This window comes from Cavia porcellus, unplaced genomic scaffold, assembly GCF_034190915.1.
Source record: "Cavia porcellus strain 051 isolate PalLab524CR breed Dunkin Hartley unplaced genomic scaffold, mCavPor4.1 scaffold_30, whole genome shotgun sequence".
NCBI lineage: Eukaryota > Metazoa > Chordata > Mammalia > Rodentia > Caviidae > Cavia > Cavia porcellus.
Window position 1 is genome coordinate 7,474,936 of NW_026947513.1, and position 71,248 is coordinate 7,546,183.

Here is a 71,248-nt window from a genome sequence, read left to right on the forward strand (position 1 = left end):
CTCTTTCCCCACAGCTGCGAATTTCCCGGGGAACTGCAAACACCTGCAAGCGTGTGCACGCCGAGGCAAGCGTGGACACCTGCCCGAAGCCAAGCCTGAGGCCTGTAGACCATCTCCGAGCCGGCACTCGCCCCGCCCACCCAGCGCTGGCCCCTCCTCTTCCCGCATCCACTCCGCCCACTCGTTCACCCGCCAAGACCCAGGTTCGCCCGCCCGCCCACTGCCCCGCCCCGTGCAGGCCCAGGCCCCGCCCCGTGCGCGCGCCTTCCTGCCACCTTCTTCCTCTCGCGAGAACACCGGTGCCGGAAGTTTCCGGCTGAGGGCCCTGGAGGGGACTGGAGAGGCGTAGGGGCTATTTGGTCGCGGGGGCTCTCGCTGCCGTCGCCCCGGTCGGTGCTCTTCACAAGCGCCCGGTGGCCGGGGACGCCGCCGGCCTCTCACGGGGGGTCGTCGCACGGCCGTCCCCATGTTGCGCTTTCCGACCTGTTTCCCGTCCTTCCGGGTGGTGGGAGAGAAGCAGTTGCCCCAGGAGATCATTTTCCTGGTCTGGTCGCCTAAGCGGGATCTCATTGCTTTGGCCAACACCGCGGGCGAGGTGAGTGACCTGTGTCCCCTCTGCAGGCTTGGTGGACCCCACCTGCCTCGCTCCTGCTCGCAGATCGGCTGCAGACTCTCAGTGAAAATGTAAAGCTGTCAGTCAAATATGATTTCTACACCCATTTCACCTATTACATGCTTAAATAGTTTTCACAGTTTGACAGAATCCCGCAGTCCTGCACCTGTGAGTCGCTTTCATTCATTGATTTGTGTCTCTCGCCTTTTTTCGTTGATTTGTATCTTAAAAGCTCATAGCTGCCACCGCGCATGAGCTGACTAATATAGATAATATAGATCCACGAGTCCCAAATCTGCTTTCACTTTAATAGCAGAATAAAGATGAATAGTCAAGTCTGTCTGCAAGTGTACATGCATGGAGTTGCCAAAGAGGAGGTTGAAGGTTTTACGTCCTGTTGTCCAAGATTTTATACCTGGGTCTGATAGCCACTTTCTTTTAAAATGACTACAAACATCCCAGCTCACATTGTGTTACGAGACGTCATCACGTGTCACCAAATTGTGCCCAACTTTCTGCTGCCAAGTGTGATCACCAGACAGCAATACTGGAAGGAAACTTCACCGGGGCCTCTTTCCTCTGCCGGCCTTTTGGCCGTTTTCTGCATAGTGAGCAGGTGAAAGTTGTGTACAGTCAAGTTTGGAAACTACAGTAGGTGGTAAGTAAATGTTAGCAGTCAGGGAAACATAGCAGCCTACAAAACTGCACTGCCCTGTGGCCTGCTGTGACTCAGCCGCTAGGGTGACAGTGTCTAGCTTTTCAGGACCCTTCATGGATCTTCTGGTGTCCTCTGCCAGGATGCTCTGGAACTCTGGTCGCTCTGCAGCCAGCACAGATCGTGAGGCCAGGGCAGAGGGAGGGGAAGTAGGGAAGAGGGGCATCTGCAGACAGGGGTGTGGCAGCACTGTTGCTTCCACTTTCTCTAAGCAGCAGGGAGGGCCAGTCTAAAAGTGGATATGGAGAAGAGAAAGAAGAGGTAGAAAAGCTGGCACATGTCCCTGGTGGACCAGGAAAGCCTAAGCGTACTGCCAGTCAGCATTGAAGGTTAGTGGTCTGATAATCTGAAACTTCACCTCCTTGTTTTCAGTGGTTGTGTAGAAGCCTGCGGGAAGGCTCAGCTTCAGTGTGTGAGGAGCTCTAGAGCATCATCTTGATATTCCAAGGTGGCATTTACTGATGTGGAAATAGAAATGTAGAATGGATAAGTGACTCTAAGGTCCAGGACTAGAAAGTAACACAACTGAAATTACATCCCAAGTTGTCTGATCCTAAGTTTAATTCTTTGTGTTTATATCACAGCTACTTTTTAATGGCTGTGTGTGTTATTTCTTTTTTATTGTCTGTTTCTAGGACAGCCTTTTTATTCCTTTCTGAAAGGTAAGTCTCCTGTTGATGTAAAAGACAGGAAATGTGTAGGATACAAGGTTAAATGGTGTTTTTTGATTTTTCTCATTTCTTTTAAAATACCTTACAATCATGTAGACCCTTGAATTCTTCAGTGTGAGAGCTGTTTTACTTAAAAGAGGCATATAACTTTATTTTATTTTTGGAAATGAAATTTTTAATTTTCTTCTGTTGTGTTTTAGGTTTTACTTCATCGACTTGCAAGTTTTCATCGAGTTTGGAGTTTTCCACCAAATGAAAATACGGGAAAGGAAGTGACCTGTCTGGCTTGGAGACCAGATGGCAAACGTAATGATAATATTGTGAAATTTGTTTTTTATTTTCATAAAGAATATTCAGAAAAGCTGGATATGGGAAGCTGAGGCAAGAGGATAACAAGATCAAGCCCAGCATGGGCAATTTAGCAATATCTTGGAATCTTGTCTTAAAATCAAAAGTTTAAAAAAAGAATTGGATATATAGCTCTGTGAGAAAGCCAAGTTCTGTTCCTAGTACTGCCAAATAAATGGGTAGATAGATAGCTTCCCAGTACTGCCAAATAGATAACATAGAGACAGACAGTATTCTGTAAAGAAGGTTATTTACAAAAATAATTAATCTTTCTCAGTGTACATTAGAATTGTGAGTTCCAGTTTTGGAATTCTTTTTATATGCTTTAAGTTTTTCATAAGAACTCTGATGAATTCTATCACCTTATTCTTGGTAAAGAACACTTAATCTGAGATCTGTTTTCTTAGGAAAGATAACGCTGAAATTAAATCTACTGGAATGGACAAGGTGCTTTGGCATTGTTCTTTTCCGCTTGCTTTTTTGTCCTGAAGCCTTTGGCCCTGGCACCACCTGTCACTCACCAGTCAGTTCAATACCATCATGGCCTTTCTTTCTCTAAACATACATTACAGAGGGGCATGCTGTCACACGCTGGTAATCCTAGTGCTTGGGAAGCTGAGGCAGGAGGATTTCTGTGAGTTCAGGCCAGCCTGGGCGATGATGTATGAACTTTCTGAAAGCCAGAAAGAACTTTGTGTGATTAGGTCCTTACATTGATTCTCAGAAGCAGAATTTCCAGAAATGCCTGCAAAATATTACATTCATTTTGCTCTTGCTCAGACTATGTGTAGAGGATGTGGGAAATTAGAGAACTTTATTTCTTCTTTTATGGTGCTAGGGATCCACCTCTTGCATGTGAGTCATATGCTTTACTACTGAGCTACACTCCCAGCCATGGCGCTTCTGTAAATAACATCTTGAGGTCTTGAATCATTTGGCCAATAACACAGGCTCTCAAATAAGCCATGAAAGTCAGTGTGTGTTAAGATATATTTATTTATTTATTTATTTATTTATTTATTTATTTTTGTTGTGCTGGGGATCAATCCCAGGACCTTATGCATGCAAGGAAAGAGCTCTATCACTGAGCCACAATCCCAGCCCCAAGATGTGTTTATCATTAAAAATATGTGTAAGGGTTTCTTATGCTTGTGGATGATACAGTTTTGTCAAATAATTATTTCAAGATTGTTGTATGTTGTTTTTGTTTTGTTTTATTTTTTGGCTTTGTGTATGGGAGGTATGGAACCAGAAATCAAACTCAGAACCTTGCACTTGCCAGGCAGGCACTTATGCCTCTGAGCTATGTACTTGGCCCTGTAAGTTGTTTGTGTAGAGGAGGCTGCACTGGGCATGGTGTCACACCTGTAATCCCAGCTGCTTGGGAGGAAGAGGATCCCAAATTTGAGGCCAGCTTGAACAACTCAGTAAGACCCTGCTTCAAGATAAAAGTTTAAACAGGTCTTAGGAATAGCTCAGTGTGGAGCACTGGCTTAACATGCACGAGATCTTGTGTTCAGATCCCTAGTACCACACCAAAAAAAGAAGGAAAACAATAGAAAGGAGGCTAGGAGTACCCACCTCTAGCGAAGTTTCCTGTGATGGTATGCGGGTGAAACTCACTGTACGCATCCTCCCCACGCCTCTTGTTTTTGAGATGAGACTCTCACTCATTGCCCAGTAAAGCCTCAAGCCTGTCCGTGATCTTCCTGTGTTAGCCTCCTGAGTAGCTGGGATTACAGGCTAGAAATGTTTAGATTTGGATGTGTTAGGAAGATACTAATGATTATGTAGAGAAACTAGGTACTGTAACTATTTAGCACAGTTAAAGGAACAAGACTGTTGGATGGCCTTATTTCCTATTGTAGGTTAGAAACAGAAGAGGCATAAAAAGACTTCTGAGAACATGTCAGATAGAGTCAGTGCCTTCTTTTTTTTCCTGTGATCCTGAAACCATGGTATGTGGTAGGCAAGTGCCTACCACTGAGATGCATCTCTAGCTCTTTTTATTTTATTTTGAAGTAGGATCTTGCTAAGTTCCCCAGGCTGGCCTCAAACTTTGTGAGCCCTGTCTCAACTGGGCTTCTTCCTAACGTTATGAAACTAGTGTGTCATAATATAGAGTGTAATTATTTTTCTGTTAACACCAGTTTTGTATTTTTTATTGGATGTAGGATTTCAGTATAGAGACTGATGTTAAAGATAGTAAGTGCAGCAGGTCAGAAAGTACACTGTTCGTGCAGTTTGAAAATAAACTTAGATAACAACATAACTATGCAGTGATCTTTTTAAAGTATTGAAGGGAAAATGTGTGTGTCATATAATTTCTCTGACTAAGATGTGTGTAATGTAGTAAACTGGGCAGTAAGTAAAAATGCCTGTTTCCTTTTCTCAAATGTTACACTAACTCATTTTTTTTCTTGTTCTAGTTTTGGCCTTTGCGCTTGCTGACACCAAGAAGATTATTTTGTGCGATGTAGAGAAGCCTGAGAGCTTGCACTCTTTTTCCGTGGAGGCTCCTGTCTCCTGCATGCATTGGATGGAAGTGACTGCAGAGAGCAGGTGCAGAGAGCCACGCAGGGTCCTGACGGGACTGGCGGCAAGTGTGCAGCTGGGCCTCACTCGGAGTATTGAGTGGCTGTGTGATGCATTTCAGTTTTGGTTTTGAGTTTATCAAAATGTTTTACTGTTGTGTTAGATTTTTTTCTTTTCTTCCAAAAAAAAAAAAAAAAATCTGTTGATAATGCTTGAATGACCAAGATTCTTCTCATTTCTTTTTTTTTGTTTTCAGTTTATATCGATGGTTTACTCTCAAGTAATACTAACTCAAATTACTGATTAGGAATTGTAGTTCTGCTTTCTCTTTCAGCATTTATTGTGTAGACCTTGGCCTTTTGTGTCTAAGTAAATAATCTTAGTGTGAAAAGTGCTAAACCGAGCATTCTGCTCTTACGCTGCACAGGTCATTTCTGTGTCTGTTGTCCTCATATTTTCCTTGTTTCCTAAAGACAGTTTTGCCTTGTTCTTTGTGGTCCCATAGTATACCAGGCTTGCAGTAAACACAGGCTGACAGGGTCAGAGAGTTTTGTTAGTGTAAATATATTTTCCTTTTTAGGGGAGGTGTGGTACTTTTTTCTCATTAGCTTTTTCTTTCCAGTTAAGTTCCACTGAGTTAATATCACATGGCTTATAAATCCTGACTGATTTTTGACAATTTCCTAAGGGAATTTTAAAGGGTTGCATAACAAGAATCTAGCCTGGGGTTTGAAATTCGCCCTGGGTAAACCAGAGCGATTCATCCATCATGAACTAATCAGAGATTGCACATGGTTACATGAGTGTTTAAAAGCAGAGAAACAGTGTGCTGTGTAATTCACATTGCAGCCCCTTATCTGCTAAGCGCATTCCCAACATGCTTTCTGCTGAGAGGTTTCTTGTCTTTCTTTTTTTTTTTTGATACCAGAAATTGAACTCAGGACCTCGTCCGTGCCAGGCAGGCGCTGTGCCACTGAGCTAAATCCCCAGCATGTGCCAAGAGTTTAGAAATGTTAGGTAGTGATTCCACTCTATTGGGTGGCTAACTATTAACTGGGGGGAAACATAATTTCCAAATCACCACTTTTTCACTTGCTCAGTCACGTATTTCCAGCGTTATTTAGGGATAGAATTGAAAAAGAAAAGAGGATTAAGTAAGACTGGGATATAGGCGTGGTGGCGCATGCTTGTAATCCCAGAGTTTAGGAGGCTGAAGCAGATGGATCGTGGAGAGTTTGAAGCCAGCCTGGCCTAGAAACTGAGTTGAAAGGCAGCCTAGAATATACAGTGCAACCCTATCTCAAAAAAAAGGTCAAGATTCATGATACACCTGCCAGGTGTCAAGTCCTCAAGTGTATGTAAGCCATAGAAACTGTATTTAAATAATAAAATAATTGCAGTGTTCTATACAATTATTATTTATACTGGGGATTGAGCTGAGGACCTCCTGCTTGCCAGATGGGCACTTGTGCCATTGAGCTGTACCCTGGCCTGTACAATTATTCTTAGTACTCAGGTGTTTAATATGGATTCTTAGGGTTAAAAAGTCATAAATATTCAGTCAGTAGCTGAAGATTGTATATGTACAAAATATAGTTAATGTGATAAGAAAACTTGAATAGTAATATATTCATTCCTCTAAATGGAGAGTAGGTAGACAAATTTGTTTTTTGGTTTTTCGAAACAGGGTCTCACTGTGTGGTTCACACTGTCCTTGAACTCACTATGTAGGGCAGGCTGGCCTCAAACAGCGATCCTCCTGCCTCAGCCTCCCTAGTGCTGGGATTACTGGGGGGTGTGCCATCATTGCTGGCTGATTTGTTTTACAAGAAATAACAATCTGTAGTTTTTTATTTCTCATCTATTGTTAAGAGTGATTGTTTTACAGTAGTAAAATATTCATGGCATCTGTTTACTTGTTAATGTCATCAAACTGGAGTCTTTTTCACAAATGTACATTTCTAGTGGAAAGAAAGAACCCTTTTGCTGCTGTGTAATGCTGGGTTTCCTCTCCTCGCATCAGTGTCCTCACATCCTTCTATAATGCTGAGGATGAGTCAAACCTTCTCCTGCCCAAGCTTCCCACACTGCCAAAAAAGTAAGTAGCAGGGTTGTATTTCTTCAGAATTAATCTTGAAAATTTTTCCTGTGCTTGTGTCTGACATTTTTTTCAGATCTTTCAAAAAATGGATCTCTATTAAAATATTTTTACCCTTGTATCTGTTTTTCTCTAGTTACAGCAACACCTCAAAAATATTTAGGTAAGATACACCTTTTTTTGCTTTCACGTAAAATAATCTTTTATTATGGTTAAAAGATATCATTGACAGATGACCCAAATTATTTTTATATTTTAGTGAAGAAAATTCTGATGAAATTATTAAACTCTTGGGAGATGTCAGGTAAATCTTACAGTTATCTTAAGTCTGATTTCTTTAAGTTGATGTTTAATTCTTCAGAACTTTTAAGAACAAGTCTTTCATTTGTTATGCTATTTGATTGTTACATTGGCATCTTTCAACAATATGCACATGGTAATGTTTGTCATTTTTATTGTGTAGTCTTTCATTTTGTTAAGTTGTAGGGCATGGTTTTTTTCTGTGTTTTAAGAAGAACGGAAGTACAAGAATTTCTAACTTTTAAACTTATTATCTGAGTTCTTTAAGCTTGTTTAATGTTTTATATCATATCCATGATAAAACTCATAGCACTTTGTATTAGCTGGAAAAGGATTGTTTTGTTACTGACTTCATATAAATATCATTGTTAATGTTATTTTACTGTAAACTAATTTTTAAATATTTTATTTTTTGTTTTTTGAGACAAGGTCTAGCTATGTAGTTCAGGCTGGCTTTGAACTAACAGTGATCCTCTTGCTTCAGCCTCCCATGTGCTAGGATTTCAGGCATGTGCCATAATGCCTGACCATGAGTTTTTTTAGGCTACCAGATATTTATGTTCTTTTGAGAAAAAAGGAAAGCTGTGACAAGACGGTGGGTTTGCTTGGCTTTCGCTTCTCTGCAGAAGGCCTCGCATGTAGATTGTGTGAGAGCAGGAGCACTTGTAGCTCAGTTTAACAGCTTGAGCACCTTTGTTGTTTACTGGTCCTCAGCTTTTTGCATTATTTTTATTTAGGCTTAATATTCTTGTCCTTGGAGGAAGCTCTGGATTTATTGAACTTTATGCTTATGGAATGTTCAAAATTGCTCGAGTCACAGGGGTAAGTTTCTGTTTTAAAATTTTCTATATTATTTCTCTTAGAATATAGCATATTTATTTGTAGACTAAAAATAGTTTTTTTTTCTAGTTTCAGTTTACTCTTAAGTGGTTAGAGGACAATTTTCTTAAAAAGATAAAATAATGGTAATACGATGTCTATAGAAATCAGAAGCTTTTGATAGTCAAGTTCTTCTTTTTTTTTTTTTTTTTTTTTTGTCTTTTTCCTTTTTATCGGTACTGGGGATCGAACTCACGACTGCCTGCTTGCAAGGCAAGCACTTATGCTACTGAGTTAAATCCCCAGCCCCAAGTTCTTCTTAACAAAAAGATTTAGTGCAGTCCATTCAGCGATGGTGTGATTTGCACCCTAACTGTCAGAGCTGGAATTTGTGATTGGAATGTAATGAAGTCACCAGAAGCAGTCTTAGGCCCAGTGCTGAGGCTGCCACAATTGCCAGTCTTAGTCTTCTCTGAAGGTGTTTGCACCTTTTTCTTTGCATCTTTGAAAGGGTAGAAGCTAGCACAAGCTGTGGTCTCTGTGTCTTCTGCAGCTGCTCTGGACCCTTGATGCGTGTTTGTGTCCCGTGCCCAGGCAGGATGTGGGGCGGGCTCTAGCCTCTACTTGTCACGCAGGTCTGGTAGGAGTCAGGATGTGTGTCTGCTTTCTGACACTGAATTTCTGCTTCCCATGTTCAGGCAAGTGCAGCCTGGCAGTGTCTCCAGAGGTACTGAGGGCCGTTAAATGTCTTACAGATTGCTGGTACTTGCCTTGCATTATGCTTATCAAGTGATTTGAAATCGCTGTCAGTGGTCACAGAGGTGTCTGCCGGTAGTGCTCACGAAGTTTCATACTTTCAGGTGGGTGTTGGAACCTAATGGCAATAACAAATAAGCTGTATTTTATAGGTCAATTTTGTTTGTTTTTCTTTTCTGTATTGGGGCTCAAGCCAAAGCCATTACATGAGGTGTGTTCTCTACCACTGAAATACAGACTCGGTGCTTGCGGTTTTTTCATATCCATGTCTCACTGTATTTTAATTGTCATCAAAAGAAAGCAAATCTGCGTGGAGTTTCTAAGTCTTGTGCGCTGATCATAGCGATCCCCTCACTTCAGTACAGTTTTCGTAGAAGAGCTTTGGTGGTGTGGTGAAGACCATGCTAATAGGGGCCAAGGATACAGCTCAGCGGCACAACACATGCATGGCAAGCATGAGGTCCTCAGTTTGATTCCTGGTGAAAAAAAAAAGGCATGCTAATAGGTTATTGCACTAGTTTAACTTTGAACCAAGTACAGTGATATCTCGGTTGTTGAACTCAAATTGTTCCTGATTCTTGTGTGAACACTGAAAGGTCTGAGAACTGAATGTATTTTTCCCGTAAGAAATAATGGGAAACCAAATAATTGGTTCTCACGCTGCAAAGTACACTTATACATTTGCTTTTTCAAGACTTTGATAGATTTCCTAGTAATTTGTTTCTTTAACTCTATTATGGTTCTTAGTTTTCTTCTTAGCTTTTCTGCAACTATTGCTTTCTTTGGAGCTATGGTTATGATATTTGCAAAAAACACACGGTGGCAGATGTTTTAACACAAACTCTGTATGTTGTCTGGGTGAGAGCAGCACCTAGGTTGAAGTGTCACCCCTTTGTGTCTAGATGGAAATGCAGTGCATGAGTCAATCTCACCTATATAGGGAGGGTGGTTTATGTTTTGTTTTGTTTTGCTTTGCTTTGCTCTGTGACAGGTTTACTGTGTAGCCCAGACTGGCCTTGGGTTCACCAAGTAGCCCAGGCTCACCTCATACTTACAGTGATCCTCCTGCCTCAGCCTCCTGAGTGCTGGGATTATAGGCATGCACCATCATGCCCAGCCCTTGTACAGGTTTCTTCAAGTTAGATTTTTCAGTTTGACTATAGAGCAAAGTTATAAAAATGGAGCAGATAGCTTTTGATTTTTTTTTTCTGTTCAAGTATTGGAAAATTTGAACTTGGAGTCCGTCAACAACTGAGGTATCACTATACTGTATTTTCTTAGAATTTTCTCTAAGATTATCAAAGACTGCTATTTATTGATCACCTGAATATGCCAGGTACCGACTGCTTCGGACTTGGCGTGGCTCTGGGATCCTCCCGTTTTACGGATGCGTACCCTGGCGCACACAGGCACTGCAGGCCTGCTCTATGTCAGGAAGTGCTGCTCGTGTAGAATGACCACTTAATACTGAGACGAACTTTGCTTACTGTGTGCTGTTTATTTTATAGCTTGAGGAAACTGACAAGCTCCAATAGAGAATTCACATTTCAGCTTTGCCTTGCCAAGAAATCATCCCAGAATTTTCATCTTAGATATCTCAGCCATCTGCCTGAGTTCCCCACAAATCTCAAACAAAAGCAGAGAAGAAAAAGTGAGGCCTCCCAGCCATCTCAGTGTCATAGTCTTGAGTTGCAGTTCCCTGCTGTGCCGGTTCATGATCACTGCTCATTTTCAGACTCAGAAACCGTGATTGCCAGGACGGCGTTTGGGCTGCAGTAAAGTTACGTCACTTCTTCTGTGATGTAACACCAATAGGTGTTTTCCTTGTATTTCTCAATAAACTGTAATTTCTTTTACTTCCATGACAATTTTAAACATGTGTGGTCATTTATTAATTTTCTCATAATAATGTTACAGAGTAGGTTGTTTGGTTCTAGCCACGTTGCAGGGACTGAGTGATGCTCCAAGTCCTGCACAGGTCAGGAAATCCGGAGGTCATGCTCTTAGTCCCAGACTGTGTTTGTTGTTCTTGAAGGGGCTGAGTTATCACACAGTCTTTCTGACTCCTAATGAGATTGTTCACTAAATCATAGGATTTGATTTTGAGCTGAGCAGAAACAATTTGTCTTTAAAATAAACAAATGAATCTGATTGTGACTCACCCACTTTATTTTACAGCTTGAAACTAACCTGTTGTATTCCTTCTTACCTGAAGTAACGAGGATGGCTAGAAAGTTTACTCACATTTCAGCTCTTTTGCAGGTTTGTATTTATGGCTTGCTTTATGTATTTACTAAAAGTTTCATAAGGAAAAATTTAAATTTTATTTTATAAAGCTTTCTGGAATAAAGGTGCTTAGGCTGCTAATCTTATTGACTAAAGCAAGAAAAGAAACTTTAATTGAGGATCTAATTCCACTCAACCCTGTCTACCATCTCCAAAAGAAAAGAAAACATAGTTTAAATTGCTTTACATGTTCTCATAAATAAATGCCACTTACGTTTTACTGCAAATAAAGTGTGCTGGAAAGCAGCCTTCCCGCGAGTTAGTGTTCACTGCACCCAGCCCGGATTGGCCCCGTTCCCTAGGTCAGCAGTTCGGGCTGTGGGCCCGCCTGGTGCGTCCTGTGGGCTGCAGGTGTGCAGGGCTGCTCTGCTGCTCCCCCCCCTCCCCTCCTCCCCTCCGCAGGCCTGCAGCAAAGGCCTCGTTTTGTGGTCCTGTTGCCAGGGAAGCAAGTTGGGAGTGGCAGTGCGCTGGGAGAGCAGGACGTGAGCCAGGCCAGAGGTGAGGGCTGTGGCTGCCTCTTGGTGGAGCAGCTGCAAGGAACTCGACATCGTTTACTGCTGTCGGTCTGTCAGCCTTTAATTTACCTGCTGTCACGGGTTTCTAGAGATCAGCATCTTTTTTTTTTTTCAGTGTCTTTTTTATTTATGTTTTTGGTACTGGGGATTGAGTTCGGGAGCCTTCACTTTGAGCTACATCCCCACTGCTTTTTAATTTCTTTTTTAATTTTGAGACAAACTTGCTGAGTCACACAGTTGCCCAGGCTAGGGTTTTACTGGTGATCTTCTCTGGCTTATCCTCCCAGAGCACTGGAATTACAAGGCTGTGCTACCATGCCTGGCTGAGGTCAGTATCTTTTTAGTGCTGTTTCAGTAGCTGAACCAACTAGCATTTTCACAGTTACCATACATAAAATGTATCTTATGTGAAACACTTGAGCTGGCCATGGTGATACATCCCTGTAATTCCTGTGCTTGGGAAGCTGAGGCTGCAGGATCTCTGGGAGTTTGTGGCCAGCCTGAACTGTGTAGTGAAACTGTGTCTCAAAACAAATAAAAAATAAAACAATAATGAGAAAACTTGATGGTATTTGTTTTACCAGATATAAACGTAAACTTTTTTTTTCCAATGCTAGGGATTGAAACTAGGGCTTCACTCACGCGAGGCAAGCCCTCTGCAGTTGAGTTACGTTCCCAGCCCTCTAAACATATTTTATTGTGAAAGTCTAAGACAGATTGAATGTTTTATAGTTTGGTGGTTTGGCTACACTGTTCTCTTTCCCTTGAATTTAGTTAAGAGAGATTGAGAAGAAATTCTGGGTTTCTTTGTGATACTTGATCATAAGAAACATTATTTAGTTGCCTTGCTGGTTTAAATTTCTTTTTACCTTTTTTTGTTAATAGTATATAAATTTATCACTGACATGTATGTGTGAAGCATGGGAAGAAATACTGATGCAAATGGATTCCCGTCTCACCAAGTTCGTGCAGGTAATGTAGCTGAAACTTCATGGAGAGAGTTTAAAAGTACATAATCCTGTGTTTACTTTTTTGGGTGCATGAGGAAAAGCAACCTGATTTGTAAAAGGCTAAGACTGTTATTCCTTTCAGATGGCTTGGTCTAACTTCAGTATTATCTCAGAGAGATTTGCAAAACGGGCTCCATCTCAGTTTCCCACTGCTGTAGCAAAGTGCCCGAGTTGGATAACATAAAGAAAAGAGAGTTGTTTTGCTCTCAGTTTTGGTGGCAGGAAGACCAAGACCATGCAACCCATGTGTTCTTCCGGTGAGGAGGGCATTGTGTCAGGAGAGTATGTCGGAGGTCACCTGGTGGGGCAGGCAGGAGAGCCAGAGAGGAGGCAGCCTTGCTCTTCTGTGACAGGGCCGTCGCTCGGGGACTGCCAGCCTCTCGAAGGGTCCCTCGATTTCTTCCCAGGCCGTACCCCAGTGCCCTAACCACCTCCTACGTGCCCACCTCCTTGGGGTTCCCCCTCAGCGGCCTCCAACACAGGAGTCCTGGGGGCACAAACCATCTGAGCTGTCCCTAGGGGACAGGCTGAAGTGTGGCCCTGTGGCTTGGAAAGTAAGGGCAGGCGTACAATGGCTGACAACCTGTCTTCCACCACTGATACTCCAACGTCTGATTATAGACAGGTCTGAGGGGACATGAAAGAAAGGAAGGTGTATGCCTATGATATAATATCGTATAAAATACTTAAAATTTAAAACATGTGAATTGGATTTTCTCTTTTCATTTCCTTAGGAAAAGAACACAACCACATCAGTGCAAGACGAGTTCATGCATCTGCTGTTGTGGGGAAAAGCAAGGTGATGAGCTCAGCTCAGGGGCTCTTGCTTGGCTGTCTTTTCTCCCTTGTTCTCCCTCTCCTCCTCCTCTTTTATAGCAACTGTTTATTTTAATACTAATTGTATTCTCTATAAAAAATAAAATAGAAAATTCTGGTACATAAGAGACCAGAAAACTAAAAAGGTACATGTCTTTCTGGGCTTCCTGTGCTTATTTTTAATGTAAATGTGATCATTTTGTGTGTTGGCCTGTGTTTTATTAAATAAAATTTTGTAACTTTTAATGTCACCAAACTAATCTTTTCCTTTCTGGGACCTTAAAAAGACCTTTTACATGTTAAGAGTATTCCAGGGTTGGTTTGGATTTTCTTCTAGAGCTTTTGTGCAGGTTATGTTTTACCCCTTTCCATATTCCAGATGTGGTTACTTGGTTGTGTATTGTGGCAGGCTGACTCCTTTTCCCTAAATGGTTGTGGTACTGTCAGTGTGACTGGTTGAGTGCCGGCCCTGTGTGCTGCTCTGAAGGGCCTGTGAGCATACTGTGTGTCCTCGTGTGCGTGTTAGTCTGTTTCTGGCTTTTATTAGTTCCTGTTTCCTGTCCCTTGATGAGTACATGGAAAGTCCTTGTTTCTTTTTCTTTGTCCTTTTGAGACAAGGTTTCACTATGTAGTTCAGGCTACCTTGAACTCATTTGGTATCCCAAGCTGACCTCAAACTCCCAAAGATCCTCCTGCCTCTGCCTCCCAAACGCTGGGATTACAGGCATAAGCCACCATGCCCACCCAGTCCTCATTTCTTTTGGACTATTTATTTTGTTTTAAAATTTTCTTTGTACTTTGAAAATTAAATTTTAAGTGATGCATGAAGTGTGAATGGAGAAATGACTAAAAACATTTTTTTATTTCAGTGCTGAACTTCAGACGCTATTGATGAACCAGTTAACAGTAAAGGTGCCATTAATGTATCTGTATTTATGAATATATTCTTAATTTTTTCTTATTTAGAGTGGCATATATCCTAGTCATATTCTAAATTTGTTTTTTTTTTCACTTACTTAGGGCTTAAAAAAGCTCGGCCAGTCTATAGAGTCATCCTATTCCAGTATTCAGAAGTTGGTTATCAGTCACTTACAGAGGTACGAAGGCAATGTAGAAGGTTCTGGTATTGCATCCACACATATCATCTAGCATTTTCTGAGTCTTTTCGAGCTAAAATTATTGCATTGGCATTGGAGGGAAATCTTGATATACCCCAGATTTAGGTAGTCAGTAATGGTGATTCTGCTCTATCGAGTGATTTTCTAGCATCTTTTAAGCAGGGTAGACCCTGGCTGGGCTTTTTCTCCCTTAGCCATAGGTGTATTGTGAAATAGGGCACATGTGCTTTTTTGATCAGTGAAATTAAGTGTATCTGTGTGTTAGTTACAGCTTTCTATGCATATCGTATATTTCTTCATGGGACACCCTGGCAGTTTGTTCTTGCTATCATCGTCTTACACAGGAAGAGGCAGAGGTTCCCAATTGGTTGTGTGACTGGCTCAGACTGAGAAGTGTCAGAGCTGAGACTCGGTTCAGTCTTCCTAGTTTGTGTTGTTTGTGGTCACAGCTGCCTTACAGAGGTAGTTTGCAAGTGGATGCTGGCGTCAGGTTTAGACTCTGACCCTGCAGGCTGAGGACCCAGCCCAGCCTTCGGGCTGGCAGCACATTTTGCACTGCTGGGTCTGGGTCACACAGTCCTTGGAGTGGCTTTTCCCCAGTGGAGCCGCCCACATGATTCCCAGAAACTTAGTGCTGTCTTCCTTTGCTCTTGGGACCACGACCTTTGCATGACCATTAGTGCTAGACTCTCAGCTTTGTGTGCATTAGTGGCGTTTAGTTTCCCAGACATGCCGTTTTGTCTCCAGCCAGGGCTTTTATACAGATTCTTGCTTTATTTATTTCCTTATTTATTTTTTGGTCTTTAGGGACAGGGTTTTGCTGTGCAGTTCAGGCAGTCCTTGAATTCACTTTGCAGCCCAGAATGGCCTTGAATTTGCAGCAGTCCTGCCTCAGCCTCCCGTGTGCTGTGATGTCAGGCATGTACCGCTGCACCTGGCCTAATCTGTATATTCTGATGACCAGACAATTCTACAGTTTTCTGTAGTTTTGGCAAATTATTATTTCTTGTAGAAAGGAAATTAAAGTTGCTTTCAGTTTTTATTTATAGATCTGTCAGACAGGGGTGGCTGTGCATCGCCTTGGTGGTGGTAACTGACCCCTGTTCTGCTTTCCTGCCAGCGGCTCCGAGTCTTTGTTGTACCACCTGAGTGAACTGAAGGGGATGGCTTCGTGGAAGCAGAAGTACCAGCCGCTGGGACTGGATGCCACGGGGATTGAAGGTAGGGATTTAGTTTCTCAGTGAAATATGTCAGACACTGTTTACTTCTTAACAAGTTATTTGTTTATTCGTTTATTTTCCTTTAGATGCTATCACTGCTGTGGGTTCTTTCATACTCAAAGCAAATGAACTTCTTCAGTAAGTAATGGACTTACCCACAACCATGAATCTGTGAATATTTCAGCTTAAATAATACCTAACAAATGTCTTGATTTTCTTAAAATGAATGTTTAAATTTTTATCAGAATTACACCTGCATGTGTAAAACAAGCCAGCAGCACAGCGATCCTACAAAGTAAAACCGTATTTTCCTGTCCCAGCCATCCCTACTCTTGTCCTTCCAGAGGAAACCTAACTTGTAACTCTTGTAGTTTATAAGTTATTTCCATATTTCTGAACCACGGCTGTACTCCATGTCCTGTGTTTATCAGCTTTAGAAGTGCCTCTCTGATTTTCCCAACTCTGTTCCCCTGACTGAGGGAAGGCGGTTCCCAGTTCCCTGTGACTCGTTGGCCGCGGCAGCCTGCACCCCGCACCCCTAGGTCTGCAGGTGCACTCCCGTCCGCATGGCACTCTGTCCGCTGCCTTCTCTGTCAGGTCAGGCCCTCGGGTCACTGCTGCTATTCTGCATTGGTGCGTGCTGGAGAGCAGCCTTGAGTAACTAGAGAGCAGCTGCAGAAGGTAGGCACCGGCATCTTCTCTCTTCCCTCGTGCTCAGTAGGAGACCTTGGCTGGATTTGGGGTGCTGAGGGAAAGTGGGCTTCTCCGAACTTGGAAAGCCTTGCTCTTTTCGTATTCTGAACTCCATGTTGCTGATGGAGGGTCTTGTGCTGCTGATTTCTCATTCCTTTGATTTTTTTCCCTGTCACTCTAAAAGCTTTAGCCTATCCTTGTTATGAAGTTTCACATCAGTCTTTTTAGATAAAGATCTTTTCATTTATTGTGCTGATAATAAAGTTGTTTTATCTTGAATATTATTTTATTATCCTGATAATTTCTTTTTGTCTTTTTAATTACATTTTTGTTCTAGAAATCTATTTGGTTAAGTACTAGACTTCATGGACTGATCCTTTTTGTTCATATTTTTTCATATCTTTCATACATTTGTTTTCTAAAAGCATTTTTAACTTAATTATCCCATGCTGTCATTCCCTAATAGACATTGAGCACTTCACTGTGTATTAAGTGAGGACACAGCAGTGAACAAAACTCCTAAAACTCCGTGCCCTCAAAGATCTTGTATTTTAATGTGGTTAGATAGACAATAAGCAAATGAATAATTCAAATATATGTGGTGTGTTTGAAAAATAAGATGGATTTTTAGATTAAAAAATAATTTCTTACAGTAAGAGACACATTGCCACGAATCCCTCAGAATATTCTGCCTCACCTCAAACATACTTTTCCCATCGTCCTCGGTACTTTCTGAAGCAGTTCCGGAAGTCTTTTTGTCTTTCGTTGTACTATTTGGCTGCCTCGATATTCTGAATCAATTCAGAATGTTTGCCTGTCATGGTCATTTTGACTTTGGGAAGAACCAGAAGTCGCACTGTGCAGATCCAGTGAGTAAGACTGACGAGAGCACACTGTAATGTTTTACGCATCTGCCTTTCCATTGGATGGCCCTTGACAACATTCCCTGTGTTTTTTATCACATCTGTGAAGACAGGAAAGTGAACTTACAGAAATGCTTCCAAGAGTGGCAAGAATGGTGAGATAAGTATATTTGAAGCAAGGGAGAATATTTTGAGCAGAAGTAGTGGCAATTTAGTCAATTTGTAAAATCACGTTTTGCGTAGTAGCACAGAGTAACAAGTGGTGAAAAACACCAGGCAGGGAAGAGAGAGCCAGGCCGATGGCGTGCTGGCGTGCGAGGGGCAGGATTGCAGGTTGTGTGTGGCGGGATCGCCCATTCACAGATCTAACTACTCTCACGTTGTGAGTGTTCGGAGGAAAGTTGGCATCTGTGCTGCAGAGACACCGGCATGTTTTTCTTGTCATTGTGCCTAAACAGTGCACTGTAACAACTGTTTGTGTAGTACTTACACTGCAGCCTAGACCTGATGGAGATACTCAGGAGGATGTGTGTGGGTGACATGCAAATGTCATGCTGTTTCAGGCAGGGCCTTGGTGTCCTGGCGTGGAGGGGTAGTCCTGGACTCAGTGGCCCACAGCTGCTGAAGAAGGGCTCATGATGAAGGTGAACTGAGGGAGACAGGAAGGAAGCCAGCCTGTGACGCTTGAGGCAGTGGGACAGTGGGAGAGAGATGGGCAGAGGCTGGCAGTGGCAGTGGGCCTGGACTTTCACTCTGGGGCAGCTGGAGCCCCTGGGGCGTTAGGAGATGTGAAGTAAGGGTAAGGGCTAATGTTGTTTTATTAGTACGTGTTTGTGATATATAACGAATGCATTTATCTTGAGGAGTGGGTACATAAACACATCACATCCTAGTCCTTTTTCCTTCTCCTTTCCTGCTGCTCCCTCCCAAGACTTAGATTTTAAAAAGATGCCTCTTATCACTTAATGTAATGCTGAGACTAGATTATAAGTCAGGAGAGAAATGGTGATCAGAATCTGGATATGTTTTGAAAGTATAACAAGATTTGCTAAGTGATTGTATGGAGACTTTAGTGTATATTTTCTAAGCATAAGTTAATCTTCTTACCTAACCATACATAGTATAGTTAACATGTTAGGTTTTTAAACTTTGACTCAGTATTTAAATCTAAAGCTCAGTTTGAATTTTTCAGGTATGCTGGTGATGTTCAGTACAGTAAGGTGCAGTTTGTGCTCACAGGACGTGGCTGCTGTGTCTCTTTAAGCTTGAACAGTTTCTTAGCCTTTCTTGGTCTTTTCTGACCTTTCCTGGCTGCCCCTGCTATTCTCTGCCAGGCAGATGGCCTCTGCCATTGAGTTTCATCAGTCACCAAGGCCTTGACATTTCTGACATTTGTTCTAGTTCTTTTCCACTGGATTTTTATTTTTGTGACTTTGTAACTCATATGCCCCCCCCCCTCCATTATCACTTTAATGGCATCTTAGAAGGTAGAAGTTACAGAGTCTGGTACTCAGAAAACAAAATGAGAGAGGAAGTGACAGTGCTTTTTCTGTGTTTTTCGCTTTACCATATTTGCTGAGAACAAAACAAAGTGTTAAGCTTTCTGTGATCACCTTTCAACAAGAATGAAAGGCAGTCAACGTTTTGCTCCTTTCAAGAATATAGAACATAGCGTTGCTTTTATTCTGGGTTACAAAAGGAAAAGCTGAGACATTAGACTTCTGATGTAAGCTTGGGTGCTTGGGATGGGCTGGGGGATTGAGAAAGCCACAAAAGAACTGGGTTTTGTTTTGTTTTTATATTACTTTTCTCATTGTTTCTGCAAGAGAGTTTTGTTTATGATGCTTGGTTATGTAGGGGAAGTTGCAGTCTTTAGTTTCAAGTGTCTTACTTTGTACAGAAAGGTTAATGATATTGACCTGCCTCACTGGTGGTATTGTGAAACTTAATACTTGGCAGAGGGGTCTTGAGAAACAGGAATGAAATGTGCAGTTATTGTGTGTTTAGAGTAATTATCCCATACGTATGGCTTTAAAGAGATATTTTTGAAAATTCCATCTTTGTATTTAGTTTCATCAAAATGAAGATGCCTTCCATTTATCATATGTACTTAATTTTGGGGTGCATTTGTGTAAAGCTTAAGGAATTTAATTTTTGAGGCCTTAGTTATTGTCAGAGTCTAAAGTCAGCTTCAGAAAATAGTGTTCATTGATATCAGGGGTCATAACATAGTAAGGATTTGGAATGATGCTTTATTTTTTTTTTTTTTTCTGTCTGATTGATGTTTTACTTCTTACTGACCAGATTTTTTTTAAACTAAGAATAATACTGAAAACTGTTTTTTACTGATTTATTTTAGGGTCAGAAAAAGATTTCATAGTTTATTGAATATGGGGAAAGAGTCTACACAGTTTGTGATCAGACAGTTATAGCCAGTTAAAATCTGAGTTACTTTGCTCTATTTTTGGAAATAATCAGGATTTGATTTTTTTAACTGTATTTTTATGGATGTGTTTGATTTGTAACATCTGCTGTGCCAAGGGCTTACATGTCATCTGGATAGGGTAAAATAGAACAGTTAGGATTATTATAGTCCGTGACAACTGACAGTTATACATGAATGCAACATAATCTTTTGTTTCCTGATTTCTTTTTATCTTTGTAGGGTTATAGATAGCAGTATGAAAAACTTCAAAGCATTTTTTCGGTGGCTGTATGTGGGTAAGTTAATTGAGTAAAGCATGCTTGCTATTTTAACTTTTTTTTAAATTATGGGAGTATTTTCAGTTACACTAATAAAATCAAAAGATCTTTAAGATTAGTAGTGTGGTAGAATGAGCCCCCTCCATGCTTCACCCAGCTTCAGGTGTTACCAGCAGCTAGCCAGGCAGATTTCTTTGTACACCACCCACCACAGCTCCCCGGAATGCTGTGCCCACTCTTTTTTAGTGTAATTGAAGCTAACATTTTCGAATGCTTGGTGTCGATGGGGCAATTTTTGGTGCTGGAGTTTAAGACAGTCCTCGAGTATCCTCTTTTATACTGTGGTCTTGCAGTTTCTAGATCTTTGCAGTCCATGGCGGTAGCCACGAGCAAGCCACTGATTGAGAGGCCTTAAAATTACGGATTGAGCTCCTCGGTCAGCCTGGCCGCTTGGATGTTCTCAGGTGTTGTGGGTGGTCAGTGGTGGCACATCTCTGTCAGCACCTCCCCAGCTCTATCCCTAGCTTAGTAGCAGCACCCCAGCTTCGTAGCCTGCAGACCTCCATGCGGTCTTTCTCTGCACCTCCAGTGTCTTTGCAGCCGAGTGGGCAGTTCAGCTGACAGATACCCACTGACTTGGTATTAAATGGTTGTATATTCTTTCTCTCAAAACTTAGTTGTAAATGGAATTTGTCAGAATTTTAAAAGTGTGAAAAAGAAAGTAAATTACCTCTCACATGCTGCTACCTTCTTTAAATGTCTAGATCGTCAATTCTAATACTATAAAGGCAGACTTCATATTTATCAGCATGACTGTTTAAAGACTGAATGTGAGCTGATGTTAGTCCTTGAAATTCTTGCATTTTTCTCACTATACTAATGTCAGCCAGAATGGGAAACCAGAGTGTTTATCAGCTCAACCTATTTAAGATCTGAGTTGTTAACTGAAATAAACTGCAGTATTAAAACTGAATGAAACTTAGAAATCCTTGTTTCATGGGAGACATAGCTGGGTTTTAGGTATAGTTATTATAGATAATTTAGGCTATTTCTGTATTGTTCAACGTAATTGGTAAGGACCAGGATTAGATGAGAAATGAGTTACTGCTTAGTCCTGAGAACATGACACTGTGGAAGGCACAGGAGCTTGGACAGCAGGAGACCTAGTCATAATCCTGGCTCTGCCACCAGCAGTGACTGAGGAGCATTGGTTGTCTTTTCTGTGAAGTGCAGTTTGCTTGCAGGTGGGGGCTTCTGTTACGCTGTCCCTAGCACCTGTAGTGTAATCAGGCAGCAGGTTTTTTTTTTTTAAATGAATAAAGGAATGAATTGTGGAATTATGTAGTAGTCTTATTCCTTCAGACAGTTTGAATTAATTAAAAATGGCTTCTCAAATGATCTGTATTTGTGGAGATACTTCTGACATTCTTGTTACTGATCACCCAGTTGAGAAGCACGTTCTGCCACCACAGAAGGACATGCAGTGTCCTTAGTCTTGACTTTGGTTGGCATAATACAAAAACCTGCTACTGAGGACAGCCCTATGGAGGCACGAGAGTCAACCACGTATGCTAAGGAAAAGTCTAAAAATACGCATATATGTAATTATGTGTATTCACACAAATCTTAGTGCAGCAAAAAAAGGCCAAGGGAAGTTCACATTTCTTTGGTGTCACAAAGCTTTGGAGGAAAGAGTTGTTTGCCGGTTTTGAGAGAAGAAACACTACCAGGTTGGGAAGAGGAGCCTTGCAGGTGTCCCAGCACAAGACCGCAGCTCAGTTTATTGCCTAGAGCAGCAACAGGTTGAGTTGAGGAGGAAAAATACAGTTTATAACATTTAGACCAATACTGTAGTTTTGATCCTGAACATACTTAGAGCTAAGCTGTTTACCCTTTAGTTTTTAGAAGACACAGTTTTTTTGCTGAAAGAAACTTTTCAAGATGGAAGGCATAGTCTTTAAATGTTTAGTTTTCCTTTAAAGATCATTTTTTAAATTTTCTTTCTTTCTTTTTTTTTTTTTATCAGTACCGGGGTAAAGATCATTTTTTAACTCTGTATTTACAGCAATGTTGCGAATGACTGAAGACCACGTGCTTCCCGAGCTGAATAAGGTAGCGTATAGGAGTGGGGCCAGCCAGCCACGGATCAGAAATGCTCTGAGAAAGACTGTATCTGTGCCCAACATCTTGTTCTCATTCCCTAAATGATTTGGTGTAACAGCTATTCATATAAATCTATACTCTGCAGTGTTAAGTATTACAAGTTACTTAGAGGTGATTTAAATGCACTGGAGGGTGTATGTATGCTATATGCAGTTCTGTGCCATCTTTCATAAAGGACTTGAGCATCTGTAGATTTCAGTGTGTGTGGCAGCCTTGGAACCACTGTTCTACAGATGCCAAGGGACAGCTGCATGTTTTGTAATATACTGTTATTTTCCTGATAGAGGTCAGCTTTGCTGGTCTTCTTGGTATGATACTCTGACATAGTTAATAATTAACAGGCTATCAGGCTGTAGACATTAGACAAATCCTGTATATCTTATTTTTTAGAAATTTGCATGTTTCGTATACTTTTTCAGCTCTCAATCCATTTTACAGCTGTGCAAATTTTCATGTTTTTTAAAGATTTTATAGTATGTATAACGTCTCTTAGTTACTTTTGCTGTTGAGACAAAATACCTGATGCCCAAAGTGAAGCAAGGAAAGGTTTATTTAGCTAACAGTGTTTTGGAGGTTTCAGTCCATGTTCAGCTAGCTCCAAGGCAGGGTGGCATGGCTGAGTGGCATCTTTCATGGTGGCTGCCAGCAACAGGAGCCAAAGGGCAAAGGAGGAAAAAAACAGGCCTTTTTCTCTCCTTCATATTGTATGCTGGCTCCGCCTCTGGGTGGGTACAGCGCTCACACCCCCAATCCTAGCACTAGACAACGAACCAATTACAAATGCTAGATTTTGCTGCCTCCATGACTGCTTGAGGTTTGGGGAGTCACCTAGACACAAACCATAACAGGAAATACCTTTCTGTTCCTTACTGTAACCTCCTTAAATATTAAATATTGAAAACGAAGTACTTAAATTTCAGTACCTTTGTTGAGATCTGGTGAACACCTTCCCACCTGTAAGGGTTGTGCCAAGTGTCCCTAAAATTTCCTTCAAGGTGTATCTTGTAGCAAAGAGCAGAGTCACTATGGATCCTGCAACTTACAATCCTCAGCCCTTGCTTAGCTGTTCAGGATAGGTGGTTTTATTGGGGAGCTTTTTTCAACTTGATTTTTTTGTCCTTTTTTGTTGCTGATAGATGACTCAAAAAGATATTACATTTGTTGCTGAATTTCTTACTGAACATTTCAATGAGGTAAGAATTACATTTCTATGATTTAGTTTTTGTTAAAAAATTATAATAGACCTGAGTGATAGATAGTAAGAAGTAATTAAATTTAATCTAGTTAAAATTCTTTTTTTTTTTTTTTTTTTGGTCTTTTTGAGACAGGGTCTCACTATGCTGTTCAAATTGACCTTGAGCTCACTTTGTAGCCCAGGCTGGTCTCGAACTTGAAACAGTCCTGCTGCAAAAGCCTCTCGAGTGCTGGTATGGCAGGGATGCACTACCACACCTGGCTTTCCAGTTGAAATTTTTAACAATTCATTTTTTTAAAAAACTATTGAACTAATTATTTAATTACTAAACATAAAGTCTGTCAAATGAGCTTCAGTTTGTTTGTGTCTTACAATCTGTAAAAGAAAAAAGCTAAAACTAGTAGCTCTCCTACAAATTACGTTTTTTGGTTTAAATTTAAGATCTTTTCTTTTGATCTGACTTTATAATTAAATTATGTTTGTTCTTTCTAGGCTCCAGACCTGTATAATCGAAAAGGAAAATACTTTAATGTTGAAAAAGTTGGTCAGGTATGGTCTTGGACTGAACTTAGTTTGATTTTTTGTTTTGTTTTTGTTTTTGCTTTTTGAGACAAAGTCTTGCTATGCAGTTGCTGGCCTTGAGCTCACATTGTAACCCAGGCTAGTCTCAAACTCACATTGATCCTCCTGCCTCAGCTTCCCAAGTCTGGGACCACAGGTATGAACCACCACACCTGACTTCTTAGTTAGATTTTTAAGTATTAATTAAAAAACTTTAGCATAATATGTATTATCCAAAGTTTATGGAAAATAATATTTTATTATATTGTAGTCCTATCCTTTTAGTAAAATAACAAAAGAACAACAGTTATGGAGCCGATTCACATCCTTTTTCTATGATCCTGGGGACAAAGCCCAGGCCCGTGAGCTTCCTAGGCAAGTGCTACACTTGCCTACATCCCCAGCCCCACTTTCCACTTGGACATTCCTCTCTCTCTCTCTTTTTAACTTTTACACCCTTAATAATTATTGAGGACTACAACACTTTTGTTTATGTGAATTCTCATCTATTAATGATATTATTAGATATTAAAAATTAGAATGAACAATGACATATTTTTAACTCGTTAAAAACAATGATTACTTACTAATGAAAAATAACTTAAAAAATTAGTGAAGCAGGGCTGAGGATGTAGCTTAGCATTACATCACCTGCTGGCAAGCACAAGGTTCTGAGTTCAATTCTTAGTACCAAAAAAAAAATTAGTAGAGTGACACTGTTTTATATTTTTGCATCTCTCTTTGGTTTTCAGTTTAGTAGAATACAGCTAGATTCTCTTACCTACTTCCTTGTTGTCTGTTTTGATATGCAAATGTACTTCTGTGTGTAAGGAAAGGCCAGAAGGCCTCACACAGATATGTCATTGAAACGAGAAAGAGCTATAATAGATTTTTCAGGTCATTGAGGATATTTTTTAATACTACCCCAAATCATGACAGGTGATAGTGTCTCAGAAGTTAATTTCAATGTAGAATCTAAAATTGCATCAGTGAACTTTCCTTACTGTTACATTAAAATCTGTTCATCCTCCTTGCACTTTGAAGAGGTCTGTTATCCATATGGTTTTGTAACATTGGGCCTTGGTCATGTTGGAAATTCTGGTTCACTAGTTACGCACCTCTCTCAAGTACTGACACCTATCATCATACAGTATCCAGAAATCAGATTGCATTAATGTCAGCACCAGCTGAATCAAAAAAGTTTTCCAGTGCTGTGAAGCTGTCAGACACACAGTGGCAAATATAGAGTTTATAATTTTAATTTCTGCTTGAAAGTTTAAATTTTATCATTGGCAATAAATACTGTCAGTTGTTTTGCTCAGAGTGACAGGCTTACTATATTTATATTCAAAAAAATATCTGCCAAATACACCCAAGTGTGAATTAATCATAGTTTGTTCCCAGTCATTTTTCAAGTAACAAAATGGAGCTCCATTTTTTAAAACTGTTAACTTACAACTATGACTATTTTCTAAGTGCTTTTCCTCAAGATAACTTTTATACTGTGGTATACAGCAAAAGTATCTAATACATATCTTCTAATTCTGGCCCACAGAATATTGGTTAATACTTAAGAGCTGAGATTTAATAAAATTAATAGTTTAGTAGCTCTCAGCCAGGCGTGTTGGTGCACACCTGTAATCTCAGCATTTAGGAGGCCGAGGCAAGAGATTCACCGCAAAGTCAAGGTCTACTTGGGCAACATAGTGAGTTCAAGGCCAGCCTGAACTGCATAGCAAGATCCTGTCTCAGAAAAAAACCAAACGAACAGCAACAATAATAATTATAGTCCTGTCAAAGTTTAGTGAAACCGAGAACGTGACAGAAAAGAATACAAAGACTGCCAGTGCCACGCAGGGCCAGGACCTTGACGTTTGGTGAAAGCACGGCAGTTTTCCATTCGTCATCAAATGTCAGCACAGTAAAGGACAAGCGACATGTCAGCTTGATTATGAAGTGTATGGACCCTGAGAGAACCCGGGGGCCCCCGAGGTCTGTGACCACACTCTGAGAACAGCTCCCGTAGAATTGGCTGACAGTCAGTACCTGTAAGACTCAGCCATAATTTCCGTGTGTAGGGTTAGCCCAGTGTGGTGTGCAGTTCTGTGAGTCCTGCACTCTGCCTGACTGAGGCGGGAAGATTGCAAGTTTGATCCCAGCCTGGGCAACTTGGTGACTTCGACCCTGTGTCAAAATTTTAAGAAGTAGCTTGGTGTGAAAGTCAGTGTCCCAGTGTCCCAATGTCCACTTCTTCCCCAGAAGAGATGGAAATACGCAGATGAAAATGAGACAGAATTTGAACTCAGCATCCCCTCCTTCTCATCTTCTTCATCATTGCAGTTCATTTGGTTGCTGGCACTTTGTGGAATGTGGTGACTGCTTTTAGAATGGTAATGTCCTTTCAGAGGACTTCGAAGTAAAACAAAATAACTTACTGAATAAGAAAGTGTCAGAAATCGTTTGGGGAACCTAAATCTTTCCTAAATTTAAGTATTGTTTTTGTATTTCTAGTACTTGAAAGACGAAGATGATGATCTTGTGTCACCCCCTAACACAGAAGGAAACCAGTGGTATGACTTTCTCCAAAATAGCAGCCATCTTAAAGGTATTTCATGAACCAGGTAGACTTAGCTACGTTGATGTTTGAGACCAGGTCTTCAGCACATAAGGGAACAGCATGGCATGTACTTGCTGAATACTTGCTTAAGTTCTTCAGAGGTACTTTTTGTTTGACTAGAGGAACAGTAAAGTAAGAAATAGGGTATGACATTAACCATGGCAGACAGAAAAACATTCTGAAATTTACAGTGCTTTGATAAATTCCCTATGCTGACCCTAAGTAAGATGTTACCCCCTTCTGACACTGGCCAATCATGATACCAATTGAATGTGTGCACTTAAGTTCAGATCTGACAACCTGAGTCACCTTCAGACCCCCAGGCCTGTCAGTGGGGCTCAGTTCCACTACCTTGCCCTCCTCAGCACCAGGTCCCCGTGTCACTGCACCTGTGTCTGACTTGGCTGCTCCTCTCCAGCTTGGTGGTTCGCTGGAATGGCTCATAGAACTCGGGGAAGCACTCAGATGTCCCGGTTGGTTTATGACAGCAAACTGAACTCAGGAGCAGCCACTTAGAGATGCCTGGGATAGGCATGGAGGGAGAGGCCAAGTTTCCATGCCTTCCCCGCCCCACTATATTCACCAACAAGGAATTCTTGAAACCCCATTTGGAGGTTTATGGAGCATCACATAGCCAGAACTGGTTAAGTCATCAGTTGTTGGTGGTTGAACACAACATTCAGGCCCCTATGCCTGCAGAGTTGGAAAGAGGACCTGATTTGTACTTGGTTTTCCTGGAACCATTGCAAATTCCAAGGCTGTCCCAGAGCTTGACAGAGTTGTCTTATTAAAACAAGACCTCCCACCACACTTGGCACCTAGGAAATACCAGAGCTTTGTTGCAGTACCACAGGGAATGGACCAAGGGTTTTAGAAACCCTTTCCAGGAACTAGGGACAAAGGCCATGAGACCACAACAGCTGTCACTGTTGGGAGATTCAGATGCTTACATGAGAGAAATTCATTTTGTGCAGCACGGCGGGGCCTGAGATGCTGTGTACAGGGCAGGCCATCGGAACCGTGGAAGAGGCTAGCTTCAGAGTCAGACTGGGGTCAAGTCCTAGCTCTGGATACTTATTTTCACCGGGCAGTTTTCTCAGCCTTTTTGTTTTTTTCACCTGTAAATTGGAGAATATGGACTGGGACTGTAGCTCAGAGGTCCAAGGACCTACCTGGCAAGCTCACGGCCCTGAGTTTGATTCCCGGTACAGACAAAGAATATGATGCTTGCTTTATATGGTATTGTAAGCAACAGAAGTAACAGATACAAAAAGAACCTCGAGGAGTAGGAATTGGCAAGTGATGTCATGCATCACTTTCTACTGATAAAGAGATCGTTTAGTTAGGGCTAGTTTCCTGTCTGTTGTTTGTTTTAGTACTGCCTGCCATTGCCGTGCCATTGTGGCAGAGAATGGAGGTGAATGAACTTTATTTCATTACGTAGCTTCCAGTTCCTGAAACATGCTTTCTTAGAGCCAGCAGAAGCCACTGTTGGATCTTGGTAGAACTGAGCTGGTACTAAGGTTGATGGTTTTAGTGGGCTGGTGGTGCTGGGGTTGATGGAAGGTGAAAGGATGAGGTGCATGAGAATCCCACTGGGCGTGGGAGATTTTTTTATCTTAATCATGGTTTGCTATATCTTTTTGTTTGTTTGTTTGTTTTCTGTTTTTGTTTGAAATTAGAAAGCCCTTTGCTGTTTCCTTATTATCCTCGAAAATCATTGCATTTTGTGAAAAGACGGATGGAGAACATTATTGATCACTGTTTGCAAAAGCCAGCAGTAAGTATTCAAACTTCGTTCAAGAAATGCATGTCTGTATGTGGCAGCGAGCATATCTACTCTATGTGGCTTGCTTAAGTAAACGATCATAATTATTAGGATGAACTATGAAAATGCTGATACTCAACTGTATTTGACTATCAGAAATATCAGTTTCAGATGGCTCAATCTTACCCATCTTGTTAACTTCTTAGATAAATTTAAAAGCTAGGTTAGTTGGTATCTGTCGTGTTTTATTTGTTCCGGGAGCGCATCAATCTGACTGACTCGAATTCGGAGCTGGTGTGTCTGTGTGTTCCTGGAGGACTTGAGTGAGTGGTTGTGAGGTGGGAGGGAGCCAGCCCGCCCCCTGCTGTTGTCCGGTGTGCAACTCTGGGCACTGTGGGTGATGTTTTGCTACACCCAGACAGTGATGGTAACACTTGCTGTAGCAAACCCTGTTCATGTTAGTGCTTTAATTATGTTATTTTATTTTTGTGGTCCTGAGGATGAAACCTAAGGCCTCATGCATGCTGTGTATCTACCACTGAGCTACGTCTCCAGCCCCTGTAATTGTATTTTTAAATCTTATTTTATATAGGATGTAATTGGAAAATCGATGAATCAAGCAATCTGCATTCCATTATATAGAGATGCTAGAAGGTAACTGTGTATCTGTTGAGTAGCATAATTTAGCAGCCAATTTAACTTTTTCCTCACTTTTTTTCCTTTTTGTTTCAGTGAGGATTCCACACGTAGATTGTTCAAATTTCCTTTTCTGTAAGTGTACGAAACCCTTATCTTGCATGAGCAATACACTTTTATCTTAAGCTTAGTCACCTAAATACCACATGATAACAATACATGTTTTTCCTTAGGTGGAATAATAAAGCTTCAAACTTGCATTATCTTCTTTTTACTATTTTGGAAGATTCACTTTATAAAATGTGCATCTTAAGAAGACATACTGATATTTCCCAGTAAGTATTAATTTGAAGTTTGAATTGAGATAAGAATGTGTTATGTTTAATAATAAAACATACCGTATCTCAGTTTTTAATTAAATACCTTTTGACTTTGTCATTTGACTGTTCTCTGTCTCAGTTTCACATCAAAATGAGAAGGCTAAGTTAAAAAGTTGTGATATCACTTATCCCTTGTTCTAAATTTGTCGGTATTTTATTGGTAACAGCTATTGTATGTAGGAGTTTGCAGGGTAGGGATGCTTAGGGAAAATGATGGCAGTCAAGATTATGTCTCTTGGACTTTTAGAAGTTCAAAACTGTATGAAGGTACTTCACAGAGAGGATCTTCAGCTTGAGTTGTATGCTTTTCATTAAACAGGAGAGTGCGCCCACACAGGCTTATTTTGCGAATCCAAAGTCAAAGTTGTGAAAGGTCAGTCATATTTAGGAGACCATTAGGATCTCGGTGGAATTAACTAAGACTGGGATGCAGCCAAGGAGAGACGATTTGGCTGTCCTAACGTCCTTGTTATAGTAGCCGCTTTGGAACTGTGAGATTCTAAGCTGCATGTGGGACTTATCTGGCTGTTTGAACTGGTACCAGTTTCTAGGGTGAGAATAGTGGCATTGTGGGCTGGAATCTGATGCTCAGTTTAGGGTACTCGCACTGCCAATCCTGTTCTTTCAAAAATTTAGATTGTTAGCTGTCCAGGTTGTTCCACAGCCTCTTTCTTCCTTTCTTCAAGATCTGTCAGTAATGGACTGATTGCTGTTAAATTTGGGAGTTTCACATATGCCACAACTGAAAAAGTCAGAAGGAGGTAAGTCTTGACCCTTGTGTGGGTGACATAAAGAGACGTGTGTGCTATGTGTATGTTATATGTGTGTGTATGTGTGCATGCGTACAGTTAATGCGGTCAGACTCACAGGGTGGGCTGGGTAAAGGGCCCTGCCACGTACAGCAGAGCGGCAGGGGCCTCTGTGTTTTATACATAGACAACCCTTTGCCTTATGAATGGGATTGAATGGAACGTCATTGCCCTGCAGGAGTTTATGTGGTGATTTTTCCTACAATTAATTCTTCCAAGCTCAGTGTCTGCTAAGAAAGTAATGTGGCTCTGGAAGGCAGGGCTGAAGTTCTGGTACCCAAAACAATGAAGAGCTGTGTTCTCACCGATCTGGTGTTTTCTTGGCATGCGAAAGGGTGGCAGGCCTAAGCTGTCTACCAGGCCTTGCAGGGAGCAGCTGATGCAAAAGGCTGATTTCACTCTTCTTCCTTACATGGGAGACCTTTTTTATTTGGTCTTGTTGAGACAAGGTTCACTTTGGGGTTCAGGCTGGTCTTAAACTCACTTTGTAGACCACGCTGACCTGAATTTGCAGTGAACCTCCTCAGTCTCCCAACTGCTGGAATTACAGACATGCGTCACTATGCCCAGCCTCTAAGTTTTTTTTTTTTTTTTTTTTTTTAAATGCTAACCCTTGGAGGAGTTGTATCTTTTTCGTGTGTGAAATCTTATTTTTACTTCCCATTCAGGCTAACGCTGTCCACCCAGCATATGTATGTGGTGTCACTTACGAAATTCTCACAGCCTTGACTTTGCAGCTGTTGTCAGGAGTTACCTAGATCTGAACCAGCTCCACCAAGCTCTTTTTTCATGCATACCTATTTTTAAAAAAGTAATTTTAAAAATTAGGTGCATTCTCTACAATAACTAAAACATACCATTAGTTTGTGCTAGTTATTCACAACTAAAAGCAGGCACGATCATTTTTGAGTGACAAAACTTCTGTCACTTATAGCACCTACAGCTGTCTGGATGCCCAGTTCTATGATGATGAAACGGTGACAGTCGTTCTTAAAGACACCTTAGGACGTGAAGGGAGAGACAGGCTCCTGGTGCAGTTGCCGCTGTCCTCAGTGTACGGCAGTGAAGACTCTGCAGAGTACCAGTTCGCTGGAACGTACTCCAGAAGGTAAAGACCTGTGAGTTAGATGGCCTGCTGTAACACTTAGTGTGTCTAACACGCATCAAGGATCCTCATTTTTAAATATGCTCAGTGATGGTTTTGTAGGTACTTGTAACTGTAGAGCCATCCAATCAGAAATATTTTTATTCAAAAAAAATGCTGCCTTAATAATGGTAAATCCAAAAGTGTTAGCTTGAACAAAATGGGGAATTACTTGGAATGGAGAATAGGCTTCTTTAGAGTTAAACTTTTAAGCATAGCTTTATCCTACTTTGCAGTTGAATTAATTATTTTCTATTTAGTATTTCTCTGAATTACAGCCTCAGTAACCATACAGAAAGCACAAGCCAATTCCAAGAGGTGGCTTTAGTTGACTAAGTAATAAGTTACTAGATTTCTTCTCTAATTTAAAAACGTAGCCATTTGCTTTCTTTAAAAGGTAATGAAAAGCTTACTGACATGATGCTCTTCCTCTTTAGAGTGTTTTTATAGAATACTGTATCCCACCTTTTCTCTACCGTGGCTGCTAGAGTAGCGTTGGCAGTAGAAACATGCTCATTGCTGGATCCCACTGCTAGGAATCTGGGGAGCAGATCGCCTTTGACTCCGACACTGGTTTCCTTCTCCCTCTAGGCTGGATGAGCAGTGCAGTGTGATTCCCACACGTACCATGCATTTTGAGAAGCACTGGAGGTTACTGGAAAGCATGAAAGCTCAGTATGTGGCTGGGAATGGTTTTCGAAAAGTGTCCTGTGTGGTGAGTGCTTACAGAGTGTCCACCAAGAGGGACAGCAGGAAGAGACATGTACAGAAGGCCCTTTCTCTGAGACGTTTCGTGGTTTATAATTTATCTTGCTCATGAGCCTTAGCTGTGTAGTTCTCTGGTTCTGAATAAGCTTACAAAGTGGAAAGAATAATTCTGGGTTGTAGTACTTGTGAGATTGCTGCTGCGTATGTGGAAATCCTTTACGTAAAGTGAAGACTGAGTTTAGTGGTTTTACTGTAAATTAGTGGTGATATCACTATTAAAACATTCTTTGCTTCAAACTTCTGAGTTGTTATATAAAATGTAAGTCATTAGTTTGTTAAGTCATTAATGAAAAATTCCTCTTATGGCCTTTCTCTCTAGTTAAGTTCAAATCTCCGCCACGTGAGAGTATTTGAAATGGACATCGATGACGAGTGGGAGCTGGACGAGTCTTCCGACGAGGAGGAGGAGGCGGGGGCCAAGCCCACGAGGGTAAAGGAGGAGGTGCTGTCCGAGTCAGAGGCTGGCACCCCGCCGGCCGCCCCCGCGGCGGCCTTGGCCCCCGAGGTCGCCATCAAGGTGGAGAGACCGGACCCTGAGCTGGACTCCTGAGCCCGCCGGCGGAAGGCTGCAGGCGGCAGGCTGAGATGTCCTGGCGAACTCCGGAGTTCTGTGTAACAGAAGTAAACAGTAAACTTTATTTTTTCATATCTTTTTACCGAGCTTTCTTTTTAATAATGTGTGCAGTATGAAGGAAGCACAAATTGAATGTGAAGAGAAGGGTCAATCTTTTCTGTCGAAAGAATTACCATTGAGGAGGAAATCAGTCATTCACCACTGGGAATTTTGATGCATTTATTTTTAAAACTTAGACAACATTTATTCTTATTTTTCCACCTTTCCCTTTTAGTTTACTTTAGGTCTCTAGAATACTTTGAAACTAATGTTTTGAAATTGATCATACTGATTTGCTCTAAGTCAAAAAAAGCGGATCCTGCCTTTTATGATTTAAATGGCAGAAACACAGAAATTCTTGGAATCAGCAGAGTTTAGATGTGTCGTTTTCCCTCTGTATGCTTGGTCAAGGGTGTACAGCGGCTTTCTGTTTTACTGTGAGGGAGCTTGAAAAATATGGAACGACTAAACATAATCCCGTACTATACTAATTATACTACATATGCTAATTACACCATAATTAGGGTAATTATACTGTATATACTATAGTACTATATAGCACCATGTGTACTATAATGTATACTATAGTTAGTGTAATTTTACTGTACACTAATTATATTACAATCAGTATGAATGAGTTCACGTTGACTTCCTAACGCTCATTCCTGCAGTAGGGTAGTCGTCTGCAGCAGCTTTCAAAGACTTTCCATTTTGTCTTTGAATGCTAACACCGCTTCACTGATGAATGAAAGGATCACTTTTTAAAGCTTATAAACCTTCAGACAAGATGACAAGACAAACGTAAGGAGGTGACTGCGGGGTTGCCTGTAGTTTGTCACTATGACAGCTTACAATGGGTTTAAATTAGATTGTAATTAAGTAAGAATGACAGGAGGCCTTTGTTTGGATGAGGCTCCTGCACTGGACCCCAACAGACCAGACTAAAATCAGAATAGAGTCACCCGTGCTAAAATTCCACATCACCAACCTGAGACTGTTACCTGACCTAAGAAATCAGAAGAGAAAGAGTTAAGGCCAGAATTCCCAAACGGGCCACTTTGAGTTAGCATGGCAGTGCCATTCTCTGTCTTAATCCTTGCCAGAAAGCACCCTGTTGGTAACCAGCCAGTTATTTTCTATCCTGTCTCCAGTGTCGAAAGGATCCATGTGCTTTTGTTTCTGCTGTATTTTCACTCTGCCTCAGTCTGTAAAACTAACCTCTTCTGCTCATTGCATCAGAAGACTTACTCTATCTTATAAAGTGTTACGGAAGTCTGCAAAAATAAAGCCAGTTGAGATGGTAAATTTGTTGTGCTTTTGTCCTTTGTCAGGAGTTCCCCTTTGGGTTCTCCAGGGTGTCTCTGTTGGTCTGGTCTTTGTGAGTTTGAAGGGAAAACTGAGAGCTGTGCATGTGCAGGTGTGGGGTCCTTGGACTGCGGCCTTCAGGAGGTGGACAGTGTCAGCCCACAGCCTGCGCAGGCGAGGCTTCACCTTGGCTGATGTGTACTTTCCATAAGTGTCAGTGCTTGTGGCATAGCTAGACTGTCTTCATTAGCTTCCGTAAGCAGGAGAGGGCAACTGTCAGACCATGTGGACAAATAATAGGTTTTGGGTATGTAAAGCATTTTGGAATAAAGATACAAATTTACCACATAATTTTGATGGGTTTTTGGTGATAAATAATTACAGATTGTTTTAAGAATGACATAATTTTACAGTAAGCAACCAGTTTTCTAATTCGTAATCTGTCCCATGTGATGTAAACATTTGATTTATAAAGATTTTTTTCTTATGTGCACATTTTACTTTCTTTTTAGTTCTCCTACAGCACAAGGAAATAGTATATATTTCCAGCACGGATGCAGATTCAAACCAGAATTGGTCCTAGACTTTTATCTTGAACCAGGGACCAGTACTACTGTTGATGTGCCGGCCGTCTCTAGCAATGAGTTAATATATTTGTAATTACTGGAGAGGTTTTGTTTATTTTGCAGTGCTTGAGATGGAATCCAGGCCACATACATATTAGACAAATGCTCTGGCATTGAGCTACATCCCCAGGCCAAAAGTAGTTTTTCCATTAAAGCTTTTAATAAAGGAACTGTGTTTGTATGAAATTCAAATTAAAGGGTCAAAAGTCAGAGCCAGATCTGTAATAAGATGTATAGAGCAAATAATTTTGCAGCTGCATTTTCAGCAGCATGCTCTGATTTTTTAAACCCTGGGCACTGGAGCATTGCAGATGTTGCCTTAGCATATGTAGCTGCAGGTGCTGAATTTGAGTGTTGAACGCAGTGACTGGCAGGTGAAGTGGGACCCGCCACTCCCACTGTGGTCCTCAGTGCCTCGCCTTTGCTTGGCAAGGCCACCAAGTCCCTGTGTCGGGGCCTGCAGCCGCACGAGGGTGCTCACAGTTGCTGTGGCTGCAGTGTCTTCCCTGAGCAGGACGAGCACTTCCTATTTATAGTATTCTCTTTTCCTCGTCCCCAAAACAAACTGCATTCATGCTTTTGAAATTGAAATAGCCTTTATTTTTGTCAGATTTACTAGAACTGTGATCTTTCTTTTTTTCATTGTGTTCTTGATAATTTTCCAAAATGAAAACTTGATACTGCAAAATGCAAAAATATTGTGTCTTTTAAATTCTGAACACTTGAATATAACTGTGAAGGAAATTACAACATAGCCCTGAGTTTATGACAATGGAATTTAGAGAGTTAACTACTTGTTACTGGTTTGCAGGAGGTCCAGCAAGCAGATGTGCTGAATACCTGTTTCATTCTTTTCTTTTTTTTTTGAGACAGGGTCTCGCTGTGCAGTTCAGGCTGGCCTCGGGCTCACTTTGTCACCCAGGCTGCTCTCAAACTTGTAACAATCCTCCAGCCTCAGCCTCCCAAGTGCTGGGATTACAGGAGTGTACCACCACGCCCAGCTTTTGAGAACCTCTTTCTAGAGGGTGCCAAAGCTGAAACTGGGTGACATGATTTCACTAGGAGCGCCTCAGTTTCTCTGATGGCTTTCGAAGTAGTGACAATTATAGACTTTACATTCACTAACAACAACTTTTGACTGTCCCACCATATCATCTTTATTGTCACGGAGCTCAGGGAACTGGTACTTAGGATTATACTATTGAGGTCATAAAAACCTTATAGTGTGACAGCAAGAAATATATCGGAACAGAAATGATCTCTTAGCAATATTCAGTTTGGAAACATTTGTTAAGTGGTTGGTTCTAGGAAGTGAATTCTCACTATGGTAGATAATTGTGTTTACCTTCCACTTGTGTCCCTCCCCCCCCCCCTGAGTAAACTGGAGATTCAACAGCAGGATTTCCCATAGAGCAGACATTGCTACATCAGAATTACCTAGACCAGGTAATACAGCAAATCCACAGATTCCACACTATACCCATGCACAGTGAGGGTCAACTCTAGGGCTGCATTTGAAACCAGCTCATCCGATCACTCTCCTGCCCTCTAGGGCTGAGAACTTTCATTTCTAGAAGTTTTCAGGAATTAGATGTTTATAATTTTTTAGTTGTATGATCATAAACAGCTCCCTTGAAAATTGATGTATTTTCTAAAATGATCCTATCTGGTGGTTAATTACACATGCAAGTTGCTCACGCTTCTATAAATCCACATAAGTGATGGAGAGGGTAATTTTATCCCAACTCTTTATGCACTGCAGCATGTGCAAATGTATCCCTTCGGGCCACATTTCAGCCTTAACAAGATAATGTGCCGGGAGTGGACGCCGAGCTGGCGTGCATGGGCCGGGCTGGTAATAAGCCATTACAGTTCATAAATGTCGCCTTTCCTCTGGTGGCTGCAGTCTACCAAACTGGCTGCCTGGAGACACGAAGTGTAATGTATAGTTACTGCTCTAAGATTATAAATCTGTCCCAAGACAGGACTATAAATGCAACTTGCATTTACCAGCTTGTTACTTTTTAAACATTAAAAAGAGGAGACAGGTTTTCTTCATGTTCCCTAACATTTAATTTACAAGGTTCTGTCCTCCAAGGAGACCGGAAGCCTCAGGGAGCGTTTTGCTTCATTTCTGCCTTCCTGACGCCTACCACAGAGGGAGCTTTCCTGTTGTTTTAAGTTGTATTTCTTTCCACGGTTTAGACAGGGAAGCTGGGTGTTTAGAAGCACGAGTGGCCAGCTGCCATCGTTCTGTGGACACATTTTCTGCTGTGCTACATAGAGCAGGAGAAGCCATCAGGCAGGAGAGCCGTGACCAGCTAATGATGTCAGTGGAAAATTCCACTGGTGTTTTGAAGGCAGTAAGACGTGGTGTTTATCCTGAGGTGTACGTGGATGACGGTGGCCTGGGAATTTGACTTTGGGTCACTGCAGTGAATTTCCAGTCACGGGACAAAAGGCACTCATCAATGAATTCCTCTGATAACCACACTGGGGGGTGGGGGTTGGCATCCAGGGGGCACTGCGCAAGGTGGGGAACCCGCAGCGCTCAGGTGCTGCCTCACAGCATCCGCGGCTCCAGGGTGGGCGGGCGGAGGCCACAGGCCTGCTGGGTGTGATGTGGGTGGCATTTGCCAGTTTTGCAAGCCCTTGGCACTCAGCTTGGTTCACAGAGGCCAAGAAACACTGCAGTGCTCACTGCACGTCTTTGCCTGGCAGTGGGCCCGGTGCCCTGCTCTCCTGGTCCCCTCAGTCCCCTCCACGCTCCCCAGCAGTCCTGTCTGACGCCTGAGGAACACCCTAGGCGTGGACTGGAAAACCGGGGTGAAACATTTTTTGATGGAACCAAACCCAAAGTTTGATTTAAATGTTTTTCAAAGGTAAGTATCTTCTTAAAACCAGTGGGGGAGGGCTCTGGAAATGTATCTCACAACAGGGCAAGACCAGGTCGGGCCTGGGTTCCTGGGCTGGCGCAGGCTCGCCCTTCCCGGGTCTCAGCCGCACACCTTCCCCCCGAAGCCAGTGCCCCGCCTGGAGGAGCATGCTTTGCAAAAGCTTCCGGAAGGCTTTGGTGCGGAGCTCCTTTGTTCTGTCTTACACTCTTTCCGGCTAGACATCGTTTCTCTCAGAGTGTTGAAGCACTACTTCCTCATCCTCCTGTCCTTCAGGCGCCTAAAAGGTTTTGGCTTTTGTTTTTGTTCCATTTTGCTTTCCTCTCTGGATGTATTTAGGATCATCTTTTCCTGAGTATTTTGAGAACTAAAAACTTTGTGTCTTCCTGTGGTCCGTTTTCACTGACTTAATGGGGCCTTAATGGACTCTGAGCGGAGAGTCAGGCCCACGGCTGCAAACGGCCCGAAAGGTCCGCTACTCGGCTGCTGCTGGGTCTGCCCGCGGAACAGCCACAGCAGCCTTCATCCGCCCTTCCCCCTCCTTTTTCATTTCCTCCTTCCTCTTGCCATCCTTATCTCATTGCAATCCCAGCATGATTTGACAAAATCAGACCACAAATAAAAACTTGCTAACGCTCTGATTCAGCCAAGAGCGCCTTCGTGTCACTGGTGAACCGGGGTCCTCTGATAGAATATCCACTGGTGTTCTCATCTGTTACAGGGCAAGACAAAGATAAAACAACAGCCATTCAGATGAGCCTTGCAGATGCAATTGGGATAAGAAATCTCCAAAGCACGAATAACAGTACCATTGTAAAATGTACTACACTGTCAGAAGACAGGAAGTGATGCGTTTGTACATTATTCTATTTGCTTTAATATAATTTATGCAACTGTATTTACCTAATGTAATTTCTTTTTTTTGTCTTTTTGAGACAGGGTCTCTCTATGCAGACCAGGCTGGCCTTGAGCTGACTTTGTAGCCCAGGCTGGTCTTGAACCCCCAACGATCCTCCTGCCTCAGCCTCCTGAGTTCTAGGATTACAGGCATGTGCCACTGCACCCGGCTTTAATGTAATCTTTGATAATAGCTATTTAACAGCCAGTCCTCAAAAATCCTGAAAATTTAAAAAGTTATTCTCATGCACAAAACCAAGACATCTGAGCTTATCACTACCCTTTATGTCCTTTGGTTCTGGAATTTTTTAAAATTTATTTTTAAGTTAAAGTATAAAAATTGTACACATTCATGATGTTTCGATGTACAGGTGCCCTGTGTGATGTTTAAATCGGGATAAACACATCTACAGCTTCAAACACTGATCGTTTTGCATGGTGAGAACATTTGAAGTCCTTTCTGTGCCTTTCTGTGACGCAGAGTGCGTTTCTGTCCGTTAGAGTCACTGCGCTCTGGAATCGCACACCTGAACTGTGGTTAATGTTGTGGTGCGTCTTCCCGACTCATCCCACCTGCTCTCCCTGCCCTAATGATCACCCCTCGGCTCTCAGCTTCTGGGGCAGCAGCCCCTTCAGATTCCACACGGCCCTTCCTTCAGTGACTGGCCCTTAGGACCTTCTCATTTTGGGGCCTTGCAGACAGTGCTGCAGCTGACACGGGGGTGCAGCTGTCTCTTCCCAGAATGCATTCGTCTCCTTGGGATGTATAGCAGGAGGGCAGTTGTTGGGTCCTATGATGGTCTGTGTTTTTAAATGTTTTGAGGAACCTTAGGGCTTTCCATAATAGTCTAGCTTTTTATTTCCATGTGTGGGTAACCAGTTTTCCCACTACCATTTCTTGAAAAGACTGTTTTTTTCCAATGTGTGTTTTTAGCAGCTTTGTAAAAACAAATTAGTTTGCTGTAGAAGCCTGCATGGATTTACAGGCTCTCTATTTTGTTCTGTGGGTCCATGCATCTCTTTCATTCCAATACCATGCTGTTTTGATGATTATAGCTTTGTAGTATACTTTGAGCTCAGGTAGTATATTTTTGTGTTCACGTATGTATTTCAAGATTCCACCTCCCCCCCATTTTCTGAAAGGTATCAGTGGTATTTTGATTAATATTGCATTGAATCTGTAGGTTGCTTTGGATAATGTGGACATTTTAACAATGTTGATTTTTCCAATCCATCAACATAGGATTTCTTTCCATTTTTTTGTGTCCTCTTTGCTTTTCTCATCAGTATTTTATGATTTTTATTGTAGATATATTTTACTTCTTTGATTAAATTTATCCCTCGGCAATTTATTTTTGTAGAAATTGTAAATGGGATTGCTTTCTTGATTTCTATTTCAGATAATCCACTGTTGGCATTTTGCAGTGCTACTGATGTTTTGTGTCGATTTTGTATCTTAGAACCAAAATGTAGAGTTGGAATAGTTTTTTTAGAGAAGTCTTTGGGGTTTTCTACATATAAAATCATATAATCATTGAGTATTGACAACTTGACCTTCCCAGTTTGGATGCCACTTCTTCCTTTCTTATGCTAAGTTGCTTTGCTTGGCAGTTCTAGGACTTCACTGAATAAGAGTAGTGAAGTGGGCATCCCTGTCTTGCCCCACATCTCAGAGAGCAGGATGCTGCCAGCTCTGCCACATGCAACATGCTATTAGCTGCTGGCTTATTATCATCTGTGGTCTTTATTATTTATGTTGAGCCAAGTTCCTTCTGTATGCAGTTTACTCAAGTTTTGTCAGAAGGGATGTTGAATTTTCTGAGATGCTTTTTCTGCACCTATTGAGATGACCGTGTGGCTTTTGTTCTTCACTCTGCTGATGTGCTGGACCATGTCTATTGCCCTGTCTCTGTTGAGCCCTCCTTGCCTCCCTGGGATGAACCCCACTTGATCATGGTGGATAATCTTCCTAATGTGTTGTTGGCTTTGCTGTGCTGGTATTTTGTTGAGAATTTTTGCATCTATGTTCACCAAGAATATTGACCTATAGTTTTCTTTGTTGTTGTTGTTGTTGTTTATTTTATTTTATTTTATTTTTTGTTGTGTCTGTGTCTGGTTCTTGTAAGGCTTGTTCACAGCATAAGTTTGGAAGAGTTGACCTTTTCTGACTTTTGAATAATTTAAAAAGAAATGGTATTAGTTCTTTGACTGTCTGGTAGAATTCAGCAGTGAAGCCTTCTGATCCTGCACATTTTCTTGATGGGAGACTTTGTTCCTGCCTCAATCTATTTTCAAATTATTGGTCTATTCTGGCTTTCTATTTTTTTTCACAATTAAATCTTGATAGGATACAGATGTCCAGGAATTTGTCTATTTCTTCTAATTCATTGCATACAGTTTTAAATGATAATCTTCAAATAGTCATTGTGTTTCTGTGATGTCAGTTGTAAAATCATCTTTTTCATCTCTGGTTTTGTCTTTTTCCCCCATTGTCTAGCAAAGTATAACTTTTCATTATTGCTTTGAAGATCTAGCTCAACATTTTGTTGATCCTTTGTGTCATTTTTTGGTCTCTGTTTCTTTATTTCTTTTCTTATCTTTATTGATTAATTATGTCTACTCACTTTGGCTTTGATTTATTCTTATTTTTCTAGTTTCCTGAAGAGCCTTGTGGATTGTTTTGAGATACTTCTGCTTTTTTTCCTGCAGCTATTGATGACATAAATTTCCCTTTTAGGGTCAGGTGTGGTGGTAATGCCTATAATCCTAGCCCTTGGGAAGCTGAGGCAGGAGGATCACTGTGAGTTTGAGGCCCGCTTGGCTACAAAGTGAGTTCAAGGCCACTCTGAATGGCATAGTGAAAGCCAGTCTCAAAGAGGCAATAAATGAATAAATAAATAATTTCCTTCCTCATACTTTTGCTATATTGGAACTCCCTCCCCCTTCATTTTGTCTGTTTTCTTTTTTTTTTTTTTTTATTTTATTTAAGGAGAAAAGAAAAAAAGCAGAGAAAGGGTACAAGTTATACAGATTTGCAGAAAAAAAAATGAACAGTAGGAAATTACTAGTTAATGGATTACATATTGTCATCTTAGAAATAATTGTTCAAGTCACAAAATTAAAGCTTGTAAAGTGGACATTCCATCAATGATACTGCAAACAGTTCTGTTCAATGATCCAATAAAACTCTGTGATATCATTTTCTATCTTATACACTTAAATATACATGCAGTTATATAGTACAGAGCACTTTCTTTTCCTCTCTTTTGTACAATGACTATTACACATTTTGGGTTTCATTGCTCCCATGGTTCTTATTACTTTTTTGGAAGAGAGTAAAACCAAATGTGACATAACAGAACAGAATCGGTCAAGTCAAAAGGGTGGACATAATAGATAATGTGAAAACATAATACAAGGTGATCAACAATGGTTACCATAATGCCTCCCGCTATCTCTAATAGAATTCCCTATATTGTTAGTTACAATACAATTGAACAAAACTGTAAAGAATAAAACCGACAAAACCAAAACATTGGAGACATTGTAGGTCTTCAAAAATAGATAAAAGTCAATGAGAATGGGCGTCATAATGAATCTCATTATCTTCACAGCTGATGCCTAAATTTTCGAACCTGATACTATCCAGCAAAACAGAATGGGGGAACATCAGTTAAAAACCAGATGGTGAGAGTAATACAGGGCTTTAAATCGAGGTAATGGAAAGTCAAAGTGGGTTACTATAATATATCCTGCTATTTTTTTCCTTTAATTAAAAGGATAAAAATAGGAGCTGGGGATTTAGCTCAGCGGCATAAGCACCTGCCTTGCAAGCAGGCAGTCGTGGGTTCGATCCCTGGTACCGATAAAAAGGAAAAAGACAAAAAAAAAAAAAAAAGGATAAAAATAAAAAAGTAAATAATGGAGTGGAGATTGAGATAAAAGAGGGCATAACAACGAAACAGCACAGATCAAAACATAACCATTTAAGCAGAATAGTGTTTCACCACCAGATAATCCTGACCTAAAAGTAGTTACCATATTATCTCTTTCCTTGAAATCCTTGAGTACAACTTCGTATACTGTAGCATTAAGTATATCAAAACAATGTAAAACCATTCAAGAGAATGACAGCATTACAGAGTATTTAGAATCGACTAACAGAAAATGAACAATGGTTTCTGTATAATCTTGTCTTTAAAAGGTTTTTGCTTATACTATCATACATAATAAAATCCAGTAAGATACAACCTATTTGGACCATTGGAGACAGAAGGACAAAAGCTAGATGAGACTTCAAAACAAGATGATACTAAATCAGTATTACCTATTAAGATGTCATTTTCTCCAAAATAGCTGTTCCTATCATCCAATCTTCTCTGCCTCATTTCTGTTGAGCTCTTATTCTGTCAGTAGCTGTCAGTTTGTCTTCTTCACTTTGTTCTCTGCTCCATTCGTTGTGGCCTCCATTATTTCTGGATTCTTTGTATTTTTCTTTTTTTAGAATATCCTGCAATACTCTCTGTAGAGTTGAATTGGTGGTTGCAAATTCCCCCAGTTCCTCTTTATCCTGGAAGCACCTTGTTTTTCCATCAATTTCGAGGGACAGTTGTGCAGGATATCTCAATCTTGGCTGGAGATTATTATCTTTCAAAGCTTGAATTATTTCCCCCCAAGCTCTTCGTGATTTGATGGTTTGTGCAGAGAAATCTGCTGTAATTCTGATGGGTGCTCCCTTGTAAGTGGTCTGCTTCTTGTCTCTGACAGCTTTTAATATTCTGTTCTTGTATTGAATTTCTGGAATTTTTATTATTATATGCCTGGGTGTTGCTCTGTTTGGGTTGTAGGTAGCTGGGGTCCTGTATGCCTCATACATCTGAGTATCTTTACCTTTTGCTAAATTAGGAAAATTCTCCTGGATTATTTCTGTGAGTAGCTTTTGTAGTTCATTTGTTTGTGTCCCTACTTCTTCTTTTATGTTCTTAATCCTTAAGTTATGGCTCCTCTTATCATCTTCTTGTCTTTGTATTATTGCTGTTTGTTTCTTTGTTATTTTTAAGAAGTTTTTCATTTCATTCTCCCATATTACAATTCTGCCCTCCAGTTCAGATAGTCTGTCCTTAGTTTCTTTCAAGCTGTTATGCCAGTCTTCGATAGACTTCTTAGTTTCTTGGTAGTCCCTTTGAACCTGCTTCACATATTCTATGCTTTCCCTGTTTTCTCCATCAAACACTTCTCCCCTCTTTTTCTGTTCTTCCATTCCACCATCTGTTTTTTCTTGGGTGGTGCTTAGTATTTCTCTAACTATTTTGCATACTTCTAGCTTCAGGTCGTTGATAACTTCATTCCTGAATTGGTCTATGAGGCTCTCTATATGGCGCCTTATGTGTAATGGTGCGGTGTCTGTTATTGCCTGTTTCTCAGAATTGGGGGCTGAGGAGCCTTTCTTGTTGCTGCCTCTTCCTATATTCTCTGTTCCTTATATATGCAAGCTTATATGAGAGGCCCAGCTTCTCTCCCTGTCAGCCACAGCCTGATCGAATTGCGCCGGTTAGGTGTTTCCACTCACTGCTGCACACCAGGCAGCCTACGCGGGGGCCCACCCCTCCCGGCCTCCGTCAGGCTCTGGGATCTGGGTTGGGCCAGCCTACAGGGTCCGCCGGCAGCGTCACGCAGGCCAGGCACTTTTCACCAATCCCGCCCGACAGGGGAATGTGTGGCTGGAGTCGCCAGCGCGCCCTGCTCCCGCAGGACTGCCCGGGCCCAGAAAGTCTGCTGGAGTCAAACTGTGGTGGAGTGTCAGTTTCTCTCACTCACCTCGCCACAAGTCAGAACATGCCTCCCTGCCTGTCCTGTTTTCGACTCCGTTCACAGACTCCCGTTCTCAGAGTTTCCGTGCGTCTCTCTCCTTGCCGAGCCGATGTAGAGGCAGCCAGCCACCGCGCGGCGGGAAACCCAAATGGCGTGGGGTCCAGCCTCAGCAGCGAGGCTTTTCTGTTCCTGTTTTAGCACCAGGACTGCATTCCAAGTTGGTTTCTCTCAGCCGAGTTCGTTCCTGAGTCAGCAGAGCATAACTCCACCTGCTTATGTCTCTTTAGTCCGCACCATACCTGGCTTCTGAGCCTAGTTTTCAGAGAGCCTCCAGTAGTTGCTGTTATCTGTCCGTCATGTTCTCCCGGAAGCCCTTGTCTGTTTTCTTTTTCTGGGACTCATACAGATCCTCTTCTCTTTAAAATACGTTCTCTCCTATATTCATATATCGTTCCCTTTTGTTCCATTTTGAAAATATTTTCTCTACTTGCCTTTCAGCCTGTTGTTGATGGGTATTTTTTTCTTCTAATTTGAAGCTATTAGGAAAACAAAGAACTATGACTACCGCACCCAGTTCTAGGGATTGAAGCCCGAGACTGCAGCGACAGCCCTTTGTACTTATTTATTTATTTATTTTTTGGTGCCAGGGATTGAATTCATGACCTTGTGTTTGCCAAGCAGGCACTTACGCCACTGATGTAAATCCCTGGTCCCTTACAGCCCTTTTTAAAGTATTTAAAAATAGTTAACAATTTTTTTTTAAGATAGGTTCTTGCTAAAGTGCCCAGCTGGGTTCAAACATAAGGCCCTCCTGTGTCAGTGCTGAGATTACAAGTGCAGCTATGATGTTCTTCTGTGAGCATTTCTGCCTGGTACACTCCAGGAGCAGGGAACCAAGTATGTGCCAACAGTTTTCAAAGTAACTGTGCCAATGTATACCCCATCAGTGGTGTCTTCCAGAACAGTAAGGAGAACCCCGGGCCTCCGCTGTGCTGCGGCTCATTGGCCCTCAGGTCTCCGGGATGCTCTTCTGACACGACCTGGCTGGATAAACCCTTTGTGTGATGGGAGCCTGCAGGAGGCTGCCTGGCTCTGCACTGTGGCGTACGTGGGGGAACATGCCCCAGCCTGACTTGCAGGAAGCCCATTGCTCATCGCAGGCCTCCTGAATTTTCACTTTCACTCACTTGCAATCAGACCAGGCATGACTTTACAGTACCTGTGTGTCACAGGTGACAGCACTATTGAACTTACGCGAGCCAGCCCCGGAGCGCCCCACACAAGCTGAGTCTCACTTTAGTGCATTTCCCTTTGTCTGACGTTTAGACCGTGATGGGATTTAACGTCTCTCGTCTACTCCGCCTTTCAGGGTAACAGATAAAGGCCTTGTCAAGCTCAGTGGGGGTGTAAGCAGAAGGCTCACGACTTGGGCCAGGCTCATTCTCTGGCTACATGTAACCTGCAGTATGATTCTGAGACTCAACTGTCTTGACTATACAATGAGTATATACACCTTACAAAAATAGGATTCTGGTCACTGATGCAAAAGGAAGTAAATCTTAGGTTACTGCACAATTTTGAATTATTTATGGTTAAGTTTGGGCTTAATCTATTTGGTAATAAAAGCCTATCGAATAGATCTTGCAAAGCATCAAGGCTTGGGTTAGAGGACAGGGAAAATAAGCAAGTGACCGTGAGAAAAAGGTGTCTGGAGAGCAGGTGACAATTTCTCAGTTTCTGGCTGGCTCTCAGCAAAAACAAGGTTCCCCCCAATCCTGTAGGGTGAAGTGGCCGATGCAGAAATGCATCCTGCCACTAGAGGGCAGCACGAGTGCGGCTGGGTATCGGATGTGACATTTCCAAGTCTGAGAAAAGGTACCTGTCTGAATATTACTGCCCCTGCTTTTTGAAAACATCTTCCTGCTGGGTGGCACTCAGGAGGCTGAGGCAGGGGGATCACTATGAGTTCAAGGCCAGGCTGGAATACACAGCAAGACCCTGCCTCAAAAACCAAACAGACAGAACAAACAAACACCCCTCAGCTTCCTTTCTGACACGGCCACCATCACCATTGCTTTCTCTTGTCCTCTCATTGCCTCTAAGATCACAGTTAACAGTGAGAAAGATGACTTTTTGAAGCAGTTCGGACCCTCCTCCCGCCCAGCAAGGCATCTTTGCTCTGTAGTGAAATTCCATGAGATGCCGAAAAGGAAAGAAAGGAAATCAGACACAAAAGACCGAACACTGACCGTATTCCATTTTCTGAGGCTGTTACCACGGTGGGGGGGGGGGGCGGGAGGCGGCTGGCTTGGTGCTCATGCCTGGGCACCGCAGACTGGGTGGCTGAGGCAGGACGACTGCAAATCCAAATCTGTGTGTTTTAAAAGAGAGGGACCTGCCTTCACCCTGGGGTGGTGAAGAGGGCGCAGAAAGCAAATTTGTGAATGAGAGGAGCAGAGCAGGGCCCGGACCCGACACCCAGGCCCTGAGCCAGGGCTCTGTCGGCAGAGGGCGCACCAGCTGATATTCTCGGACTACAGGCCAGGACTCGTGGTCCAGGTAAGTGGCGTAGCAGGTACCCAAGCTGAGAGTGTTGATACTTGTGTCGCTTCACACCACCTGCGAATTAGTATGGTTAGTGTTCTTGGCCAGAGAGAGTCAAGAAATCTGGCCAGAGGTTAGATCGTGGAGATGACGGGCCATGCTAAGAAGTGAGGGTATTGTTTACTCATTCAACAAACATTTAATGAGCACCTCTTATGTGGCCTCATCATGACAGCCACTGGGCCACTGACAAACACCCAGTCCTTAGGTCTTAGGTTGCAATGCCAGGGAATAATAGACGGTGGTCAAATTCACAAATAAGTGGGCGAGCTCATTTTGATAATGGAAAGCAAAGAGGCCGGGCCTGGTGGTTCATGCTGCAGTAGAAACAAGCTGAGCTTGTGCCTGGCTATAGCCCCAAAACTTGGGAGGCTGAGGCAGGAGGACTGTGAATTTGAGGCCAGCCTGGACTTCAAACTGGGACGCTATCTCAGAAAATAAAAAAACAAACAAAACAAAAAACAGCACTCAGGTGTAATGTAAACGCAATTAATGCCACTAAATTTGACACTTAATATGGCCCACATGGCAACTTTTATATTAGATATTAAAAAGTCAGGCTGGGGATTTAGCTCAGTGGGATAAGCACTTGCCTTGCAAGCAGGCGGTCCTGAGTTCGATCCCCGGTACTGATAAAGTAGAAAAAGACAAAAAAAAAAAATAGCTTAAAAAAAGAGAGAGATTATATTTAAATACTGATGGATATTTAAAAGTCCAATTTTTATGTTACAATTAAGAGTTTTTCTTTTTCAACCAGGTGTGGCAGAGTGTGCTTTGTTATCTCAGTACTCAGGAGACTGAGGCAGGAGGATCACGACAAATTCAAGGCCAACCTGGTTACATCATGAGTTCAAAGCCATCCTGGACAACATAGCGAGAACTTTTCTCAAAAATCAAACAAACCGAAGTTTCAGCAGTGAGAAACAGCCAATTCCAATGCAGGCAGAACTCACACAGCAGGGCCACAGCTCAGCCACACAAGCGCCTGCCTGGTAAGCACAAGGCCCTGAGTTCCAGTCCTAGTACACCACAAATCCTCACAGAGGCCCTGAACTCCTCAGTGCTGTGGTGTGTGACAGGTGACCTGACCAAGGGCATGAGGCTGAGGGGCGGGTCTCCTGTCTTCACACCAGCCTATTGGCATTCTGGTCTGTATCTTTTGTTTTATTTTTTTTCGATAGAGCCCCACTTTATAGTCCAAGCTGGTGTTGAGCTTGCAACACTCCTGCCTCAGCCTCCTGAGTAGCTGGGATTACAAGTGTGTGCCACTTGTGGCCAGGTGTATATTCTGATGGTACAGAGTGCATGTGGCAGCCCGGGTGCCAGGCCAAGAGGGTCGGCTCATCTTTGCTCCTCCTGTGTGCTGGCCCATTGCATGCAGCTTGGAATCTTTTTGGAAATATTCCCTTTCTGCTTTGGTGTCTGGTACCAGCATCTGGTGCCACCCAGTTCTGACCCCAGGCACACACGACACCAGCCACCACTGCACTGCACCTGTGATGTCACCACCTGAGGTGGCTTCAGCTCACCCCACATGCGGTGAGTGGCAGAGCCCTTGGCTGTGGCCTGGAGCCCTGCGTTCCCGCCCTGGGTCCACTCCACCTTGCTCGTCTCTTCAGTCCTGGGCAGCAGCAGGGCTCAGTCCTGCACCGCGGCCTGGGCCTGCTCCTGGGTCGCCTTGCCTCGGCCTCCTGGGCTGGCTCCTCCTGCCTGCTCCTACTCATGCCCAGTGTGACCCACGATTTCAAGGAATTCTGGCTCCCAGCACCTGGCTGTCCTACCCCGTACCCTCTTCAGTCCGTGCCCCCGTCTCCACGGACAGCAAGGATGTTGTTTTGTTCCCTGGTGCCGTGCAGATGCCTGCCACAATAACACTGCACACAGAATGAGGGGCCAGCCTCCCAGGAAAGCTTGGGGTTGCGCCATGTCCCTCCTCGGCTGCCTCTGAGGCCATGTGACCCAGCGTTCACAGTTTTGTTTTGGTTGAAGACAAGGCCTCACTATGGAGCCCACACCAGCCTGGATCCTCCTGCTTCAGCCTCTGAGGCTAGGGTCTCAGGTGTGGGCCACCGTGCCCTGCCTCCCACCCGGCTCATCCGCCCAGCATAAGAATCCCCTGCAGGTAGGTGGCAAGGTGTTTACTGTCCCCCTAGAGGGTGCGGTCCCGGGGCTCTGGCTGCCCCTCTCCCAGTCCCGGAGCATCCTCAGCTGTGCTCAGCGTGGGGTGTGGCTGAGGCCCTGGGTGGAGCTGCCCTGTGGGCAAGAAATGGAGTCGCTGGCTGAAGTGTAGCCAGACCAGGACAGAGCCGCCACCTGTGCCCCAGCCTTCTCCAGACCCTGGGCTGGGAACTGCTGGAGCGGGGGCGGGGAGGGGAGGACAGGGTGCGGCCAGGGGCTGCACTTTGTGGGGTAGCTTCCAGTCTGGCTGCATGAGCTCCGGGCCCACAGTACTGGTAAGGTGACAGGGGTGTCGCTGGCGGGGGAAGATGAGCTCTCCCAGGCATCCTCCGAGGGCCCTGCACCTCTGCAGAGCTGAGGCCCAGGGTGTAGGCCGGGGTGGTGGGCAAGAGCCCAACCGGCTAATAAAGGCCAATTGAGGGTGTGGAGCCCTGGGGTGCCCGCAAGGAAACTGGGGGCAGTCACAGACTGGAAGACACAGGTGACAGACGTCAGCAGGTGGGACAGGCACAGGAGCCAACTCCCCGGAGGGTGTGAGCCTCCAGGGAAATAGGGTCCCCGAGAACCTGCATATGGGCCACCCAGACACGGACATTTTACTATTTCATACTAAAACAAAACAAAGCAAACAAAATAGGACACAAGCATTATAGGCTCAGCTGAAGGCCCCTGTGCAGTCTTCCTGAACCTTCTTTCCTTCCTTCCCTTGGAAGTTAATTATGATTCTCAGGTGGTTTTTATACTGTTACTGTAAATATGTGGCCATAGATTGTAACACTGCATGGGTTTTTAAAGTTTCTGCACCACATACAGCACACAGGTTTTATTTTTATTTATTTATGTTTATGGCATTGTTAGGGTTGGAGCCCAGGGCCTTCACGCAGAGCTGCACCCCAGCCTTTCCCATTTATCTCTTTTTAATTTTGGGAGAGGGTCTGGCTCAGCTGATGAATCGCCCAGGCTGGGCTTGAATACTGTGCTTCTGCCCTCAGGCTAAGCCTCGTGGCCACCCACTGTGGGGACCGGGGTGTCTCTCCCGGGCTTTCTCTGTACACCTTTCCACTCTAACCCCCTCGTCCTCTGGGACACACGAGCTTGGCCCAGGACGGGCCAGGAGTCACCTCCCCGTGACAAAGATGCAGGCGGTATGTGTGCCATCTGTGGCTGTTGGCGTAACTGTCAGCCACCAAGCTGTCCTTCTGAGACAGGGTTTCGCAGTGTTTGGAAGGAGTCACAGTATCAGTCAGCTTTGTAAAAATACCCAAGATAGTCGGGTGTATGGTGCAGGTCCATACTCCCAGCACTCAGGAAGCTGAGGCAGGAAGATTGTAGCAGGTTCAAGACCAGCCTGGGTTACAAAGTGAGCTCAAGACCAGCCTGAACTGCATAGTGAGACCCTGTCTCCAAAACACCAAAACAAAAAACACAAACACAAAAATAAAAACCAAACAAAAAATCAACCAACCAAAGATTAGAAAGCAGAAAGGGTTATCTTGGCTCCATTTTGCAGACCAGTCACTTTCCACGCCAGCTGGGTCAGGCTGAAGTCCCCAGGGACAGGGATGTGAGGACCTCCAGGCCTAGGCATCAGCCTCGTGGGCTGGGCAGGGTGAAGGCCAGGACCTAGGACACAGGGTGGGACCATGGACTCAGGGACCCAGAACAGAACTGCTGTCGGGAAGCGCTGCCTGTGAAGGTCAGGGCCTGCCTTGTGGGGAGCAAAGAGGAACGGTCTCTCAGACGGCCCTGGATGTGTGCGTGTGTGCGTGTACTTGTGCACCAGTGCATATGTATCTGTGTGTGTGCATGAATGTGCGAGTTCATGTGTGTGCGTGTTTGCATTGTGCGTGTGCACATTTGCATTTTTGTATGTGTGCATGTGCGTGCGTGTGGGTGCATGTGCGTGCGTGTGGGTGCACGTGTGAGAGGGAGACAGAGATAAATAGAATAAACAGAAATAAGAGTCAAAGAAACATACAGAAACGAGATGGAGACAGAGGCAGAAAGAGAATGAGAGACAGACAGCAGCGACAGAAAAGAGGCGAGAGGCCGCGAGCGCCCCCTGGCGGCTGCGCTGCGGGCCGCGCGCTCCGTCCCTGGGGGGGCGCCGGGCGGAGCCGCGGCCTCTGCTTTCCTCCCTTCTGGGCGGCGGCCCACCTCCCGCGGCGACTTCCTGGGCTGAGAGGCCCTCCGGCCGCCTCTCAATCAGCTTGCCACCCACCACCCACCAGGTCTGAGTCCGTCATGGCCGGCCGCGTGTCCTGCGCACGGCCCCGCCACGCAGGAGCTGTGCACGCGGAGTGCACGTGGCCACGAGGCAGGACAGGCGGGCGGAGGCGCAGCCGGCTCCGGCCTCGCGATCAGCAGGCCGCAGGGGGTGAAGGCGGGGTGCCGCCGGGCCCCCGACTCGCCGATGTCCTTGCACTCTGCGCAGGCAGCGGGAGCCGAGCGCGGGCACCACGGGAGGGCGCAGGCCCACCCCAGGGCGGCCCGGAGGGAGCAGGCCTGCCGCTGCTCTGCAGGCCTCACGCTGTCCGTCTCCCTCCCTCCCTGCCCAGGGCTGTCCTGGGCGGCGGCGCTCCTCCAGTCCTTCCCCAGGCCGCTGGACACCTCCGTGTCCCCGCCGGAGGCAGCCCCAGCCGATGACAGGCCTGGGCAGCAGAGCCACCCTTCTCCGTGTGCCCTGGCCCCAACACCTGTGCGAGCCGAGGGTTTCCTGTTGGGGCATCGTTTGTTCTGCTCTATTCCTTTATCTCCCTGATGGACATGGAAGGCAGGGAATCATTATGTGCAGAAACATGAAAAGCTGGCCTGAAATCAAAGCCTCTGGGAAGCAGAAGCCGTATGTGTGTGTGTGTGTGTGTGTGTGTGTGTGTGTTGCGCGCGCGCGCGCGCATAGACAGGTCGTAGTTCAGGCTGGGTTTGAATTCATAGGATCCTCCTGCCTCAGCCTCCTGAGGTTGGGATTGCAGGTGTGTGCCACCGTTTCTCTTTTACAGGATTGATAGTGCTCTGCTCTTACTATGGGTCCTTGATGAGGGGCAGAGCCTAGGCTGTGTGCCGAGAGGGGAGAGGTGAGCTTGAGGTTCTGACCGCTCTGGTCAGTTTTCTTGTCTACACAGGATCTTTGCATGGTTGAGACTTGGAAAGCAGAGAGGTAAGGGGTGGGTGAACCACTCTGAATCTTATTCAGAGGTAACCATTTTATATTTGAGGGTAGTTTAGTCTTCATTTCTTAGGGAAAAACCCCAGTTATCTTTAGTTTGTGTGTAGGGGTTTTTGTTGTTACTCAAAAGCAAAGCAAGGTCACTGCAAAACAAGTAGGAACCATAAAGAAGAAAAAAGGAACGAAGAGAAAACACGTCCTCGGGCTCCCTTGAAGCACTAACCAGGGTGGACAGCGGAGGCATCTTCTCCTCCTCTTCTCTCTTCCCTCTGCCTCTCACTTCATCCAGAAGAGAAACAGGCGAAAGAACTCCGGAGCCTTCTTTTCGGATGTTGGACCAAACCAAAAAACACCAACAGGCAACTAACTGGGAGCACAAGGAGGGAGGGAGGAGAAGGGCTGGGGGGCAGCGCGGGGAGGATCTGCGGCCCCCAGAGCAGCCCCAGCCCGCGCTGTCACTGGCTCGCTGTCCTGGCGCGTCAGTGTGGCTCAGAAGGAAGCCAGATCCGGGGCGAGAGGTGAGCACACACAGCAGCAGCCCGCCTGGGCTGGGGGCCCCGGCCGCAGCGTTCTCTGTAGTTTTGATTGCACTTCCTGAAGACAGGAGAGATTTCCAGAACCGCTTCAGAAGGTGGCAAGACTGGTGGGGAAAGTGTGCTCCGTGTGAGGGGAGGTTTTGGGGGACTAGAGGTAATGTGTCTTTTACAGTAATAAATGCTTTTGTAATTTAAACATTCCCCATGTATTTTTTTTTTTTTTTTTTTTTTTTTTGTCTTTTTCGTTTTTATCGGTACCAGGGATCGAACTCACAACCAACCGCACACTTGCAGGGAAGGCGCTTATGGCGCTGAGCTAAATCCCCAGCCCCTCCCCATGTATCTTGATTATGCCTTGTACAGCTTCCTTTCCTTCTCCCTCCCTCTTTCTTCCTTTTTAATCAGGGTGGGGCGCTGGATTAGGCTGAGGCAAGTCAGTGACACGCGGCGCAGAGGTGAAGCGTGTCTTGCCGCTTGCTGCGGGAGTAAGAGTGGGTTTGGGAACGCTTGTCCTCCTGTTAAACGCCCTGAGAAGGGCAGGCTGTCTGTGGAGCACAGCCTCACCCACCCTGGGGACCTTAGTGGTTTCCTTACCGGTGCTGAGGACAAGGAAGCTCCCATGGGGCGGGGATGTAGCTCAGCGACGTAAGCGCCTGCTGGGCAAGCGCAAGGACCTGAGTTCAATTTCTGGTAACAAAACAAAACACAACACACCCCGAGCTCCAGGTGCTGAGCAGCCTGATTCCTCTAGCAGGAGGGAGAAGACCTCGGTGGGAGATACCGCACAAGGGGGACGCGATTACTTCTGGGTCTCCTGCTTGGAGGTGAGGTGGCCTCAGGAAGAGCAGCGAGAGCCAGCTGGACCCCACGCAGGGGCAGCCTCTGCGCTCTGGGAGGACACGGAACAGCGTAGCTCCTTACGCTTGTGCAAGGCCCTTTTGTCTGACCTCAGGCGCCCTTGGTTGCGGGACTGGTTGTGTGCGTTGGCGGCTAGACAGGAGTGGCTTCCGGCCAGGTGGGTGAGGATGTGGCCCTGTTGACGTCTAACTTCAGTTTGTCCTTGAGAAGTTCACGCTGTCCTAATTTGGATGCTTGCGGAACTTCCTTCTGAGCCCTTGTGCCCTGAACTTTCATGACAGTGGGCGCTGAGGTGTGCACCTTAATTAAATTTGCTAGGTACTTGGAGCCCTTGAAAGAGAGGTAAGGGCTCTTCAGTTTGTGAACTATTTTGTCATATTATTTCTTTAATAATTTTCTCTTCTTCATTTTTTCTGCACTCTGTTCTATTATTATTATTATTATTGCCTTTTTGAGACAGGGTTTTATGATGCAGTTCAGGCTGACCTTGAACTCACTATGTAGCCCAGGCTGGCTTTGAATTTGTGGCCATCCTCTTGTCTCAGCCTCCTGGGTGCTGGGATTACAAGTGTGTAGTAGCATGCTTGGCTTCTATTGATTTTTTAAAAATTGCAGTTACTAGAATATTTATTTCTAAGAAAAATTCCCCTCCTGTATTCTGAGTGTTTCTTTTTCAAACATCTTGTTTTAGCCCATGGGTGCAAACTGATAATTCCCATTGCTTGCGGGCCTTTAAATGTTTCCTTCTGTTCCTTGCATTGCCTCTGCCCATTGTGAGTTGCTTTGCGAGATGTGTTTGGCCCTGAGGGGTCTGGTGTCCTCGGTGCCCATCCATCTTTAAGAGCCTTTAGGCAGTGAAAAGTGTGCTGCCCGGTGGCCATCACTGGAGACCTGGGCAGCCAGCGCCTGGGTTCTCACCAGGAAGCCTCAGGCCCAGTGGCTGTGCTCCTGTCTCTTGCCTGCTTGGTTTCTCCAGAAAAGGCTCCTGCAGCCCCAGCTGGCAAGCGTAGGCCCGGCCAACCCCCATCTAGAAACTGAGGACATGAGCCGCGGCTCATGAGCGAGGCCGTCCATGAGGTGATCTCCGTGTGGCAGCTGTATTTCCAACTGTGCATGGCTTTTCAGCTCTGCCTGCTCTGTCTAAGCTTTTTGATTTCTTAATTTCTCTAACTGGATTTATGGTGCACGATTAAAACAGAGCTTTTACCTCTCTGAGCTCAGGACCAGTGCAGGGCGTGGGTGCACAGAGAAGCCTGTGCTGTGGCCTTGGGAAAGCTGTGAGAAGCAAGGTGTAACCAGGGGTGCCTCCTGCAAGCGAGGACATGTGACCCCAAAATCGGGACTGGGGTGAGGTCATCTCTGCTTCCTGGAGAAGGTCGACTGCGTGGCGGATGGAGGATGGGGAAGTCGCTTAGCTTTGAAGTTAACGACAGAAACTCTGGGTCTTCAAAACCCTCCAGTTCCTTTTCTGCTTCTCTTCCCTCTTTAGCCCAGTGCAGTGCTGCAGTGTGGTGCTTCCCGAGGGCTGGCAGGATGGAGCCAGGGCTCAGGGACAGCCACTTGGTCCCTTGACGGAGCCATGCTGGTTCCCTCGTGTCCACCAAAGAGCTTCGTCCCCAGGTGTCTCGGACTTCTCAGCTGTGCCCCAGCTTTTGGGGAAAAGGGAGTAGAAGAGTGGGGTGAAGGCAGACTCCGTTGCTGAGTGCCCCAGAAAGTGTGGCCCATGGGTGATGGTACTGGGTCTCTACTTCCCCCGGCGAGTCACCAGGGCATGGCCAGGGATGTGGTCATTGTTTTCAGCCTGCAGAGAGCCCATGCTTCACTGTCCTCTGTGCATTGTGCCGGCTGACCAGGTCACTGCCTTGTCACCCTTGTGGTGACCAGATTTGGGTGATTCAGAGGACGTCCAGTGACCGAGTACTGGCAATGGTAGTAACCCTTTTTGGCTTGCTTTAGCAGACACGGTGGGGCCAACCCTAGCCATATGCCTTGCACAGCGGAGCACAGAGGATCAGCGCTAGAAGAGGAACAGGGTGTTTGTGTGGATACATTCTCTGTGCCCAAGATTTGGAACCTACTATTGATGTGGATCAAAATTGAATTCCAGGGGGCGGGGGATTTAGCTCAGTGGCGTAAGCGCCTGCCTTGCAAGCAGGCAGTCGTGAGTTCGATCCTCGGTACCGATAAAAAGGAAAAAGACAAAAAAAAAAAAAATTGAATTCCACTGCTGCTTGAATGGAGAGGAGAGACCTAGGGAAGGCTGCAGCTTGGGGTGTGTCACTAGAGGAGTCCCCTGTCGCCAACTCAGAGAGACCCGCATAGGCCATGTCCAATTTACAGATCAGCACACTGCTGGAGTCCACAGGGCTTGCTCAAGGCTAAAGCACTAGTTTAAAATACAGCCGAAAGTCAAATCCAAGTCTTTTGACCTCCCACGTGCTTTTATTGACAAATTAAATTATCTTTTTAATAATCATCATTGTCATTAGCATCAAAGTTATAATAGCAACCCCATTGCTTTGCACGATGGTGTATTTTATATCCACAATCTTCCAACAATTTTGGCTGAGTATTTTCAAAGCAGGCATCCAGGCCTCTTGCTTTCACATTGTGGAGGAAGTTTTCAAGACTCAGAAATTTTTCTTGTATCCGTAATTGGGAGGCTGCACTGAAAAGAACCATTCCACGTGTATTTATCAAGCTTCAGTTACATTACGTGGCACCGTGTTGGCAACACATAGCCAGGGAGAAGAGGCCAGTCTCTGCCATCAAGAAGATCAGGCTAGGGAAGAAGGCAGGCTCATGGTTACCACATGGGAGACCAAGTCACAGACAGAGGGTGTCAGGATCGTGAATGGTGGCCCCGCGGAGATGCCCAGACCGTGGCTTTGAGGCTGAAATTAGCTGGATCAGAAGGGGCAGGCAGGAAGGGGATGGGTGGCAGTGGTGAAACCCATCAGGACATTTAGAAAAAGTAACTAGAGAGTCTGAAAGCTTAGTGACATGTGGCCACCTTGGTACCCTGGCCCAGCACCATCCCAACCTAGGGATTTGCAACAGTATCTAGATAGGTGAATGATCGAACACAAATTTGATTTGATGTGCGGTCTGGCTTGCTAGGCGAGATCTTCCCATGCCTGGAGTTGTGTATTTCTATGGAGTGGGCGATGTGTGTGCCCCATTAGCCCAGAGAGACATGGGCTTGGCTGGGCCCACTTGCATCTGGGTCAGAAAGGGCTCGGTCCTGCCCCTTCAGCTGAGCATTAATATCACTTGACATCTGAATGTTGGAGGCAGATTCCTGCAAAACCAGTCCCTGGTGTTTCATGAAACTGGGGTGGGTGGAGTGAGCTGGGTGGAGCCCTGCAGACTTGCTGACTGGGGCTGGATCAGGTTGTGCAGGGGATGTGATCCAAGGTCACATGCAGTCACCATCAACCTGACCTCCCCTCCCCTGGAGCCCTCTCTTCTCATCACCACGACAGCTCCACATGTGGAGGAGCAGGCTCGGAAACGTGCTGACGCAGAGCTGTGTGCGGGCCCCGGCCACTTTTCCTTCCAGAGTCCAGTGTTGTAACAAAACACCATGGACCGTGTGCTTATACACCACAGAAACTTGTTCCTCACAGTTCTGGAGCGGAGGAGTCCAAAGTCAAGGCAAGCAGCCAGTGCCAAGGGAGGGCCTGCCTCTTGGGCCATAGATGGCTGTCTCTTTGCTGTGTCCTCCTGGGGCAGGAGGGGCAAAGCGACTCTCTTAGGCCTCCTTAATAATCCCCTTCCTAAGGGCTCCATCCTCATTTCCTGCTCACCCACCTCCAGAAACCATCTCACAAGGGGCCAGGATTTAACATGAACTGGGGGACACGTGCTGTGCCTGCAACTCTCAGACAATCAGCCGAGCTGCCATCCTGCACTGGGCTGTGGTCACCGTGATGTAAGTGCTTCATTTACTGATTGCTTGTTGCCATCAAGGCAGCGCTCCTGGGAGGGGGGTCCTCCTGTGCCCCTAGCACAGGTTCTGGCACTCAGAACACTTTCTTCTTGATGTGTCCTTAATGCCTGGAACAGTGTCTGGCACATAAGAAGTAATCATTGAATGAATCAGTGAACTGAAGATGTGAATGTTTTTAGTCCTAATCGAATGAAGGAGACAGGCCATGGAGATGGGAACCCTAAAACAAGAAGGTGTTCCATAGGTCTGAGGCACCTGCTCTAAGATGCTCATAGGTGCTTTTCTGGCAACTAGGAATGTGGCCAAGGAAGAGGTGACAACGTTATAGCCTGTAGGGAGCCGTTGAAGCTGGAGATTGATCACATGTTTGTGACTAAAGCAAGACCAGCCTTGAAAACACAGAGAGCCCAAGGCAAGCCATGTAAACAAGCTGTTCCAGCTCCACCAAGGCAAGGGCCCAGGCCAGGGGGACAAACAAGTTGCTAGGCAACGGGGTTGAAATTGACATCTCACTGAATGTATAAATAGAGGTGCTACCGTGGTTGAGCAGTTCCTTTCCTCCCATCAGGAGGGTAAGGGCTCTACCCGACCCCAGCTTTTGTCTCTGTATTTTCTCATCCTCTCATGGTCCTTCACTCCAAGAACATGAACAGCCTCATGGGTCATGGCAAGAGCCTATAAGGACCTCATGTTGTCTTGGAATCATGTGATTTCTGAGTTTCACTGCCAACTGGAGACAGTTGATTGATGAGTGGGACCAGGCCTTGTCAAGAGACTGGTGCCTCCTTCCTTCCCCGAGCCAGGAGAGTCGGTCAGCAAAAGCTCACCAAGGCCTTGCAATAGTCATCTTTATATTGTTGGGACAAAGTTCCTGATGCTTGCTGTTTAAAGGAGGAGAGGTTTACTTGGCACATGGTTTCAGAGGGTCCACTCCATGGCCGCCTGGCTCTAAGGCACAAAGGTCCTCATAAGAGGGCACAGAGGAGCAAAGATTCTCAGTTCATGGTGGTCAGGAGCAGAGGACGGGTAAAGAGCTCCAGAGAAATGACCAAGGACACCCCCAGGGATCATGACTCACCCAGACACATACTTAGACACTTCCTCGGTGTCTCTTCAGCCAGTCAAGTTAAAAGCCAAGACTGACTATCTCGGCCTCCTAAAGATAAGGCCTTTGCCAAGTATCTTTTCCATACAGAAGAAAGCAAGGGTTGGGCCCTTGGCCAAGCATGTCTGGAGATAAGAGCCTCCCACCAACACCACCTGAAGAGTCAAAGAGATGAGATGTGCTCCAGAGCAGGGACCAGCTGGCCACGGGCAGCAGAGTACCAGGACTCAAGGCTTCTTGGGAGCTGGGAGGTCTGGGGTGCTGGACTTCACATCCAGTGAACTGGACTGTGGAATGGGTTTAGGGCACCATGTGCACAGTTAACACACTGCAGCACACAGGTGTTGCTCAAGAAGCGGCTGCAGGAGCTCAGAAGTGGGGCTTCTAGGGCTGTGCGGACCATGGGTGACTTTGGGCCTGGGCTGTAAACCAGGATGCAGCCTAGTGCCATCTGGAGGGGAGAAGGTGGGCCAAGGGGGATGGGTGGGTCTGGTAGGCCTAGAAGGGGAGGTGTCATGTTGAGGAGATGCCTGAGTTGGTGGTCACAGATTCCCTAGGGCTAAACAAACACAATCCCCAGCCTTCTGTGATCCTGGTTCTGGAGGCCAGGAGTCTGAGGTGCTGGTGTCAGCAGGGTTGCTTCCTTCTCAGGGCTGCAAGAGAGGATCCAGCCCAGGCTTCCTCCTTGGCCTGTGCATGGCTGCCTTCTCACTGTGTCTTCATATTGTCTTCCCTCTGAACCTATCTGCATCCAGTCACCCTCTTCTTATATAAGGACATCAATCGTATGGAGTTTTTTTGTTTTTTGAGGTGTTGTCATCAGTTTAGGCTGGCCTTGAACTCATTTTGCACCTCAGGCTGGTCTCGAACTTGCAAAGGTCCTCCTGCCATCGCCTCTGGAGTACTGAGATTACAGGCATGTGCCACCACACCCAGCTGGTCATATGGGTTAGGGCTCATCTTAATGACCTCTTTTGAGTTAGTTATATTTTTAAAATACAAATTAAAACAACATTAAGATTTCATCTTATCCCAGAAAGAATGGCTGTCATCAAGAAATCAAATAATAACAAATACTGATAAAGTTGTGGGGAAAAAAGAACCCTTCTAGATTTGTTATGGGAATGTAAACCAGTGCAATCATTATGGAAATCAGTGTGGATATTCATCAAAAACTATAACTAGAAATTCCATTTGGCCAAGCTATTCTCCTTCGAGATATCGTTCCAAAAAAGGCATTGTATTATAGTAATATGTACACACCCATGTTTGTTTTTTTCCTTTTAAAGAGTTTAAGATAAAAGAGGATATAACAAAGCAGATCAGATCAGAACAATGCAAGTAACACAGCATTTTACCATACGACTACCCATAATTAACAGTAACTACCATAGTGTCTCTTTCTTTGAAATAGTTGAGCATAGCTTCATATACGATAGTATCAAGCATAGCAAAACAGTATAAAACAAGTCAAGAGAATGAAAGCATTACAGGGCTTTCAGAACCCAATAGCAGAGAACGAACAATGGCTACTATATTATCTCATTTTCCATAGAAAATTTGTTTATACTATCACACATAAAGCATAGTAGGACTTCAGAGTAAGATGATACTAAATCAGCTCTGGCTATTCTAATGTCTTCTTTACTTTAAAATAGCTGTTTATACTATCACAGATAATAAAATCAAACAAACTAGGATAAAACCATTCCAACTAATGAATGCAGACATTATAAGGCTTCAGAGCAATGTAATGGGGAATCATGATTACTATGAACTCTTATGTACTCTTACCATTTCTTACACTAGGGAGACTACATGGTATTTATACATGTGAGTTTGATTTATTTCGCTTATGAGTATGGTCTCAAGTTGTGTTCATTTATTTATAAATATCTCAATGTGATCATTCTTTATAGCTGAGTAGTATTCCATTGTATAAAAATACCACATCTTTTTCATCCATTCCTTAGTTGATGGACACTTGGGTTGTTTCCAAGATCTGTCTATTACAAATTGTGCTGCTATAAACATGGGCACACATATATCACTGTGGTATGAAGCTTTCAGTTCTTCTGGGAATATGCCTAGAAGTGGAATAGCTGGAACAAATAGAACTTCCAATCTCAGCTTTTTGAGAAATCTTCAGACTGACCTCCATAATGGTTGCACCAGTCTGCACTCCCACCAACAGTGCTGGAGAGTTCCCTTTTCCCCACAGCCTCTCCAGCATTGTTGTTGGTAGTTTTCTTGATCCTGGCCATTCTTTCAGGAGTGAGATGGAATCTCAGTGTGGTTTTAATTTGCATTTCTCTAATGACCAATGATGATGAACATTTTTTCATGTATTTATTTGGCATTTATATTTCTTCATCTGAGAAGTGCGTATTCATCTCAGATGCCCATTTTTGGATTGAGTCTTTGAATTTTGGGGGTCTGATTTTTTTTAATTCTTTATATATTTTAGATGGAAGTTCTTTGTCTGAGGGACAGTTCACTAAGATTTTTTTCCCAGTTTGTGGGTGTTTTTTTTCACTGTGCTGGAGACTTTTTTTGACATGCAGAAACTTTTTAATAAGATGTGTTCCAGCTATTGATTCTAGGAAGTATTTCCCATGCAGTTTGATTCCTGTTCATGAATTCTCTACCTACCCCTTTGTCTTCAAGATTTTTACCTAATTTATCTTAAAACAAATTTAGTATTTCTGTTTTAATATTCAGATCTTTGATCCATCTAGATTTTAGTTTAGTATATGGTGATAGGCATATGTCTAGTTTTAGTTTTCGGCATATGGAGAGCCAGTTTTTCCAACACCGTTTATTAAAGAGACTGTCGTTCTTCCAGTGAACATGTTTGTTTGTAGTTGTAGTTGTATCTTCTAATCTATTCCACTGATCTTCGACTCTGTTTTGATTCCAATACCATGTTGATTTTACTACTGTTGCTTTGTAGTATAACTTCAAGTCAGGGATTGTGATGCCTCCTGCTTTGTCTTTGCTGCTTAGAATTGCCTTTGCTATTCTAGGTCTCTTCTGGTTCCAGATGAATTTTAGGAGTGATTTCTCTAGTTTTATGAGGTATGTTGATGGTATCTTCATTGGGATTGCATTGAATCTGTATAACAGTTTGGGGAGAATGGCCATTTTTATGATATTTATTCTTCCTATCCATGAGCAAGGGATGTCTTTCCATTTTCTGAGATCCTCTTCAATTTCTTTTTCAGGGTATTATAATTTTCCTTGTATAGATCTTTTACTTCTTTTGTGAGATTAATTCCTAAGTATTTCATCTTTTTGGATGTTAGTGTGAAGGATGTGGCTTCTTTTATTTCTCTCTCAGTGATTTTATTGTTATTGTATAGAAATGCTATTGATTTTTGAGTATTGATTTTATATCCAACTACATTGCTGAATTTATTTATTATATCTAGGAGTCTTTCAATGGAGTTTTGGGGGTCTTCTATGTAGAGTATCATGTCATCCACAAATAATGGTAATTTAACTTCCTCTTTTCCTATCTTTACCCCTTTTATTTCTCTCTCTTGTCTAATTGCTAGTATTTCCAGTACTATAATAAATAGGAGTGGTGATAAAGGACATCCTTGTCTTGTGCCTGATTTTAAAGTAAAGGCCTTCAATTTTTGGCCATGTAGTATGATAATGGCTGTTGGTTTGTTGTAGATGGACTTTATCATATTGAGGTAGAGACCATCTATTCCAGTTTTCTATAAGGTTCTTAGCATGAGCTTTTTCTGCATCTATACAGATGATCATGTGATTCTTACTTTTGGCTTTATTGATATAGTGGATTACATTTATTGAATTACGTATATTGAACCATCCCTGCATTCCTGGGATGAATCCCACTTGGTCATGGTGTATAATCTTCTTGATGATTTGATGCATCCTGATTGCCAATATTTTATTGAGGATTTTTGCATCTGTGTTCATTAGGGAGATTGGCCTGTAGTTCTCTTTTTTAGTTGGGTCTTTCTCAGGTTTTGGTACTAGAGGAATATTTGCTTCCAGGAATGACTTAGGAAGAATTCCTTCCCTTTCAATTTTACTGAAGAGCTTGAGGAGTGTCGGCATTAGGTCTTCTTTGTATTTCTTGCAGAATTCCACAGTGAATCCGTCTGGGTCTGGGCTCTACTTTGTAGCTAAGGACTTAATTACATTTTCAATTTCATTAATAGAAATTGGGTCATTTAGCAGTTTTACATCTTCTTTACCCAGTTTTGGTAGTTCACGTGTTTCTAGGCATCTGTCCATTTCTTCTGTGTCATCAAACCTTTGAGAGTAGAGGTTTTTGAAATAGGTATTGAAGATCTTCTTTATTTCCACAGAGTCTGTATTTATTTTATCTTTTTCATTCTTTATTGCATGAATATCAGCTGTTTCTTTCTTTTTTAAAATAAGGTTGGCTAGGGGCTTATCAATTTTATTTATTCTTTCAAAGAACCAATTCTTTGATTCATTGATTTTTTTGGATTGTTTTCTTAGTCTCTATTATATTAATTTTTTGCTCTGATTTTTATAATTTCCTCCCTTCTTTTGGCTTTGGGTTTGACTTGTTCTTGTTCTAGATGTTTGAAGTATAGCAACAGGTTGTTTATTTGTATTCGTTCTGTTTTCCTGATGTGGGAACTCAGTGCAATAAATTTTCCTCTGAGGACTGCTTTCATTGCATCCCAGATTCCAGTAAGTTGTATTTGTATTTTCGTTTGCTTGTAGGTATTGTTTAATTTCTTCATTAATTTCCTGTGACCCACTGATTGCTCAAGAGTGTGTTATTCAATTTCCATGTGTTTGTGGGGGTTTTGCAGTTTCTTTTATCATTAATTTCTAGTTTCATGGCACTATGATCTGATAATATGCATGGGATAATATTAATTCTTTTGCATTTATTTAAATATGTTCTGTGGCTTAGTATATGGTCTATTTTAGCTGCTGAGAAAAATGTATATTCTGATGTTGATGGATGGAACACTCTGTATATGTCTACCAAGTCCATTTGTTCACAGGTGTGATTCAGTTCTGTTATTTCTTTGCTGATTTTCTGGCTGGTTGATCTGTTCCTTGGTGTCAATGGTATGTTAAGGTCTCCTGTTATAATTGTGTTGTTGCTAATTTGACTTTTCATTTCTGTTAATACTTGCTTTGTATAGCTGGATGCTCCAATTTGGTGCCCATATATTTAAGATAGTTATCTCTTCCTCTTTAAGTTTTCCCCTAACCAGTATGTAGTGACCTTCTTTATCTCTTAGGATCATTCTTGGTTTGTTTTTTTTTTTTATTTTTTTATTTTTTTTTTATTTAAAGAAAAGGAAACGAAAAAAAATACATGGAGATTAAAAAAAAAGGGTAGAAATAATACTAAATTACAGACAAACAAAAGGTAAGAAATTGCCAGTTGATAAGTTACAAATTGTCATCTTCGAAATGGCTGTTCAGGTTATAGAATTAAAGTATTTAGAATGACATTCAAAAAAGTGACCCTACAAACCATTCTGCTCTATGGCCGAACAAAAGCTCCGTAATACGATTATCAGTCCCACCTATTTGTTTTACATCTCTAAGAGGATAAGGTTAACCATATCAAAACAGAACAGAACATTAAAAAAAATAAATAAATAAAAATAAAAAACAATTTAAAGAAATACAGATTTCAAAGCAAGTCCACTGGAGATCTACCTTATCTAACTGTCTCTAGCTTCTTACAAATAGTTGTCCCTAACTTCACCCACTTTCTATACTTATTGCATATTATAGACTAATCAAATCATTACAGGATGATGGAGTCTTTTTAGGTCCTCAAGTTCCAAATTAGGGAAGACAATACCAACTACCATCGCATCTCTCATTCTCTTTGTGATAGCCGTCCCCATCTCTGCATATGCTGAAGTTGAGCTGAAGAAACCAGTCCAGAGTCATTTTAATCAGCAAGCAATAGATTGCTAGAATTTATATTATAATGCTACAAAATAAGCCTCGGGTTTTTCAGGTCTCTTCCTCAGAGTATTTGTTCCTATCCTCTCTGTATTATAGGGAAAACCAAGTCATAACAAGACAGCGAAACAATTTCCTAGATAAACATGCAATGGATAAGACTTATAAAACTATAATATAAATGATCTTCCGTAGCTACTATGTTTTCTCTTGTTATTTTCAATAGATTTGTCGACAACACTGGCTTATTATAGTTAAACATACTATCACCTATTTTTATAAAAACTTATCTTTGACTGCATTGTAGTATTTGAGAGCTGTTACTGATTCATACCAGTATGGATATCCTTTACATCTTGTCATGCTCAGAGTAGTTTCCTCTACTTTTAGGGTTGATTCTAACATGCATACCAATTTCAAATAGGATCAGTCAAGGCCAACCAATAGTCTTATGATTCAGATACAATTAAGATCAATCATAGTAAGACAATGTAAGTAATACAGGATTTCAGCCTAAGTCAATAGGAAAGTAAGGATAGTTACCATGGTATAACCTGCTATTTTTGGTTCTAGAGGTCTGTGTCCTCAAATCTGATATGAGTGGACAGACCAGAACAAATTTAATTCAATCTAAATATGGCACTAGGACTACTGTGTCTTTTAAATCGTTATACACCATTAGCAATGACCTCTGCTTTTTTTTTTTTAAATATAGTTTCAGAGCTGTCTCTACTAAAGACTAGCTTACCGTCTCTGGCTCATGTCTGCTACTCCACTTTTCTGCTATAATTTGTCCACCTTATTCCCTCATTCCATGGTCTGCCCCATTCACTGAGGCCTCTCTGCCACTGTAGCTGTAATCCTGATATCTCTTCCTCTCTTTCTCTGTAATGTCCTTCAGCGCTCTCTGTAGGGTTGGATTGGTGGCCACGAACTCCCACAGTTCCTCCTTGTCTTGAAAGTATCTTATTTCTTCATTAATTTTTAGAGAGAGTTTTGACGGATATATGAACTTAGGTTGCATATTTTTTTCCTTCAGGACTTGGAATATTTCTCCCCACTCCCTTCTTGACTTAAGAGTTTGTGTTGATAAGTCTGCTGTTATTTTGATAGATTTCCCGTTATAGGTAACCTGCATCTTTTCTCTGGCTGCTTTTAATATTCTGTTTTTTTGGTGGATTTCTGGGATCTCGATTATTATATGCCTAGGCGTAGATCTGTTTTGGTTGTAGGTAGCTGGTGTTCTGTATGCTTCTTTTATCTGGATATCATTTCTTTTTGCTATACGTGGGAAATTTTGCTTTAATATCTCTGTGAATATTTTTTGTATTTCATTTTTGGATGTTCCTGCTTCCTCACTTACATTCTTTATTCTTAGGTTATGTATCTTTTTATCATCTTCCAGTTTTAGAATTGCTTCTTTCTGGTTCCTTGTTATTTTTAAGAGGCTTTTTCTTTCACGTTCATAAGCCCTAAATCTCTCTTCAAGTTTCAGAAGGTTGTCTTTAGTTTCTGTCAAGGCATTTTGCCAATATTCAATGGAGTTTTTAGTTTCCTGATATTCTCTTTGGATCTGTTTCATGTATTCTAAGTTATGCTTAAATTCTTCTTCAGATGCTTCTCTTTCTTTTCTGATTTCCTCAGTTCTTCCATCTGTGTTCTCTTGGGCGGGGCTTGTCATTTCTTTAATTAATCTCTTTATATCTTGCCTCACTTGGATCAGGAGTACATCTTTAAATTCCTCTATGAGATCATGTAAGTACTTTTTAATTTCGGCTGATGCTGTGTCGAGTAGAGGGTGGTTACTGTGTTTGTTCTCTTCAGTGTTTAGTTCTCTTGGGTTTAATTTCTCCTGTTGAACAGCTGGAGATTTTTTTTTTATTTTTATCTCTTGTCATGTTTCTGGTTTCTTTCAGACTGTCCTGGAGTTCTCTGGCCCTCTCCGAATTGCTTAGGGCCTTTCAGAAGCGTGCTGGCTTGAGTTTTTGCTGTCCTCCCCAATTTGCTGTTATCTGGGGTAGGCTGGGATGTAGGGGCGGTACAGTCTAGTCTCTAGCCTCTGTGTCAGTTAGTTCATAAATTAGGCTGTACTTTCTGGTTGTCACTGAGTTGTGACTATTTTGTATCTGCTTATTGGGCCCCAAGCAGAGGCTTGGTTTAGCCCCAGTAGCTCCTGCCAGTTCTCTTTGAATCAGAAGCAGCTGAGTAATGGCACAGGATTCTGCCCAGGTCCCAGCTGTTCTCTTCCAAACCTCTCTGTGATAGGAGCACCAGAAAAGCAGATCTGCCCAAAACCAAGATGGCTCCCACTAAGTTCTCTGTGTGGAGCTGAAGCCAGCAAGTAATCAGGCTCTGCCAGGACTCAAGATGTCTTCCACCAGCCCCTCCCTACAGGGGGACCTGGTGATGTCACCAAGCTGTGGTTTCTGCCGCCAGGCTAATATGTCTGCACCAGACTCTGTGTTATTGATTTCCCCGTGGTGGCGGGCCAGCTGTTCTCTGGCCAAACCCAGCAGCCGCGGGGTTTTCTGTACTCACCAGAGTCCGGTGCAAGTCCTCGTTCCGGGACCGCCGCACATCAAGCTGTCCACTTTTCCCCCACTCGTGGCTCAGCGCTGACCGGTCAGATTTCTGTGCACCATTTAGATTTGAAACGTCAGAGCTTTGTACATCCGCTCTGGTGCAGCGGTGCAGAACTGGCTGCTACTTGGAGTCTCGATCTGGGTCTCAGTTTCCCGCAGTCCCCAAAAGCAACTCAGCTTTTCGTGCTGGGTCCACGAGTCTGTTTGTTGATTTAAGGGCGCGGGATTTGCAGCCTCCGATCTCAGCATGACTTTAAATCCTCCAGCTGTACTGTCTTGGTTAATAAGAATCGCTATCGATTTGTCTGGTCCTCTCCATGCTGTCTTTTTTTTTAGCTTTGAGTTTGAATTCTCTCGAGAGACTCTTCGCTCGATCCCCTAGCTCGCCGCCATTTTCAGACCGGATCATTCTTGGTTTGAAGTTCACATTGTCTGTAAACAGAATAGCTACCCCTGCTTTTTTTCTTTTCTTTTTTTTCCGGTTCCTGTTGCATGAAGTTTTCCATCCTTTGACTTTCAGTCTGTGAGTTTCCTTTTGGGTTAGAGGGGTTTCTTGTAGACAGCATATGGTTGGGTGTTGTTTCTTGATCCATTCTGCCAGTCTGTTTTGTTTAATTGGTGAATTGAGACCATTTACATTAATGATTATAAGTCTTCTATATTGGCTTATTGTTGACATGTTGTCTTTCTGCTGTTGCATCTTTATCTTTCCATTCTGTTTAGTTGTCTACCTTGCTTAGTGGTTTTTTCCTATATGTATCTAGACTGTCTTTCAGTATTCCTTGCAGGGTTGGCTTGGTGTTCATGAAATTCTTCAGCTGTTCTTTGTCATGGAAGTATCTTATTTCTCCATCCATTTTGAAGGACAGTTTTTTAGGGTACATCAGTCTAGGTTGAAAATCACTTTCCTTAAGGATCTGAAATACTTCACTCCATGCTCTTCTTGACTTCATTGTTTGTGTTGAGAAGTCTGCTGTGATTCTGATAGGCTTTCCTTTATAGGTGATCTGTCTTTTCTCTCTGACAGCTTTTAGTATTCTATTATTATGTTGGATTTCTGGGATTGTGATTATTATATGCCTGGGTGTAGTTTTATTTTGGTTATGGCTATTTAGAGTTCTATATGCTTCACTAATCCTAATGTCAGTCTCCATTCTCATGTTTGGGAAATTTTCAGCTATGACTTCTGTGAGTAGCCTTTTGATATCATTTGTATTGTTCCCTTCTTTTTCATTTATCCCTATTAATTTTATGTTGTTTTTCTTTGCATCATCTTGCAGCAGTTGAATTGTTATTTCCTGATTCCTTGTTTTTTAAAAAGATCTTTCCTTTCCTGTTCATTAGTTGCAATCTTGTCTTTGAGGTCTGAAATTCTATCTTCACTTTCATTGAGTGGGTTTTGACAACTTTTGTGGAATTTTTGATTTCCTGTATATCTCTTTGAATCTGCTTCATGTATTCTGTTTGTTTCTTAAATTGTTCATCCAGGGATTGTATCTTTTTGTTTTGTTCCTCTAATTTTTTAACTGTATCTTCTTTAGATGTGTTCAGCATCTCTTTCATTACTTTTATCATTTCTTCTTTTACCTGGGAGATTATTTCTAGTTTGAATTCCTTTAAAGCTTCCTGGAGTTGCTTCTTTATTTCAGTTGCTATTATTACAGGTATTTCAGATGTATGGCATGTATTTTCTTCTATGTACATTGCTCCTAGGCTTTCTTGGGATGGGCTAGAGGTTTGAGATTGCATTTTGGTCTTTTGTTTTGTCGTTTTCCTATATTTCTGTGTTTCACATGTTTTTCTAAGGCTTCCCCTGGATGTGTTGGAAATTGTCTCCTATGCCCTAGGCTCCTGGGACTGAATAGAGGTTTCTGAGCGTGGTCCAGTCGAGCCCTCAGGCCCTCCTGTGCCACCTTTAGTGTTCCAGGTAGCTGGGCAGGCACCTACCCACTGTGGATGATGGGCTAAAGCTCTCCTCAGGCAAAAGCAATGCTCTGGAACTCACTTCACCTGCTCTCAACTCCCATAATTGAAGAAGGTCACTGAGCATAATCTACTCAGGCTGCAAAACCTCCCAAGGCTAGTCTAGTGTGGCTGGGCTCTGGGCGGGTCCTTGAGCTCTGGGATCGATGATCTTAATAAGCCTCCCAGGGCTCTAGATGGTGCATGGACTCAACCCAGCCGCCAGCTGACTTTCCCAGTTCCGGGGAAGGTCGCTGGGCTTGTCTTAGGCAGGCCTGAAACCTGCCGGGCAAGCGCAGCATAGTGTGGCTGGGCTCTGGGAGGGTCCTTGAGCTCTGGGAGCAATGATCTTAACACAGTCTCCTGGGTCCAGAATGGGGAGCAGACTCACCCCAGCCACCAGCTGAGTTCCCTGGTTCTGTAGAAGGTCCCATACCCATGTTGGTAACAGCACAATTTACAGTAGTTAAGCCTTAGAAGCAGCCTATGTGTCCATTAACAGATGGATGGATATAGAAAATGTATTTACACACAGTGGAGTACTACTCTATCATAAAGATAAATTTGATTTATTTATAGAAACGTATGTATCTTGAGATCACAATATTCAGTGAAATAAGTCATACACACAAGCCTATGGTATGGTTTCCTCTCATAGGAGAAACCCAAAATATAAATAAAATATAAATAAATAAAAAGATAGTGAACTTAATTCTTTCCATGATTCTGGTCCTAAATTGAACTGGATGAGGACTAAATTATTTCCCTATGAGGTCACTGTTGACCCTAACCATTGACTTTGATTTGATTCTTGTGTTTGGTTTGTGACCAGAATCATGGAATTAGGTTTGTGAACCAAGGTACCACTGTAATGGGCAACAGGGAAACAGATCTTTCTCAAATGGTAGGAGATTAAAAGATGGAGGGAGGCAAGAGGGAGAGGAGGGGGAAAAGGGAGGGGAAAAAAAGAATCCAGTTGTGGGCCAGGAGGAAAACTAAGAAGTCAAGAAGTCAGCCTGCCCCTCTCATGAGCCAGGCAGTGCATGGGCTGGGAGACAGGAAGACCCCCCAACTCCCTGCCCCTGCAGGCAACCAGCTGACTCAGAGGAACACAGGCTGGGATGATAGCAAATGAGGTACAAAACCAATTTTGTTTGTTTGGTTTCGCAGGCGTAAAGCTGGTAGTCTGAACACATGCAACATAGCAACTAGTTTTTCCTTCTGTTTCATTTTTTGAAATCTAATATTGTACTCACTGTTTTGTTTTGTTCCATTTTATTATTTTGTTTTACTTCTTAAAAAAAGAATAGAGATGTTTTATGTACATGTATCAACTCCACATGTGGAATGTAAATGTTATATATGGCAAAATGTACTAATAAAAGCAGAAAAAATCCCAAAACTTAGTTCCCTCTTACAGCCCTTTCCTCTGGTACTGCTGCATCTGGGGTATCTGGGGGTAGGAGTCCAACATATGAACCTGGGAAGGGAGGGACATGATTCCGCTCACAGCAGTGAGCGCAGCCCTGGGACAGGTCCCACACTGTCCTGAAGCACCACGAGGCTGGGGGACTCTTCCCCTTGCTTCTTCTTCCCATGCAGGGCGTTGAGTTTCCACTGCCCAGAACCAGCCTGAGCTGTGGAGAGCCAGCTCTGGCTTTCGGCCAGCCCTCCTTCCCACATGCATTAGCCGAGCAACTCCAGCCCCAGCCCTAGTTGCAAGTGGCACTTTTACTGGCAGGGAGGACTCAGAAACGGTCCGTGTGGCTGCATTCTTAAGGCATCTCATAAGCTGTAAGGGCCGATTCTTGGGCAACAAGGGGCTTGGGTGACGTCAGGGAGACCAGGTGGGCCATAGGACCTTTCCTGATCTGACCATTTTAGGGTCGAATTATTCCAACTTTCTTTCTTATCGATTTGTGCTTTGAATAAGTGATGTTCCTTCAGGACGAGGCAAAGTGTGTTCCATATTTCATGCAGTACCTGATGAATAACGGAAACTGGACACTGCACTATGAGGCTCATTTAGCCTGGGCTCTCCCTCTTCCCTTTAGAAAGGACGTGGAAGTGCTGTCCTGCTGCATGTCCCC

General features: G+C 43.3%; 1 protein-coding gene across 2 annotated transcripts; it reads left to right on the forward strand.

Moving 5' to 3' along the window:
- The first annotated feature begins 278 nt into the window (after window positions 1-278).
- Window positions 279-34,038, forward strand: Anapc4 (anaphase promoting complex subunit 4). Of its 2 annotated transcripts, none has more exons than XM_063240561.1 (28): window positions 279-595; window positions 2,200-2,305; window positions 4,777-4,909; window positions 6,906-6,980; window positions 7,117-7,143; window positions 7,240-7,284; window positions 8,018-8,102; window positions 8,855-8,959; window positions 11,034-11,117; window positions 12,542-12,628; window positions 13,401-13,465; window positions 14,352-14,394; window positions 14,503-14,579; window positions 15,721-15,821; window positions 15,907-15,958; window positions 20,042-20,097; window positions 22,145-22,191; window positions 23,379-23,435; window positions 23,930-23,986; window positions 26,510-26,603; window positions 28,298-28,395; window positions 28,976-29,037; window positions 29,116-29,154; window positions 29,253-29,354; window positions 30,086-30,160; window positions 31,143-31,316; window positions 31,944-32,027; window positions 32,440-32,585. In XM_063240561.1, the coding sequence occupies exons 1-28, from the start codon at window positions 467-469 to the stop codon at window positions 32,441-32,443; spliced, it is 2,163 nt and encodes a 720-aa protein (XP_063096631.1). In that variant the 5' UTR covers window positions 279-466; the 3' UTR covers window positions 32,444-32,585. The 2 variants fall into 2 exon arrangements, with proteins under 2 accessions (XP_063096631.1, XP_003467453.1); XM_003467405.4 differs by having other exon boundaries at window positions 280-595; window positions 31,944-32,067; window positions 32,440-34,038.
- The last annotated feature ends 37,210 nt before the right edge of the window (window positions 34,039-71,248 follow it).

Bases quoted from the DNA above. Each gene is read 5' to 3' on its own strand.
- Anapc4 (XM_003467405.4), top strand. From the start codon at position 467: ATGTTGCGCTTTCCGACCTGTTTCCCGTCCTTCCGGGTGGTGGGAGAG. The intron at 596-2,199 runs GTGAGTGACCTG...GTTGTGTTTTAG, and splicing joins TGGCCAACACCGCGGGCGAG to GTTTTACTTCATCGACTTGC. The intron at 13,466-14,351 runs GTGATGAGCTCA...TTTTTATTTCAG, and splicing joins CTGTTGTGGGGAAAAGCAAG to TGCTGAACTTCAGACGCTAT.